This window comes from Carassius carassius, chromosome 43 (assembly GCF_963082965.1).
Source record: "Carassius carassius chromosome 43, fCarCar2.1, whole genome shotgun sequence".
Taxonomy (NCBI): domain Eukaryota; kingdom Metazoa; phylum Chordata; class Actinopteri; order Cypriniformes; family Cyprinidae; genus Carassius; species Carassius carassius.
In genome coordinates, this window is record NC_081797.1 from 26,902,040 (window position 1) to 26,974,128 (window position 72,089).

At 40.5% G+C, this 72,089-nt stretch overlaps 1 protein-coding gene across 3 annotated transcripts; it reads left to right on the top strand.

Moving 5' to 3' along the window:
* The first annotated feature begins 21,390 nt into the window (after positions 1-21,390).
* On the top strand, positions 21,391-54,886 carry LOC132124859 (excitatory amino acid transporter 2-like). Of its 3 annotated transcripts, none has more exons than XM_059536000.1 (10): positions 21,391-21,527; positions 24,420-24,572; positions 33,377-33,627; positions 34,444-34,588; positions 34,681-34,807; positions 34,902-35,135; positions 46,471-46,665; positions 47,637-47,771; positions 47,932-48,166; positions 53,933-54,886. In XM_059536000.1, the coding sequence occupies exons 1-10, from the start codon at positions 21,398-21,400 to the stop codon at positions 54,005-54,007; spliced, it is 1,680 nt and encodes a 559-aa protein (XP_059391983.1). In that variant the 5' UTR covers positions 21,391-21,397; the 3' UTR covers positions 54,008-54,886. The 3 variants fall into 3 exon arrangements, with proteins under 3 accessions (XP_059391983.1, XP_059391981.1, XP_059391982.1); XM_059535998.1 differs by having other exon boundaries at positions 47,932-48,126; XM_059535999.1 differs by having other exon boundaries at positions 47,932-48,120.
* The last annotated feature ends 17,203 nt before the right edge of the window (positions 54,887-72,089 follow it).

The following is a 72,089-nucleotide window of genomic DNA, read 5'->3' on the forward strand; positions in this document are numbered from 1 at the left end:
CACCTTTATTTTTAAGAGAGTATGACAAAACTCTCATAGGACCCCAAACTATACTCAGGGGCCAAGTGATGCTTATGGTCCATGATATTGGTACAGATTTTGTGTAATAAACAACGCATGACTGTATATTTCAAGTTGGAAAAGACATTTAGCTCCCACTTTAAGTGAACCTTCATTCCCAGGTCATCTACAAGATGGATTAAAATGCTGATAAAGTCAAGAAAAGATGAGACATAAACACATCAGTATGATTAAAAAGTTAAAATGTAGAAGCTTGCATTCTGCAGGTGATCGGCACATTTTTTTTCAAACATGACCCTTTAACACTAGCTCTATCTATCTGCCGTTTTTATTATTTTTAATATATATATATATATTACACCTTGCACCATATAATATTGCTCTTTTGTTGGTGTCTGTTTGTCCCTTATTTGTAAGTCACTTTTGAAAAACGTAAATATCAATGTAAATGAACTGAGTTTAACTGAAATATTGACTGTTTACTATTGTCCTCTTTTATAAGCTGCCGTACAGCAGAATTGAATTTAGTTTTAATTTTTGACACACTGTTCCTGTTTAATACTGTAAAGCTGCTTTGACACAATCTGTATTGTATAAAGTGCTACATAAATAAAGGTGACTTGACTTGAGACACATTCATGAACTGAACTGAGTTTGTCAGATAAGAAGGACGAGAAAATGTGCAGAGCAGGTTTTTTTTTTTTTTTTTTTACAATTTAATTCTAGAAAAAGCCAACTTTACTGATATACTATTTAAATGTATTATTATAATTATTCTGAGCCAAAATGTAAACACTATCTTCTCGTAGAGCTTTAAAGCTATAACCACCAAACTTGGCCCAGAACTTCAGAGTGGTCTGACTCGGGTTACTATATCTTTTCAGACTGATCAGGCTTATGGTTTTCTAAAACCAGACTATCAAATCCAGCACAAATCCCCATAGACTTACACTGACGGAATTTTCAAATGTGCCAAGACTATTCCAACTCTAACTGTTCAAATTTAAACTTAAACTCCCAGAATCCATTGAGGCTCAATCAAGCTTACCTCCTATGTACTATTTCTAACCCATTCAAACTTCCACTCAAATATTTCAAATATTTATAATGTAAATCATGCTAGTAACTTGCTAATCATGTTAACAACTTGTCAGTAACACACTAATCATGCTAGTAACTTGCTAATCATGCTAGGAACATGCTAATGACTTCCTTATCATGCTACAAATATGCTATTAACATGCTAAGCATGGTAACAACATTTTAGTAACTTGCTAATCATGTTAAAACATGCTAGTTAGATGTTAATTATGCTAGAATCATGCTAACAACATGCTAGTAACTTGCCAATCATGCTACTAACATGTTAGTAACATGCTAATCAAGGTAGCAACATGGTAATAGCTTGCTAATCATGCTATGAACATGCTAGCAAAATGCTATTAACATGCTAATCATGCTGGAAACATGCTAGCAACATACTAGAAACTTGCTTATTATGCTACAATCATAATAACAACAAGCTGGTAACATGCTAATCATGTTAGCAACATGATATTCTTGTGATTGATTCATGATCAGTCATGCTTACTTTCCCCCCTGTGCTACTTTATTAGGCAATATGCTTTCAATTTGCATGTTTTAAGACAAAAATGGTATTGAATTGCATTGTTAGTGTGATTCAGTCCTTAAAATGTAAATGCTTTATTATCCTTTTGACCTGATGGGATTGTACAAAATGTGTATGTCCTTGTGTGTGTTCTCCAGCAAGGATTTGACCTCTGTCTAGACATTCACTGTTGCCCCGAGTCTTGACCCCCGGACAGTGTGTGTGTGTGTGTGTGTGTGTGTGTGCACGAAAGCTATGAGCTTATGTCACCACGGGACACTATGATGATATTTGTGCTATTTTCTGCTAACTTAACCATAGTGTATTATGTATGATATAACATGTGAAAGAGAGATTTACAGTGGGATCACATTTTTTCATGCAGATTCCTAAACAGAATCTACAATAATAACATCATGTGAAGTTTCCTCTAAATATAGCAATCTAAACACGATATACTAGATCAGCTTACAGCACAGACATCTGCATAAGAGATAGTTTAATAAACTCATGTATATTATACAAATCATTAGATTAACTGATGAAAACATTTTTGTGGTGATGGATGTTTGTCTTTTTCTTTAAGGTGTGAATTTCATCTATACTTCATTACAGTTTTATCCATTTATTATGTTATAAGCTGTTGAGGATAGCTCTCTCTCTGTGTGTGTGTGTGTGTGTGTGTGTGTGTGTTTGGTTCAAGAAGGGCCAAAAGGTTGTAATAGCTGTCAGGTTGTAATAGCGGTCAGAGAGAGACACAGGAAGAAAGAGAGTCAGAGAGAGAGAAAATTCTCCTCTGGAAGGAAGCATAAAATTGGGATAATCGCCATCAATTGTGCCTCACAGTGGGCTGCCATTCCTGAAAGAGTGATTCATCCCAATAGAGAGTGTATTGAGTAAGAGGAGAATAGCGCTTCGCCCACTGGGGTTCATCCGCTGCTCTCCCACGGTGGGCATATGCATGACATCAACGGGCTGAATGGGGCTGGCATCCTCTTCATACCAGACTAAAGCCAAGTCTTTGCCTGGGTGAGTGAGAGTGGGCACTGTCACTTTACTGGGGTAGGACAAAAGCCCTCAGATGGGTAGCCGGGAAACTTCACATGGTCCTGGCCAAGTAACAGGGAGAGAGAGAGAAAAAGAGAATACCTTTCACTGGCCTCCTTTGGCATGGCATCAAGTTGCATCAGACACACACATACACACACACACACACACACACACACAAAGACAGACACACTCTCTACATTCCACCTGTGTCGGCTTTCAAACGATGCCTGGTGAGGAATTTAAACTCCATGGAGTCTGTCATCTTTCCAGAATGTATGAAATCCTAACAGTGGAAGAAATGCAAATGTCACGAAATCATGATCATCTAAAGTCTGGCTTGGGAACTTAATGAAGAAGCTGGTGTGTTTTAATAGCTCATTCCTCAGGACTGGAGGGACTCGTGTAACCTTGACTTAACGCACATATTAAATTAAGCAGAACAAAAAAATACAGTTCAATTTGATCTAACCAAAATGCCACACAATGTTTGATCACAATTTTTGATTGTACACACAGTATGGCTGAGGGAATTTCCTGTTATGTGTGAAGTGCTCTGAGTAGAGGTATCCTGAAAAAAGTCAATTGTAAGGCCTATAAATTTGGTTTAGTTAATCCTTTATGTCTCCCTTAGGAGAAATTTGTCATGACCCCCAACTGCTCCCCAGGGCCGCAGCATAAATGGCTGCCCACTGCTCCGGGTGTGTGTGTTGACAGTGTTTGTGTGTTCACTGCTCTGTGTGTGTGCAATTTGGATGGGTTAAAAGCCGAGCACAAATTCCTGTAGTAGTTCAGTAGTTCAATTCCAGACTGCAGCAAAGTCAGATTGTGCAGAAGAATCATCTGTTTCCTGTGGTCTTGTCCTGGTGCTCCTCTGAGACAAGGTCTTTACAGGGGATCTGTATCTGGGGCTCTAGTTGTCCTGGTCTCCGCTGTCTTTCAGGGATGTAGAGGTCCTTTCTAGGTGCTGATCCAGCATCTGGTCTGGATACGTACTGGATCCGGGTGACTGCAGTGACCCTATGATCTGGATACAGATTGGATCTGGTGGCTACGGTGACCTCGGAATAAGAGAGAAACAGACTAATATTAGCGTAGATGCCATTCTTCTAATGATGTAGCAAGTACATCGGGTGTTATGGGAAGTGTTTTGAGTTTTGAGAATGTATGTTATATTATAATGTTAGATTATAATGTAACAGGAGCTCATTCAAATACTGAGGTGCTAAACCATTCAGGGCTTTATAAGTAATAAGCAATATTTTAAAATCTATACGATGTTTGATAGGGAGCCAGTGCAGTGTTGACAGGACCGGGCTAATATGGTCATACTTCCTGGTTCTAGTAAGAACTCTTGCTGCTGCATTTTGGACTAGCTGTAGTTTGTTTACTAAGTGTGCAGAACAACCACCCAATAAAGCATTACAATTATCTAACCTTGAGGTCATAAATGCATGGATTAACATTTCTGCATTTGACATTGAGAGCATAGGCCGTAATTTAGATATATTTTTAAGATGGAAAAGTGCAGTTTTACAAATGCTCGAAACGTGGCTTTCTAAGGAAAGATTGCGATCAAATAGCACACCTAGGTTCCTAACTGATGAGGAAGAATTGACAGAGCCACCATCAAGTCTTAGACAGTGTTCTAGGTTATTACATGCAGAGTTTTTATGTCCTATAATTAACACCTCTGTTTTTTCAGAATTTAGCAGTAAGAAATTACTCGTCATCCAGTTTTTTATATCGACAATGCATTCCATTAGTTTTTCAAATTGGTGTGTTTCACCGGGCCGCGAAGAAATATAGAGTTTAGTATCATCAGCATAACAGTGAAAGCTAACACCATGTTTCCTGATGATATCTCCAAAGGGTAACATATAAAGCGTGAAGAGTAGCGGCCCTAGTACTGAGCCTTGAGGTACTCAATACTGCACTTGTGATCGATCTGATACATCTTCATTCACTGCTACGAACTGATGGCGGTCATATAAGTATGATTTAAACCATGCTAATGCACTTCCATTAATGCCAAAAAAGTGTTCAAGTCTATGCAAAAGAATGTTGTGGTCAATTGTGTCAATCGCAGCACTAAGATCCAATAGAAGTAATAGAGAGATACACCCACGATCAGATGATAAGAGCAGGTCATTTGTAACTCTAAGGAGAGCAGTCTCAGTACTATGATACGGTCTAAATCCTGACTGGAAATCCTCACATATACGATTTTTCTCTAAGAAGGAATATAATTGTGAGGATACCACCTTTTCTAGTATCTTGGACAGAAAAGGGAGATTCGAGATTGGTCTATAGTTGGTCTATAGTTCTTTGTGGTCAAGTTGTGTTTTTTTGATTAGAGGCTTAATAACAGCCAGTTTGAAGGTTTTGGGGACACATCCTAATGACAATGAGGAATTAATAATAGTCAGAAGAGGATCTATGACTTCTGGAAGCACCTCTTTTGGGAGCTTAGATTGTATAGGGTCTAACATGCATGTTGTTGGTTTAGATGATTTAACGAGTTTATACAATTTTTCCTCTCCTATAGTAGAGAATGAGTGGAACTGTTCCTCAGAGGATCTATAGTGCACTGTCTGATGCGATACTGTAGCTGACGGCTGAATGGTTACAATTTTATCTCTAATAGCATCGATTTTAGAAGTAAAGTAGTTCATAAAGTCATTACTGTTGTGATGTTGAGAAATGTCAACACTTGTTGAGGCTTTATTTTTCGTTAATTTAGCCACTGTATTGAATAAATACCTGGGGTTATGTTTGTTATCTTCTAAAACAGAAGAAAAGTAATCGGATTTTTAATGCTTTTCTGTAGGATAGGTTACTTTCCCGCCAAGCAATACGAAATACCTCTAGTTTTGTTGTCTTCCAGCTGCGCTCCATTTTTCGAGCTGCTCTCTTTAGGGTGCGAGTTTGCTCATCATACTGGTTTCCTTAACCTTCCTTAAGCGTAAAGGAGCAACTGTATTTAAAAAACTAGAAAAGAGAGAGTCCATAGTTTCTGTTACATCATCAAGCTGTTCTGAGGTTTTGGATATGATAAGGAATTCGGATATATCAGTGAGGTAACTTAAGCAGTCTTTTGTGGTACAAGGGATGGTTCTACCATACTTGTAACAAGAAGTAGAATTTACAATTTTGGCTATATGAAGTTTGCACAAAATGTACTCGGTTACTAACGTAACCTCGGTTCTCTCTAGAAGAGGTAACGAGTACTGCATCTTAGTTAAGACGCTACGGGAAAAGTCTCTTATCGCGATACACTGAAGCAAAAAATTATCCTTAATTTTGAATTATTGTAAAGCGCATTTGCAGCAGCACACAGCCATAGGCGAGACGGCTCGCTCGCTCATTGGCTGCTCTGCGGCAACTGCATAAGCCTATCGAGCGCTGGCTTTGCGCCCTCCATGCCACTTCCCGCCGAAACGGGTGTGGCCTAGCCCTATAAAGGGAGCTCGAAAAGGCTGACTCACCTGATTTATTTCATCGCCGAAGCGAACCAGACGCTACGGGAACCCAATGTATAGCGCCGTGCGTGCAGGGATCACACACCAATAAACCTGGAAGCGACGCCCAGGATTTACAGTGCAAGGCCTGACCAATGTGGTAATGTGGGTCTTACGCAATACTGCCCATATAACAGTCGGCAGCGCATAGCGCTTGCATCTCAGAGTTCCAATCAGGACCTTGATTCAACTATACCGACAGCAGCTTTGCTTGCAGGGTGGGAACCTCCAGGTTATAGAACCTGATAAATGTAGACGGTGAGGCCCATCTTGCCGCCATACATATATCCTGTAAGGAGATCCAACTAGACCACGCCCACGACGAGGCGACGCCCCTTGTGGAGTGTGCTCTGACGCCCAGCGGGCACTGAAGGCTCCTGGAAGCGTAAGCTAATGCTATAGCATTAACTATCCATCTGGATTGGCTCTGTCTCGAAACAGCCATTCCCTTGGAACGTCCACTGAACGAGACAAACAGCAGCGGAGCTAGACACATAAGCTCTTAAAGCCCTAACAGGGCAAAGAAGACTCGAGTCTCCATCCTCTCCTGTCACCGACAGGGCAGACAGGAAATAACCTGAGCCCGAGCCCGATTTCGGCACATAATCGTGCCTAGGTTTGAGTATGACCCTTGAGTCATTAGGCCCAAACTCCAAGGTCTCCATCCTCTCCTGTCACCGACAGGGCAGACAGGAAATAACCTGAGCCCGAGCCCGATTTCGGCACATAACCGTGCCTAGGTTTGAGTATGACCCTTGAGTCATTAGGCCCAAACTCCAGGTCACCCACACGCTTCACTGAAGCGAGAGCCAACAAGAACACTGTCTTGAAAGACAGATATTTGAGGCTAATCGTTTGGATAGGCTCGAAAGGGGAACCTTTCATGGCCTCCAAAACCGTCGAGAGGTCCCATACAGGGACTGACGGAGGTCTGGGAGGATTCAGCCTCCTAGCTCCTCTAAGGAAGCGGATGACCAAATCGTTCCTTCCTATTGACTGACCGAGCGTTGTCTCAGAAAACGCTGCGATAGCCGCCACGTAAACTTTGAGCGTGGAGGGGGCTCTGCCCTTATCCAACAGCTCCTGTAGGAAGGAGAGAACCTCCGTCACCTCACAACTAAGGGGTGAACTTCCCCGAGCTGTGCACCAGCTGGAGAATACTGACCACTTTGAGGCATATAGCCTTCGAGTCGACGGAGCTCTAGCCTGAGTGATAGTATTTAGCACTCCCACTGAGAGATCAGTGGGTAACCGTTGAGCGCCCACACGTGGAGGGACCACAACACCGGTTGAGGGTGCCAAATCGAGCCCCTGGCCTGCGAGAGGAGGTCCCTCCTCAACGGCACTGGCCACGGGGCCAACTGCTAACTGCATCAAATCTGGAAACCATGGTTGGTTCTTCCAAAGTGGTGCTACAAGCAGTACTGAGCATCTTGTTTCCCTCACCCGTTCTATCACCTGCGGAAGGAGGGAGACGGGGGGAAAAGCATAGAGTGGGCAGCGCGGCCACCTTTGTGACAGTGCGCTTTCGTTCTTGCAAAAGAACGCGGGGCAGTGAGCGTTTTCGTGGGACGCGAAGAGGTCCACTTCCGCCCTGCCAAATCTCTCCCACAGCAGCTGGACTGTCTGTGGGTGTAGAGACCATTCGCCCGTGGGAATGTGGTTTCTGGACAGTCTTTCTGGACCCAGATTCTGTAGCCCAGGCACATTAACTGCTCTCAGCAAGCGCAAGTTGCGCTGAGCCCAAACCAGGAGGCGTTCCGCCAACCTGTACAGGTTTCGGGACCTGAGACCGCCCTGGCGATTTATGTAGGACACCACAGACATATTGTCCGAATGGACTAAGACGTGGTGGCCCTTGATTTGGGGACAAAAGCGCGTCAGCGCGTTCTCTACTGCCAGCATTTCCAGACAGTTGATATGTTGGAGCTTTTCCCGTTCTGACCACAGGCCAAAGAACGGTCTGCCCTCGAGCAGCGCTCCCCATCCCGAAGTGGAGGCGTCCGTCGACACCATTTTCACTTTCGAGGAAGTCCCCAGGCTTACACCTGACTGGTACCAGTCGTTCGCTGTCCAGGGTTTCAAGGCTGTAACACAGCTCTGATTGACCATGAGACGCAACTGACCGGATTTCCACGCTCTGCGCGGTACTCGCGCTTTCAGCCAGAACTGCAAGGGGCGCATGCGGAGCAGGCCCAACTGAAGAACTGGTGATGCTGAGGCCATGAGACCTAGCATCTTCTGAAATTCTCTGAGCGAGAAGGTCGCGCCGCAGCGGAGAGAGCTCGCTGCGTGCTGAATGCCCAACGCGCGCTGTGGAGACAGCCGTGCCGTCATGGAGCGTAAGTCCAGAGTTATGCCCAAGAACAGTATCGTCTGACTGGGGTTCAGCAAACTCTTCGTCCAGTTGACACTGAGACCAAGTTTCTCAACGTGATCGAGAAAAATGGCCCTGTGTTCCACGAGCTCTGATCGTGATTGAGCCAGAATCAACCAGTCGTCCAAATAGTTCAGCACTCGCATGCCTCTGAGTCTGAGAGGAGCGAGCGCTGCGTCCATGCACTTCGTAAACGTACGAGGAGCCATGGACAAGCCGAACGGCAGGACTGTATACTGTTATGTCTGGCCCTCGAAGGCGAATCTCAAGTATCGCCTGTGACGTGACGCTATCTGTATTTGAAAATACGCGTCCTTCAGATCTATCGACATGAACCAGTCTCCTCTGCGAATATGCGCGAGGAGTCTCCTGGTTGTAAGCATTTTGAAACTGCGTTTCGCCAATGCTTTGTTCATCTGTCTTAGATCCAGTATGGGTCTGAAACCCCCGTCTTTCTTGGGCACTAGAAAGTATCTGCTGTACAGCCCCTCTTCGCTTTGAGCTTGAGATACAGGCTCCACAGCCCCTTTGCTCAACAGTTTTGATATTTCGGCTCGAAGTAGGTGTGCTACTTCTGTTTTGACCGTAGTTTCGACGCGCGCTAAAAAGGGCGGAGGGCTTCGAAAAAACTGTAGCGAGTAGCCTCTCTTTATAATGTCTAGCACCCAATCCGAAACCCCTGGAAGCGCTGACCATGCGTCTGCATGAATGGCTAAGGGTTGGATGCGAAGCGCGCTCTGTTGGCTGGGCAACGGCAGCGCTTCGATGTGCTGTAACATGGGCGTTATGCCTGTGACATTTGAGGCGGGGAGCGCGCTGATCACAGCGGGCAGATCGCTCCTCCTCGACCCCGTCCCGGTGCTTAACCGATTGAGGGAGGGCTGAGCGGGTCCCGTGGGACTCGTGATGTCTGCGAGTAACTGTGGGCTGCAAGTGTGCACATTTACTGCTTTCGACTCGCTGTCTGCCTGGGCAGAGCGTACGTGCACGGGCTTCGTTTTTACAGAAACCACGCGCCGTGTGTGACATAGTGTTCGTGGGCACTGAGGAGTGGGCACGTTTACTATGCAGTGCGCGATCGACTGAGTCGCTTTTATGGGCACGAGCCCTGTGTGCAGGGCTGTGCTTATATGTGGAGATGGGCACTGAGCAGTGGGCATCGTCACTACATTTATAGCACCATCGGCCGTGGCCGGGACACCAGAAATTACACCTTTTTCGGGGCTTCCGGCCTCACCGTAATCCTCTGCCGTGGTACCCGCAGCGCGGGGCGACGGCCGGTAGAGCGTGAACGGGGTCTCGAGCTGCATTGCTAACAATGTTGCGATGAAGCAGCAGGAGGCGGGGGGTGTGGCTGAGAGCTTTGCGGGGCCGGTCTAGCACGACTCGCTGCAGAACCGGAGCGCTTCGGGAGGAAGTGCTTGAATGCTTGCGACGCTTTCTGGTCCTCGACGAATCTCTCAACGAACTCGTTGACAGAAGATCCAAAGAGGCCAGCGGGAGTCAGCGGGGCGTCGAGGAACGCAGTACGTTCAGACTCTGTCATGTCTGAGAGCGTCAGCCATAGATGCCTCTCAGCCACCGTAGCGGAAGCCATAACTCGTCCCATGGCCTGTGCAGCGGATTTAGTAGCGCGAAGAGAAAGATCCGAAGCACTCCTCAAATCCGCGAGACAGATAGCCTCAGGTCCCACCTCGTCCAGCTTACGGAGGAGATCACCCTGGAATATCTGCAGCGTGGCCATGGTGTGTAGTGCAGACGCAGCAGGCTTTACATGGCAACACCGCTTTCGTCCGCCGTCCAGCAGAGGACGCGCAAAGGTGCGTCGTTATCGCCTGTTCCACCGGCGGAAGTGACTGATAGTTCCTTTTTTAGCATCATCCAGTGTGGAGAATGCTAGTGAGACAGACGAACGAGTTCGCGCTGAATATGGAGCGTTCCAAACCTTTGCCACCTCTTCGTGAAGCTCAGAAAGAAATGGAGCGGGCTTTGAGTTCGGAGAAGTACGCTCATCCGAGAGGAAACTACCATCCAGCCGGGAACGAGAGGGGGGCGCTGGTGCAGACCACTCGAGGCCGAGGCTCGTCGCGGCCAGCGTGAAGTCGTGGCCTAATGGTTAGAGAGTCGGACTCCCAATCGAAAGGTCACGGGCCAGCAGGAATTGTGGGTGGGGGGAGTGCATGTACAGTTCTCTCTCCACCTTCAATACCATGACTTAGGTGCCCTTGAGCAAGGCATCGAACCCCCAACTGCTCCCCGGGCACCACAGCATTAATGGCTGCCCACTGCTCCGTGTGTGTGTTCACTGCTCTGTGTGTGTGCATTTCGGATGGGTTAAATGCAGAGCACAAATTCTGAGTATGGGTCACCATACTTGGCTGAATGTCACGTCACTTTCACTTTCGCATCAGCTCCTTCTCGATGTCAGCTCGTCTGCTGGGCTTCTGAGCAGAAGGCGCGAGATCCCCGGAGCTCGTCCAGCTCTCACTGCCCAAAGCTAGCAGAGAGCACGTGTCCTCTTCCCCCGATGCGGCCCTGAGATCAACTTTCTCGGAAGACGTGGCGGCAGACAGCGGCAGTGGAAGGCGCCATTGGCCAGCAGCTTCAGGAATGGCTCTTCCCGCTGAGATGCTTATCAGACGACGCGTTGCTTCTTCTCGTGATCAATGATGCGTGAGCTTCGCTGAAGAGATGAAAAATCAGGTGAGTCAGCCTTTTCGAGCTCCCTTTATAGGGCTAGGCCACACCCGTTTCGGCGGGAATTGGCATGGAGGGCGCAAAGCGCCCTCATTGGTCTGATGTTGCATCAGCCTGCGCTCGATAGGTTTATGCAGTTGCTGCAGAGCAGCCAATGAGCGAGCGAGCCGTCTCGCCTATGGCTGTGTGCTGCTGCAAATGCGCTTTACAATAATTCAAAATTAAGGATAATTTTTTGCTTCAGTGTATCGTGAAAAGAGACTTTTCCCGTAGCGTCTTAGTCAAGACGCAGTACGAGAGAACTCTCGTAAGAGAGCTAAATAATGATCTGAGGTATCATCACTTGGCTGCATAATTTCAAGACTATCAACATCAATTCCATGTGACAGAATTAAATCGAGAGTATGATTTTGACAATGAGTAGGTCCTGAAACGTGTTGTCTAACCCCAATATAGACAAAGTTCAGAATGTCTATAAATGCTTATCACAATGCATCTTTTTCATTATCAACATGGATATTAAAATCACCAACTATTAAAACTTTATCTGCAGCCAGAACTAACTCGGATGTAAAATCACCAAACTCTTTAATAAAGTCTGTATTGTGCCCTGATGGCCTGTATACAGTAGCCAGTACAAACATAACAGGGGATTTATTATTAACATTTGTTTCTCTGGATAATGTTATATGAAGCACCATTACTTCAAACGAGTTATACTTGAAGCCTGCCCTATGAGAAATCCTGAAAACGTTGTTATAAATTGAAGCAACAACCCCCCCCCCCCATTTGCGTTTAGGACGCGGCTCATAATTATAACACTAATCTTGGGGGGTGGACTCATTTAAAATAATGTAATCATCCGGTTTTAGCCAGGTTTCTGTCAAACAGCACATCTAGATTATGATCAGGGATCATATTATTTATAAAAAGTGTTTTCATAGAAAGGGATCTGATATTAAATAAGCCAAGCTTTATCATTTGTTTATCTGTATTGCATCTGTTTTTTTTATTGGTTGAACCTCAATTAAATTGTTACTCTTAACTTGGTTTGGGCGTTTTTTGTATTTTCTAGTTCGGGGAACAGACATAGTCTCTATAGTGTGATATCTAGGTGAAAGAGTCTCTATGTGCTGAGAATTAACTGACCTCTGTGACATGAGGCAGCTAGCAGACGGTCGGTTTAGCCAGTCTGTCTGCTTCCTGACCTGGGCCCCAGTTAGTCAAGTATAAACACTAAGACTATTTGCCATATTTCTAGAGAGAAGAGTGGCGCCACCCCAGGAGGGATGAAGACCATCTCTTTTCAACAGGTCAGGTCTGCCCCAAAAGCTCGTCCAATTGTCTATGAAACCTATGTTATTCTGTGGGCACCACTTAGACATCCAGCCATTGAGTGATGACAATCTGCTATGCATCTCATCACCACGGTAAGCAGGGAGGGGACCAGAGCATATTACAGTGTCTGACATCGTGCTTGCAAGTTCACACACCTCTTTAATGTTATTTGTAGTGATCTCCGACTGGCGAAGTCGAACATCATTAGCGCCGGCATGAATAACAATCTTACTGTATTTACGTTTAGCATTAGCCAGCACTTTTAAATGTGCCAAGATGTCAGGCGCTCTGGCTCCAGGTAAACATTTGACTATGGTGGCTGGTGTCTCTATATTCACGTTCCGTACAACAGAATCGCCAATAACTAGAGCACTTTCAACATTTTCATCATTCGTTCGCGAACCAGATATCACAAACTGCTTTGTTTTGAACTCTCTCACAACAGTCACGGAAGAGAACACAATGCTGAATAAAGTCGTAGTTTTTGCTATTTTTGGACCAAAATGTATTTTCGATGCTTCAAAAAATTCTAACTGACCCTCTGATGTCACATGAACTACTTTGATGATGTTTTTCTTACCTTTCTGGACATGGACAGTAGACCGTACACACAGTTTCAGTGGAGGGACAGAGCTCTCGGACTAAATCTAAAATATCTTAAACTGTGTTCCGAAGATAAACGACATGAGGGTTAGTTATTAATTACATTAATTACATAATTTTGATTATTGGGTGAACTAACCCTTTAAATTGAAAAGGCCATTTGGCCTTAGTTTTGTCTTTTTTAATACAACATTACAACAAAAGAATTGCACCTTCTTCAAATTACCCACCTGAGAACAAAAATAAATGAATATAAAATATCAAGCCAAACATGTACACAATGTATACAATTTATAAAAAAATAAATGTAAATAAAACAATTATAAATACAAATCAGACTTTTTCAGCTGTAATCTCAAAACAAACATTAAAATGTATCTAGATGAGCTAGAGAGTGAGTGAGTGAGTGAGTGAGTGAGAGAGAGTGTGTGTGTGTTAGTGTGTGTGTGTGTGGAAGAGTGACGCCCCAGTCAGACCAGTTGCTTCATTGCAGTTTGGTACGGCAGAAATACATACATTCGTTTTCAAAAGAACGCTGCATTTGGCTTGCACCACTTGCACTGTGGTGCATTTTAGGTGAAGCATCCATTCGAAAAATCGCATCACAACATCACGTCCCAGTGTATACAGTGAATGCATGCTGAAATTATTGTTGCGTGGCTACATAAAAGTTTAAGCATATGTGATGCATTGCCGCGTTTGGTCTGGGTGCATGCATGTGTGTCAAGGGGTTCTTTTTTTTAAAGCTATACTCTCACAATTGAACGTGAATACGTTTACTACTTAAAGACATCAAAGCTAAACATCATATCTAGTCAAACCGCATTATGACATCGCTACAAAAACAGTATGGGATTAAAATCAGTGAACATCAATGTATAGGCTTAGGCTACGTTACCTTGTTTCAGCGACGCTTGGTGAAACAGCATGGAGTGGATGTTTTTGGTTAAAATGCTGACTCACTGAAATCATACTGCCGTGGAATGCCAGGTCTACTTTGCAGTAGACACATTGCACCTTGTTCTCTTCTTTTTTAACAATGTAATGGTCCCAAACTTTAGACATTCTCTGGACATCTTTACTCTCCGCCATCGCCCCAGCTAAAATTAAAATCATGCGCTATGGTGTGCTTCCTAAATATTTAACAACGGTCCATGTGAAACAGATCCCTGCGCATATAGTGCACGTCATAGGAATATAACGAGGCTTCGGGGCAGAGTTTTTGCCTCAAGGAATTTTTGTATTCTAGTTAATCGAGTAACTCGATGAATCGTTTCAGCCCTAGTTCTACCATACCTGAAACAAAAAGTCGAATTTACAGTTTTAGCTATATAAAGTTTGCACAGAACTAAATAATGATCTGAGATATCATCACTTGGCTGCATAATTTCAACACTATCAACATCAATTCCATGTGACAATATTAAATCTAGAGTATGATTTTGACAATGAGTAGGTCCTGAGACGTGTTGTCTAACCCCAATAGAGTTAGGAATGTCTATAAATGCTGATCTCAATGCATCTTTTTCATTATCAACATGGATATTAAAATCACCAACAATTAAAATTTTATCTGCAGCCAGCACTAACTTGGATGTTAAATCAGCAAACTCTTTAATAAAGTCTGTATGGTGCCCTGGTGGCCTGTATACAGTAGCCAGTACAAACATCACAGGGATTTATTATTAACATTTGTTTCTCTGGATAATGTTATATGAACATTACTTCAAACGAGTTATAATTAAAGCCTGCCCTATGGGAAATACTCAAAAACATTGTTATAAATTGAAGCAGCACCTCCCCCTTTACCTTTTGGACACGGCTCATGATTATAACAATTATCTTGTGGGGTGGACTCATTTAAAATAATGTAATCATCAGGTTTTAGCCAGGTTTCTGTCAAATAGAGCACAACTAGGTGACCCACAGCTCATGACCATAGGTGAGAGTAGGAACGTAGATCGACCTGTAAATCATGAGTTTCGCCTTCTTCGCATCTCATTCGCATCTCAGCTCCTTCTTTACCACAACAGATAGGTACAACAACTGCATCACTGCAGAAGCTGCATCTATCCTCCTGTCAATCTCCCACTCCATCTTTCCCTCACTTGTGAACAAGACCCTAAGATACTTAAACTCCTCCACTTGAGGCAGTGCTTATAATGTATAATAAATACAATGACCAGGACCGGAGATAAAGGGCAGGCCTGCTGGAGTCCAACATGCACCGGGAACAAGTCTGACTTATTGCCTGCAATGCGAACCAAGCTCCTGCTCTGGTCATACAGGGACTGGACAGCCCTTAGCAGAGGGCCCCGGACCCTATACTCCCGGAGCATCCCAAGGTTTGACTATAGGCCAAATTCTCCTCTCAAGTACCCTGGCAAAGACTTTCCCGGGGAGGCTGAGGAGTGTAATCCCCCTGGAGTTTGAACACATCCTCCAGTCCCCCTTCTTGAAAAAAGGGACAACCACCCTGATCTGCAAATTAAAAGGCACCGTCCCTGATCACCAACAGCTGCCCACCTCCACTGTAAACGGTGTTTGTAGGGCATTGCTTCCCCCTCCTGAGGCACCATACGGTTTGTCAGAATCTCTTTGAGGCCAACCAATAGTCTTTGTCTATGGCCACACTAAATTCCTCCCAGAGCTGAGTTCTTGTCTCCGCAACCACCCAGGCTGCAGCCCACTTGGCCTGCTGGTACCAGGTGGTGATCATTTGACAGCTCCGCCCTTCTCTTTACCCGAGTGTCCAAGACAAATGGCCGGAAGTCAGACAAAATGACCACAAAGTCAATCATTGATCTCCGGCATAGGGTGTCCTGGTGCCACATCTGCTTGCGCTCCTGTGGCATCTGCTGTTGTTAGGCAACCATGACCCACTCTCCATGAAGACGCAGACGTTTCAGCGAAGGATAAATGGATTCCCAGCACTAAAAATCCCTTGCATTAGCTCTGCTTATAAAATCATCTAAAAAAATCGCTATCCTTGTACAGCTATGATCAGCTGTTTCTCTATTTTGGCTCAGCTTTCAATTTTGTTACGTGGAAGAATGGTGGAAAGATCATTGGTGTCTCTCTCCCCTCCCTCCAGGACATTTATGGAACACGTCTCACCTGCAAAGCCCTCTGCATCACAGGTGATCCCACTCACCCATCACACAGCTTCTTCAGTTAGCTACCATCAGGGAGGAGACTGCGGAGTCTCCAGGCCAGGACCAGCAGACTGAAGGACAGCTTCATCCACCAGGCTGTAAGGAAGCTGAACTCACTCCCGAACTTGCCCCCCCTCCCCTCTTCTGCCCCAGGCACCACTGAACTATGACCCCCCCCCCAACACACACACCCACCACACACACACTAATTATATGATGGCATGCACTAGTCACTTTGTGCAGCATTGGTCTGCTCACTACCTCATTCAGCATGGAATTGACGTCATTCCACTACCTCATCAGTCAGTTAAATAAAATAACTGCTCTTGAGCCCTTTGTCACTTGTCACTTTAATCAGACTTAATAAGATATTTTTAATAAGGGATTTTTTTTTGCACTAAAAATCTTTTATCTGCACTGTTGTTCATTTCGATTTGCACTATATCTGTCATTTGCCTTGCGCTGCTTTATTTAACCCTCTGGAGTCTAAGGGTATTTTTGGGGCCTGGAGAAGTTTTGTCATGCCCTGACATTTGTGCTTTTTTCAGTTTCTTATCAATATCTGAATGGGTAAAGTCTAATCTCACTGTAATCAGCACAAACTGGGCTATAATAATATGTAAAATGCATCTATGTACATGATTGTGTTTTTGAGAAAAAAAATATTATGCGTGGTTAGTGAAAAACTAAAAATGTTAAAACACTTGAAAAAGGCAAAAAAAACACATAGAGAACATTGGTTCCCGGGATTTTTGAGAACTTGAGCTTGTAGCCTAGAATTTTTCTTTCTAAATGATGTGAAAATCATCTTGTTTACTCACTTACAGAAAACAATATTGTAATGATTTAACCTTAGTATTCATCCGGAAGAAGGAGGCGGGAACCGGCGGACAATCAACATGAAACTTTAATAACAAAATAAACACAAAACAGCGCACCAGCCCCTCACGGACGACTGGTGCGTGCAAATAAAAACCAAAATACAACTAAAAGCCCAGGCCTGGTCCTCTCTCGTCCTTCACTGTCGTCGCTCCAGTTTTATATCCTTCCATCTCCTACGTGGGACTCGAGACCGGCGGTGGGCCGCAGGTGCCACTGATTTGCCCAATCACTGCCAGCCTCACTCGTGTTCCCACGTCCCTCGGCCCCGCCCCACTCGCCACATACCCCCATCGCCCCTAGCAGGCCGGGGGGTACCCACGAGACTGCGCTCTACTTCCCCCCTCCTCCCTCCGGGGGGGACCGCTCACGGGAACCTGCGGGAACCTGGGGGTAGGACAGACGAGGCGAGAGAAAAGGAGATGGAAGGAGGAGCGACAGAGACGAGAGAGGGGAGAAAAAAAAAAAAAAAATTCCGGTTCCCAGACGCACTGCTGCTCGGCCCTGCACCAGCTGGGTGATCTCCTCCGCGGTGCCTGGCGGTGGCAATGGACGGCCCTCGGCGGACGGCACGACACCCCTCCGCCGCCCGGTGGACGGCGACGGCTCCTCCAGTTTTGGGCAGCTGGCAGGAGTCCCCCGTTTCCTGCTCCTCCGTATACCTTCACGGAGGCAGCAGGCTCCGGCCCCCTGGTGAACGGCGCCGACTCCTCCGCTCCCTCACGGAGGCAGCCGCCCCTCCCTATCGTGGGCGGACGGCAGCGAGCTCGCCCGTCCCCGGCAACTCGCTCCAGTCCACCGCCTCGAGCGTCCATGGCGGCATCCTCCTCGCCAGCTCGATGGCACCGTGGATTCACCACAGCGGTGAGGGATCTGCAGCAGCGCCTCCCTCCTTCTCCCGGGCTTCGGCACTACTGTAATGATTTAACCTTAGTATTCATCCGGAAGAAGGAGGCGGGAACCGGCGGACAATCAACATGAAACTTTATTAACAAAATAAACACAAAACAGCGCACCAGCCTCTCACAGACGACTGGTGCGCACAAATAAAAACCAAAATACAACTAAAAGCCCAGGCCTGGTCCTCTCTCGTCCTTCACTGTCGTCACTCCAGTTTTATATCCTTCCATTTCCTACGTGGGACTCGAGACCGGCGGTGGGCCGCAGGTGCCACTGATTTGCCCAATCACTGCCGGCCTCACTCGTGTTCCCACGTCCCTCGGCCCCGCCCCACTCGCCACAAATATATTGATTTACATTTTCTAAGACACTTTTTGTTGGTAAAAGTCATATGCGAGTAGGCTTCAACTATCATGATTATCATTGTGATTTACACCTGAGAAGACAAAGGCCTGCATAATGAGCTGCATAATGAGCCTCTCAGTCATCTGTGCCACTGAGAGGAAGGAGTTACAAGAAAGAATGTGAGAACAAAATAAATCTATATAATTGTATGTTTGTAGTTTATTTAGAATATATTTAATTATCCCACAACATACTTTAATATCCACTTGGGGGAGCAGTTAAACAGTTTATAAGGAAAAATCAAAGCTGACTTTCAAACAAATTGTTTGGCATCATTACTCCAGTCACACAATCCTTCAGAAATCCTTTTAACAATCTTATTTTCTACAAAAAAACATTTATTGTTGTTATTATTATCATTATTATTATTATTATTAATGTTGAAAAGAGCTGAGAATATTTTATAGGTTTTTTAGGGGGAATAAATTGAAAGAACAGCATTGTTTTTACATTTGTTAGCCTACAGTTATTTATTTGTTACATTTATATTATTTACATCAAGCTTTTGAATGGTATAGTATTGTATATTGTTATTGAAACTTCATAATGATTCACTTGATTATATATTTAGTCAGGAATTATAGTTTGGAAAAAGTCTTTGGAAAAAGTCTAACTAGTAAAATGTTTACACGTTATGTGAAAACTATACAAGTATATAAATCAATAAAAAGAGACTTACTCATGTTTATGATCTCTGCTGAATAAAGTGCTTCATTCTTTTTTTCTGAGGAAATCCATTTCTCAAATCCTCAACCACATCACATCTTTTTGGGGTGAATTATGTCTTATTCCTCTCATCGCGAAGCAAACAGTAAAATAAACACTTGAAGAACAGTCTCGCTGCTTTTTCTTCTGTGTGGGCGTATTCAAGCTGCGCGCTTCAGTTTGAATCTGAATAGTGCGTTCAGCGCGGGGGCGTGGTCACATTAGATATAATGAAGGGAGACTTGAAAAACAGACATCGCGTTGTTTTCATATGGATTACTTTATCACAGAATATCTGTTTTCGGCGGCACTTGTTTAGTTTAAAAGTAGACATGTCAAGCTTTCTATAGATATATCTCTTATGTCTCTTCGTTGAGTATTCACTGAGTTACAGTTCATTTTAATGACGTGTTTGTAAATGAAGATCAGCGCAGACAAAAAGGCGGGGCGAAAAGCTCTCGAGCGCGCACCACCCCGTGAGGGACTACACCCACCAGCGAGGGCGCCAGAGCTTCAGGACTTCCTCTTCTTATCAAGGACAGTCCTGATGTCTGGCTTGGGAGGTTGCTGAGCACGGCGAACCTGTCCCCAATCCCTACAAGGGTCCGCCACGCTCCGCTTCTTAACCGCCCTGGTTTTTAAGGACCAGGGCGAGGCTGGGTGGCTGATGGCCCCTCCATTTGAGTTCGAGGAACTGAACGAACGCTTCTTCATGTTTCTTCACTTCCCTAAACCTGTTGACAACCGTATTAACCGAATCGCCAAACAGGCCAGATGGAGAAATAGGAGAGTCTAAAAGAAACAAACGTTCCTTCTCATTAGGTAACTGAAGAATTGACAAAGCAGACTTGACTTGATAGAGATCCCAAGAAGGCTGGGTATTCTACACTGCCATTCAACCTGTAAGCACAGACAATAGTGATCTTATCTTTGACCCGAAGGCGCAGAGAAGCGACCCTCTACACACAGCAGTTGAGCTGAGAAACTATGAGCAGCCCCACACCAGCCTTTCACTGCAGGCAACTCCAAAGTGGTAGAGAGTCCAGCCTCTCTCAAGGGGCGTGGTTCCAGAACCTTAGCTGTACGTGGAGGTGAGCACAACTATCTCCAGTCGGTACCTCTCAATCTCCCGCACAAGCTCATACTCCTTCCCCTCCAACGAGATGACATTCCACGTCCCTAACGCCAGTTTCCATGTCCAGAGATCAGTTTGTCGAGGAACCTGCCTTCAACCGTCGCCCCATCCAGCCCCTTACAATTCCTCCCGTAGTTGGTGGGTTCCCAGAAGGTAAGCCCCATGTTGCTTTTTTGGGCTAAGCCTGAAAACACTAATACGTTTTTAATAAAGTTTTAATTTCTAAATTGTATTCTTCTTTTGAGCCATTATTTCAGTTTTTTATGACTTCAGTGTCCAGTTTTTCTCAGTCTGTTGTTCTACTACACAAAGTGGAATAAATTCCTGTTTGTGTGCCAACTATGACTTTTAGAAAGTCATTTTGTATGTGATTTATCATCTGTGAGCACTGAAGCCCCGCTTTGCTTCTTCATTAGCGTGGATGTCCTTGCAGGCATTGATTCCCCTGTCTGCCTATTTGGCAGTCATCAGAGAATGTTTCAGACCGGGTGATTTATCATGGTTACATCATTTTGTACAAGTGAACCCTGGTTATATTCAAAGGGGTAACACATACAGCGATATCTGTCCAGGAAACCCTTTTTCTGGAAAGGGCAGCAGAGTATGTTCCCCTCATCAGAGAGAGTGCAGATTGTTTTCTTGTGCCCAAAAACAATGACAGTATGCATCCTATCGTGGATCTAAGGTATTTGAACTTAAACAGTTGATAAAATGTCTTTTCAGAAAGCTTCATAAGAGGGAACAGTTTGTGATTATAGATATGAATGATGCAGATGTTTATAATCAAGCCATTTCTCAGATTGACTTCTGGGTGCAAAGCCTACCAGTTTTGCAACCTTCTGTTCTGGCTGACTCCAGACTCTCTCATCTTTATGAAATGCATGGATCCACATGTTTACACATGTTTTCAGCATGTGCTAGCAGCAACCACTATCACATTGATCACATATTAATGCCATAAATTTGTTTACTCTTCTGGCTGTTTCTCTCTGCAGTTCTGAAATCATGCCGAAGCACGTGGAGGTAAGGATGCATGAAAGCCACCTGGAGCCCATCGAGGCGAGGCCAAGCTCCAAATTAAGAACAATATGTCAGAAGATGTGCAAGAACCTGCTGCTCACGCTGACTGTGATGGGTGAGTGCTCTTCAACAACCCACAGTGAGGAAAGGGAACAGCAGACAGACAAAATAAGACAGCACACATAGCATGGTCTGATGGTATCTGGACAGTAAAGGCTCAGAAGAGAGTTCATTTTAGTATTTATATTCTGTGCTATTTTAACTTCAATTGACACTAAAAAAATTGTGTGGTAACGGTAATCTACTGGCAATTTACAACTCTATACATTAATTTACAGCTCTTAATTTTTACAGTATGTTAAAGTTATTATACCATGTGGTATCTTGTTTCATTTGGGAAACTGTTTTTTTTTTTCAAACCATTTGATCTAAAAATAATAACAACAAAAGCTACTGTTTAGATGGTGCTAGTGCAGGGAACTTATTTCACTTGAGTCTTCTAAATACTTTTTAATATAAAATGTCAAACATTTAAAGTGTAACAGTAAAGCAAACAAAACATGACTTTAATTCAAACCGCTGCAATTTACAGAACACAGAAATCATCACTGGATTGAAAACTCTACATTTACTGTCTTTAAATAAAGCAGTAGAAGATCAGCATTTATGGCTCATCATTGATTGAAGCACAGACTCTACTCTTCAGCACAATGCTGAACCACAAAACTACATCAACAGATCTCTCTTGTGCAAATACACATTAATACAATACCGTATCTAATCTCCTTGTTGATAATTATGTGAATTATTAAGTGATGATTGTGCTTTAGAGATGAACAGCTACTGTTAACAAGCAGAATCACTGAATGAAAGCAAAACAAGAACTGACTAATAAAAAACATTAAGGCCTGGTTTCACAGACAGGGCTTAGACTAAGGCAGGATTAGGACATAAGGACATTTAAGTAATTTTCTATAAACGGGCCTTAATAAAATCATCTCTGGTTTGCAAATAAAGTCACTGATCTGTTTTAAGATCAGTCAGAGCAAGTGTCTTTCAGTTGACAACTCAGACTTAAATTTTAGTCTGGCATCAGGCTTATGACTTGTCTGTGAAACCAGGAGTAAATCTCTCAAGATCTGATTAAACAACTCCTAAAACAGTATCACTAGCTTCACACATTATTAACTACACAGACGCTATTTCTGTCAGACCTCTACAGAATATGTTATTGAGATTTAACACTTTTTGTATGACACCACCATGTTGGAGATCAGTGTTTGCTCTAGTTGGGCCCTTGAACTTTGACTTTATAACATCAATGTTTCTTTCCCTGCTATAACCATGTGTTTTTACGACACATTTGTTGTGGAGCAAAGAAAGTTAATAAAGCTCAAGCAAAGTTTGTGGTATTGTTGATTATGTTATGCTGGTTACATCACCATCATTAAACATCAGATTCAGTAATTTTATGGTTTCTTCTCTTACCAAGGCAATATTATAACAATACATTAGAACAAAGGGATAAGCAGGCTGTTATGAAAGATTGTTTTTTATATATATAAAAAAAAAGCTATGTTGTGCTATAAAACAGATCAACTTTGAACATCACAAAACATGCTACTAAAACTCAAGACAAAAACTAGAGCAAAAATAAAAGCACATAGTAATTAGTTATTCAGCAGCATAATTTATTTATTTCATTAATGCATGCTGGGAGTCTAGTTTGAGTTTTGTACCTTGCTGGTACCCAGCATGCATTGCAGCATTAAGCTTTTAATTGTCACAATTGTTCAGATTCATATGCTGATTCTTGATGTCGCTCTGTGTCTATGTGGTGCTGGAAAGTCTTTCAGTAGTTTGTTATCTGGTCATGCAGTGTCAAAATGGTTCTTTTTAAAAAGAAAAAAAAAAAATTAAATAAATAGACTAATGACAAATGAAACCACCAGGTAATGATTATACTGTTATCAATAAAAAAAGAACAAAATAAACTTTTACAAATTTTCTAATGTGCTTTACGAACACAGTTATACTGTAGCAGCCAAAAAAATAACCTGTCAATAGCAAAATCAAATCAGTTTCTCAAAGAGTTTTTGTAGATATATGACTGAAATAAAGTCAGATTGTAATGTGTGAAGCTGGTAATGCTGTTTATGGAGTTGTTTAATCAGATCTTAAGAGATTTCATGTAAGGCTGTGGCTGAAGTCAGTTGTTGTTCTTGTGTGTGTCTTGTTTCTCTTTCATTCAGTGATTCTGCTTGTTAACAGCAGCTGTTCATATCTAAAGCACAAACATCACTTAATAATTCACATAATTATCTACAAGAAGAGTAAATATTTAACTGAACTGTATTAATGTGTATTTGGTTCACCATTGTGCTGGAGAGTCACAAACACTGATGTTCTGCTGCTTTATTTAAAGACAATAAGTGCCACTGATGCTGAGATGATCATGATTTGACTTAAAGTCATGTTTTTAATTACTTTGCTATTATGCACTAAAGTGTTTGCAGTTTTATATTAAGAAATATTCTTTCTCACTGATCTTAAATGAAATAAGTTGCCTAAATGTTTGCACACTATCACAGCAGTGAAATATCTCGATTGAAGTTATCTAGAAAATTGAATTTCACAACAAATGTTGTAATTTACAGTAAGATGTTTGTGTAGCATTACAAGTTTACAGTTGCTCTTGTGATTTCACTCATGTATATACGTTTAAATTTACAGTAGTAGTTGTAAAAACGGTTGGCTGTATTTTTACAGTTCAATTGTTATTATTGATTTACAGTACTTTTGTAAATATACAGGCTTACTGGCAAACCAAATTTTTTAATTTTACAGTATCTTTTTACAGTGCACCCATAAGCCAGACAACCTTAACTGGGTGGTATGATTTATTTGTTTGGTATGGCATATGGCCACATATTTATATACTCGATAGCTTTAAAGTATGCTCAGGAATATTAACCAACAGAAGGAACACCCTTTTTCCCCATCACAGGTGTGATTTTGGGAGCTGTTTCTGGTATGCTGCTGCGTGTTGCTTCTCCGATCGATGACAACATTGTCATGGTAATTGCCTTCCCTGGAGATATTCTAATGAGGATGCTAAAAATGCTCATCCTTCCCTTAATCATCTCCAGCTTAATCACAGGTAACACAAACTTCATATCTTAATTAACTGTCAACAGTAAGATTGGAAATGTTAAATGCATTGGTGAAACCACAGTCAATGAATTCTGCTGATAATTCATGCCTGGGTGTGTTATATTATACTAACAAACAGAGGGGGCAACAGTGAGAGAGACATGCTAATGCGTTACATTTAATTAAGCCAAAATCTAGAGATGTAGAGTAACGTGAGAAGAGCTGTGTTCTGTCTTCTCACAGATTCTGTTTGCTGTTGCTTCTGCTTTAGGGTTATCTACTGTATTTAAATCTTAGAGAGGTGATCCGTGATCAGATTTTGTGTCGAGAAAGGCCATTAGTTGCCCTCTATATTGGACTTGTGTTCATGGATAGTCAACTATGAAGCATTGTTTCAAAATGAAAACACAGAATTCACAAGTTCAATAAGCCAAAGTCTGAAATCAATAGAAATAGAAACAGAGGGGAAGTTAAAGGTCTGAAGTAGGACGCTATTCAAAGTTTGGGGGGTGAAAAATATTTATTTTCATATGGTTAGAATATATTAAATGCATCATATGCAATTACAGATGTGTGCTCTATTACATAGTAAAACATCCTGTTTAAGTCAGCTGAGTGATGCTTGTAGTGCCAGTAGTTGTCTAGAGTAGTCTAGACTTCGATAATAACTGCACTAATAATTAAAAGAAGTACTTGCTCATAAACTGAAGGACACGCTTAATTTAATGGACCAATTCTCATTATTATTAACTAACTATGAACTATGACTTCTGCATCACTAACCTCCAAATTTGCTGCCTAAAAGGCCTTAGTTAAGTTTAGGTATTGGTTCGGATTAAGGGATCTAAAATATGATCATGCACACTCTTAGAAAAGATGTGTTAAAGATGACACAACCTCTGTTCAATTTTATCACATTAACGGGTGAGTTTCTTGTGTTAATTGTTACTCATTCATTGTGTTGTTGTTTTTTAAATGTGTCAGAAAGGTTTGCACAAAGGTGTGTAAACTGTGTAAATCTAACACATTATGTGCTGTCCTTCACTACATACATTATGTTAAAACCATTCACGAAATTCTAAACAAAATGTTTGCGGTTGACAAAATGAATGAAAAAATCATTGGCTGTGTAGCTTATTGTCAAAATATTTATTATGATGAAATAACAAGAATAACGTTCATAGAACTGCAGAATATATATACAGTTTTAAGCAGTCAAGAGGGAAATGTCCAATACAGGCCAAAACAGTTCAATTCATCTCATTAGATAACATGACACATAACCTCACCTTCATAATCATTTCACTGGTGGCCAAAAGTATTTGGAAAGAAGTCTCTTTTGATGCTTTAAAAAGTCTGTCTGTACTCCTCCATCTAATCCACAGCATAGGAGTAAAAGTCATTATCAAAATATCCTTTTAAAAGCCAACTCAATGTTTTTGTCCACGTCTGGGAATAAATGAACTTGTCCACAAACACAGTCCTTCAGTGGAGATCCCGCCTTTCAACACTATATTAAAACAGAGAGAGAGGAAACAATTACACATTAGTGTCAATTCATTTTTTACCAACATTTTTAAACCATTCTTCTTTAACAAGTGACAGCTTGTCAATAACGTATACAAACATTTCAGCTGAACCGCAAACTAAATTATACCAGATTTAATTTCAATACTTACATATCCTAAATTCTGTCTAAAGATGAGGAGATCCATAGAGAGAAAGACTCCGTGTGTCTGCATTGAAGGCGTAGCTGTTTGAGACCAAAACACACTAAGACACTCTGTGATGATCATACAGTAGATAACGCACCTGTGCACTGTGGGACCGCAATGGTAGAGTCTTCTGCCTGATAAAAGATCAAAATAATGCTAAAATATTAACTAAAATTATCTTGATTTGGTATGAATGAATGATTTAGTGTGAGTTTTATTGCAATGCCGACCTGAATGGTGAACACAGAAAATGATCCATCTTTTGATTGATTCATTTGCTGTGTAATAAACATAAGGTTAGACTTCAATGTTAGCAAGTTTAGATTGCACCAGTGGCTCAGCACTTATAACATATTGCTAATCATTTCTGCAAACTTTTAAATACTTTAGACATAATAAATAAATAGCATTGCTAGCACCATTTCTTTATTGACAAAAACAGAGTAAAATACAGAGCCTAAAAGTGCGGTCACATTAATCAACCCCGCTTGGAGAAATTCTGCATGCTAAATTCAGTCATGTGTAAAGTTCTCTTCACTCTCGGGAAGTTTGAAGATTGTCAATCTGAAATCAACACGTTTTTGCTGCAGAAAGCTGATTGATTTACAGTAGCGTAAAGTTACATGACTAATGTGCTTCAGCTAACGTTGCTAACATAAAATTTTGCTGTGCCCGCATGTTTTAAACAGTATTAAAAAAACGGCAGCTGAAAACATTGCGTTTGTTAATAAATGTAAGTAAAATATGAATTCAAGACATCATTCATGACATCTTACCTCAGGAATCTTGCTCGCAGTCCAATCAGCGGCACACGAGTCGTCTCCTCCGTAGTAAAAAGGTGGTTTTGACGAGCAGTTTTGATGCGAGGGTTAGTCGATTAACATAATAAAGCGATTATACTCTGAATACGATATTTTACTTAGAACAATACAGAAGTAAAAAGAAATGGCATGTTGCTGTCAGTTCAGACTAAACACTGTGGGCTGACTGGATTCTGTTCAAAGACCCTTAAGTTAAACTAGCTCATTTAAATAACGGACGTCTTTACAAACTACACATAAAGTATTAAGCACATCGCTCTACACATATTGTGTTAAATAATGTGTGTAAATACACAAGTTGTGTTGATTTTTAAATTACACATAACTATGTGTAAAAGAGGTTATTCTTTTCTACACTTTTATTTAATATTGACACAAAATGTGTAAATTAGAGTGTTACACATAAAGTGTGTAATTTTTTAACACATCTTTTCTAAGAGTGCAGAATAATGCAGAATAAGACATTCATGTGTGTTTTATAAGTACTAATAAACAGCCGATATGCTAGTAATATGCATGCTAATAAGTAACTAGTTAATAGTGAGAATTGCTCCCTAAAGTGTATTTCAATGATTACATTTAATGTGGACATATTCAGGATAGGGGTGCTCCGATCACGATCAGCCGATCGTTAATGCGCATCTCGTCAGTAAAGCCGGTTCTCTAATCAGCGGTTAATTCCCTCAGGTGCGTGATTTCACATAGAGCAGCTGTTACTACACAGAGCCGTTGTTACCTGAGAAGCTGCGCAAATCCACGTTCATTTTCAGCGTTTATTGGCGCATCTTCTCAGTTAACAACGGTAAATAAGTGACCCATACTCATACCTTTAACCCCTCCAAGTGTGCACACACACAGCAATGAGCTCACACACACCTGGAGCAGTGGGCAGCCATATTATACACTAAGACCTCTAAAGTTTAAATCAATTTAAACTTTATGAATGAAAAGAGCGCAAATCAAACACAGCATTGCTGTTGTCTCTCCGTGCATCTCTCAGAAATCAGAGCTTGGCAAGAATAATATCACCTATAATAATACATCATACACATTCTGTTGTATATATTTAACAAGCAATGCTTTAAACCTTAGGCTACGATATGATATGAATGAATGGATTAAGCACAGTGCGCTCACCAATCAAACAGCAGCACTCTGATTGGTGCAACCCCCAGAACTCACATCATGTAGTTAAAGGTTATCATAACATTTTTAGGCTTTAAAAACAAAACAGATCCATCAGAGAAATAGCAGGAACCTTTGAGGTGACCAAATCAACAGTTTGGTACATTCTGAAAGAAAAAAAGAAATGCACTGGTGAGCTCAGAAACATAAGACCTGGACGTCAGCAGTGCTGGATCATCATAGGATCCTCTCCATGGTAAAGAAAAACCCTTTCACAACATCAGCCAAGAAAAGAACACTCTCCAGGAGGCAGATGTGTCTCTGTCAAAGTCTACAATCAAGAGAAGACTTCACCAGAGCAAACACAGAGGCTTCATCACAAGCTGCAAACAGGGCCAGTTTAGACTTTGCCAAAAACATCTAAAGAAGATGTTGAGAAAGCTGGAGAAGGCTTGGAACAGTTTATGATCCATCATCTGTGAAACATGGTCTGTGTGATGCGTGAGCATGCATGACTTCCAGTGGCACTGGGTTACTGGTTACCAGATGAACTCTGAAGTATATAGAGATATACTCTCTGCCCAGAGAGTTGATCTGGCGGCGCTTCATAGTTAAATTGAACAATGACCCAAAGTACTGTATACAGCAAAAGCAACCCAGAAGTTCTTGAAGGTAAAAAAGTGGAATATTCTGCAGTATTTCAACCCGACTGAGCTGCATATTTAACTTCACTGTTAGACTTTTCTGTAATTTCTACAGTTATTTACCATATATCAACCAGTATAATACTGTAAAAATTCTCTTTACACTTCATAACTGTAATTCCCTTTGCATCATGGAAATTTTCTGTGACATTAAACACCAAATACAGTGATTTGCTGTATTTAAAAAAAAGTAAAGTATAATACTGTATTTACCACAACGGCCTATTTGGTACTATTTGGATCGTCAGGATTTGCTTTACGATTTAGATTAGGAACCATCAAGTGAAGGGGTGAAGTTTTGCCCAAGGAGAGTGATCAGTTGACGATTGCGGAGAACATAATAAGAGCTGTGTCCAAGGACAGACACCTTGCGAAGATCTTTTCATCCCCGTGAGTAAGGAAGAGGAAGAACAGCAAACAAGCAAGGTAAATATGCGTGTGAGTGTGTGTGCCCGCGGTCGTCCGCACCCCAATTTTATAGGCTAACATTTGTCAGCAGTGGCACTAAAAAATAAAAAAACGTTGTGAGTTGAATTTATTGAATTGGCCCCCCTAACAACACGGAACCGTTATGTCGTGTGTTAGCAGGGAAGTTACCGATTACAATCATGATTTTTTAAATCGAGAATAGCAGCTTATTAAAGTGGAGTTAGTAAATTGACGTTGGCCTAACACAGTTGCGAAATAGCATATATTTTTTTCTTTCCTTTTTTTTAAATTTAAACTGTAGTTTTTTTTTTTTTTTTTTGTCATTTTTGACATTTGGGTCGACTGGGTGCTTTACGAATTAGATTAGGAACTAGCAGTGAGTGCAGTCGCAAGTTTTGCTCGAGGCCAGAGCTCACGGTTCTGGAGACTTTAACGGTTTCTTGTCAGCATTGGGGCTAAAAACTGAGGTAAACTTAACGTAAAAAAAAAAGACTGAGTGTATTGAATTACGATTAAAAACCAGATGTTTTTTTTTTTTTTTGAGCAAAGTTAATCTTACATGTAAGACGAATTAGGCCTAGTCTATTGTGAATTTCATGAAATGTTATTTTTAAGATGCATTTTAAACATGTAGTAATAATAGGTATTTTTGTGTTTTAAAGACAGCTACAACAAAGGCATCCATCGAGAAAGACATGAGCCTTCCAGCCACACCAAGACTCATGATGCTTGGTAAGAGAAGATTTTGAGGAATGTTAGTGTACTTCATTGAGTGTTTGCCTTTTAAACATTTGTAACTATTTTTTAGGGAACACATTTCTCTCTTCCACAAAGTGGATGGTAAGCATTGAGGGAAAGGTGGCCTATGTTTTGGATGAGCACTTCAGCTTCTTCTACGTTTTCAACATTAAAAAACCAGGAGACTGCCTGTGCAACACTGGAACTCATACAACAGTAAGTACCTCTTCATTTCTCCACATATTGTTTTGTTCTGTTAATTCAAAGTTTAACATGTTTAGTTGTCTGTTTAACTAAATCACAAAATTATATAGTTTTTCACTTTCTTGTAGCTGTAACTAGCCAGGTACCATTATATTTCATCTGCCAAAATAAACTACAAAATAAAAAATTGCAGAAGATAAAATTATCTTGTGGAATTTAAGCAGTCCTAGACAAACAAAATTTTTGGATTGTTTTGGCAGATAAATATAATTTATGAAAACACTTTAGAATAATGGTCTGTCATTTTACGTAACTATGCAGGATTAATAACTAATATGGAAACAAGATTTACTAATCAGTAAGTAGTAGTAAAGTAGGACTGAGATATTGAATTATGACAATAAAAATTGTCATAATTATTAGTATTTAATGAGGCCAATCACATTCAGTAATTATTGATTACCTAATAAAAAATATCTCAATCCTACATTTACGGTTACGTACTGATTAGTTATTCTTTTTTCCATGTTAGTTATTGGTAGTAGCTGTAGTGATACTGTAGAACTACTCATTTGTCCTGCTTTATTTCCTGCAGTTACCTAGAAAAGGCAGTTCACTCAATAAAAATGAAAATTCAGTCATCATTTACTAGCCCTCAAGTTGTTCTACACCTGTATAAATGTATTTGTCACGCTGAACGCAAAATAATATATTTTGAATAATGTTTTTAACCAAACACTTTGGAGGCACAATTCACTTCCATATTAGGGAAAAAAACGATGGAAGTAAATGGTGCCCCAAAATGAAATAAATGATGACAGAATTAATTTTTTTGGGTGAACTATCCGTTTAACGAAGGACCAGTATTTTAAAGTGTTACCAAAAACATTTAAAGCAAAGGCACTGATGGATAAGAAATCTAAAATGCCTAGTTTTGCTCATGGCCTAAGAAATACAGCACACAGACTCAATAAATATTTAAGCCTGTTTTTAAGATTCTTTTGTACTTCAATTGTATAGTAAAATTCATTTTCCTTATAATTTTATTTATATGAATTAAGAATTTGATGTTTTTTTTTTCTTGCATTCATTTTTTCTTGCTTAAAGGTTTTTCGTGAGGATGAACCCAGAGGAGGGAACAAAATGCACCGCCAAAACCGGAGTGAGTTGGAAGACGGGAAGTTGTGAAGAGGAAGACAACAGTAATCAACAACAGAGTGTCATCCTTCCTTCGCCACCTGATGGAGTTTGAGTGGAAAAACTCGGACTAGGTGAGATGCTTCTTGACAGGACATGTACTGTATACAGACACTTTTCAATTTGAGGATACTAATGCAGTTTACTTTTAATTCATCCTGCAATAATGGTTACAATGTTGTTTTTGATTAAATTGTATTGAGGTGATTCAGTAATATGATGATTTTGGAGGATGTAGTTTGTGCTGCTTCTATTATGTACTGACAGTTTTCTATTTAATTATCTATTCTGTTAAGCTAAATAACAGAAACACCTCTCTGTAAAATGGAATCAGGTTCAGCATCACTACAAAGTACATTCTTCAAAATATTCATAGCATTGAATCACCACCTCCCTAAAACAGTTTCAACAAAAACGAAACATTTCATTTCACATCTTCATGAAGGCATTGCAGGACTGGATTAAACAGCATTTGTTTTGTTAGTTGTACCTCAAAGTGTTAACCAAGTGTATAAAATACTGTTTAACCATATGATGAAATGTAATAGGGTTCATTTTTAGAATTTTTAAAATTAAACTTTATCTGTGTAAATGTGCAATTTTATGACTAACTTTGTCATTCTTACCTAGAGGGACTTCTGACAGATTCCTTGCCGTAATGGAGCATATTCCTGGTTGTTTCAAGTGTGCCAGGTTTATTGACTGAGACTACTTTCAGAATTTATTGGCTTTAGACATTTAGGTTTTAGTCATGTATATGAGTATTTTACACCAAATTTACAGTATTCTTTAGTGACGTATTTCTAATGTAATTTCCTGTGAATTTAATGCACATTCAATAATATGTTATTTTGTCAATTCTTTAATTTATTGTTTTGTTAATGGATGTAAATGTTAAACCAGTATACAGACAAAGGTCAAAAAATGTTGCACTGTCCCAGCATTGTATCTTTAACGGCTGTTTTTCAGTGTGTGTGTTCTTAGTTAATATACAGTTCTATATGCAGAGTCCAGATACTTTGTTTTAAAAACTATTTTCTGCAGTGGTTTTGCCACTGAATGCACTCTAATTGCTTTTATACATGTAAATTCATGCTCTATTTTATTTTATTTTCTGAAAATAAGATATGAATTGAGAAAGTTTTAAAGTGAACTTTCACACATTTACATTTTTTTCAAGTTTAAGTATTTGCAATGTTTTAAATAAAGAATTTCATGTTTCGTAATAATTGTGTCTTTTTGGACTAAATGTCAGGACTTATTATAAAAATTATAAAAGTGTAATTTTAATTTAGTAAGAATTAATGATTGATTAGGATTAATGTACTGTTAACCAAGGTATTTTTACAGTAGTGGTACTGTATTATATGATTACAGTAACATGTAGTTACTGTAAAACTAAAATGCTGTTCTTGTACTGTAAATCTCAAATACAGTAACTTACTGGCAAGTTACTGTAAAAAACCCTTGAAAAGTCTAACAGTGTTGTTAAAGACAGAAAGAGCCACAAACACACAACAACTGAAGTCAGCTGCAGTAAAGGCCTGGCAACGCACCACAAAGGAAGAACCCAGTCTCTGCTGATATTCATGAGCTCCAGACTTAAGGCAGCCATTGCTTGCAAAGGATTCTCAACAAAATATTAAAAATGTTTGATCTGGTGGATTACAGAGCCGAAAGTATGACAATTGTGTCAGTGTCCACAATATACATGTATATGGACCTAACTGTATCTGACTGAGCTAGAGTGGTTAAAAAAAATAAAAAATACATTTACATTAAAATACATAATGGCACTGAAAACAATGTTTGAACTGTGTAGTTGTGAATATGACAGAATGAGTGTATAAAATAATATGCCACATCTCCCTAACTAAGGTCTCGCTGGTCTGGATGCAAAGTCAAGTGGTCGTCTGGGATCCAGAGCCATGATTTATTACATGACCACTACTGTCATTGCTGCTGTGCTGGGGGTCATCCTGGTGCTCCTCATCCACCCCGGAAACCCAAAACTCAAGGAGAACCTAGGAGAAGGAGCCAAGAATGATGAGGTTTCCAGTCTTGATGCCTTTTTTGACCTTATCAGAAACCTCTTCCCTGAGAACTTGGTTCAGGCTTGCTTCCAGCAGGTAAGAGTCCCACAGGGAATGTTCAGTTTCACTTAATATCAGGAGATTGTAACTATAAATCTAATACAGTATACATATTGTGTAATACATACCCATTTCTGTTGTTCTTCATATGAACACATTTTTGCTGTTCAACATGTTACAGCTGTGCTTTTGGTTCCCATTATAGTGTATGCTCATTAAAAGAAATAGGATACCCAAAATGATAGCTGAACATGTGCTCACCCTCAGGTCATTGAAGATTTAGATGACTTTGTTTCTTCATCAGAACAGATTTGGAGAAATTTAGTATTACTGAATCAGGAGCAGAAACATCACCAAACACGCTATACCAAAAAAAAAATTATGTGGTTTGTGTGGATAATTAGTTTTTTCACTCATATTAAAAGTGTTGGTAATATGTTTAATGTAAAATCAATCAATCAATCAATCAATCAATCAATCAATTTAGGCCTGGCTTACAATTATAATGTTACAGTATGTAATTGCTTATTTTATGACTAATTAAATAGTCAAAATATTATCTTCATGTTGTTTCCACATTCTCTTGGTGATTTAGTGTGAAATTATATTTATGATACAATTTAGCTTAGGGTGTCTTTAACAGTGGAAATAATTACAGAATTCTGTGCAATTTATGTGCAATCAACAATCCCAGTACTTTAGTTGTATTTACATTTAAAGTACCTGCATATAAGTATAGATGTATTAAATGTTTAATGTAATAACATGCATTGCAGCTTAAGACATCTGATATAAAGTGGGAGTGGAAGAATAAATTGGTGTAATTGATTGAGGTGATGTTGAAATGCACAGATCCAGACCGTGGTGAAGAAGGAAGAAGTTCAACCTGATTTCGATGACACCAACAGCACTGACTATCTGTCCAATGCCACCAAACCACCCCCTATTTTCACAGACAAGAAATCTCTCCAGTACAAGAGCGGAATGAACGTGCTGGGTAGGGCAACTATACTCACAGATATCTATAGATAATTTCTTCACTTTTCGTTGAAATATTGATTGATATCGTTGTCTTTCGTTATGTTCTAGGTATAATTGGATTCTTCATTGCTTTTGGTATTTGCATGGGCAAGATGGGAGAGAAAGCTAGGCTCATGATTGACTTCTTCAACATACTCAATGAGATTGTGATGAAGCTGGTTATCATGATCATGTGGTCAGTTGTGCTTTTTATGTCCTCTAGTTGATTACAAAGTCCAATAATGATAAGTTTTATATCGATGGACTCACATTATTGACTGACTATATAGGTACTCTCCCTTTGGCATTGCCTGCTTGATCTGTGGAAAGATCATCTCTATCAAAGATCTGGAGGTGGTGGGCAGGCAGCTGGGGATGTACATGGTGACAGTTATTATTGGTCTGATCATCCATGGTGCCATATTCCTGCCATGCATCTACTTTGCAATTGTACGGAAAAATCCCTTCTCGTTCTTCATGGGCATCTTCCAGGCCTGGATCACGGCTCTGGGCACAGCCTCTAGGTATGAAATTGAAAATGAACATGACATCATGACACATAAGAAAAAGTCTGGTTCGGTGTTACTGACCTATCGCCATATTTGATTTATACTGAATAAGGAGTGTTCAAATTTTGGATTTATTTATGACACTTTTCTTAATAAAACCTTAAACCTTTGAATCCCGTTGACTTTCATTGTATGGACAAAAACAGCTGAAACATTCTTTCCATTTCAGTCAGTCACACAAATTGATCTACTTTGAGTGTAAACTAAACGAGTCAATGAACATTGGCTTGAAATTGCTACATCCAGCTGCCGCTGATCACAACGTGAGTATAGGCAGCAGATGCAGCACATATTCAGCTATTCACTTTGGCGTTGAGCGATGACATCGTTCTGCTCCTGACTTCTCTACTGATAGCCGAAGACTGAACAAGTTCAGCAAGCTCTTTGAGAGCTCTTTGTGTTGGCAGTACAGTGCGTCAGCAGTGATGGTTTCCCCTGTCAAGTGGGTTACACACATCAGGCTGCACTACCCCCTGTTGTGTTGCAGGTGGCCATCTCCCCTGTGTGCTTCAGCATGCTTAAAGAGCTTTTTTCCTAAAATAGCATTCATGGATGCATCTTTTTAATCTTTTAACATGCACCTGGATGCATATATACCCACATTCGCAGCAACCTCAAGCAAGCGGCACCGTGGAGATGAGTATAGACAGGCCGCCCCACACGTCAAATCAAGTCACCTTTATTTATATAGCACTTTAAACAAAACATATTGTGTCAAAGCAGCAGAACAACATTCATTAGGAAAACAGTGTGTAAATAGTGCAAAATGACAGTTAAAGGCAGTTCATCATTGAATTCAGTGATTTCATCATCTCAGTTCAGTTTAAATAGTTTCTTTGCAATCATGTGCAATCAAGTCAATGATATCACTGTAAATGAAGTGTCCCCAACTAAGCAAGCCAGAGGCGACAGCGGCAAGGAACCGAAACTCCATCGGTGACAGAATGGAGAAAAAAACCTTGGGAGAAACCAGGCTCAGTTGGGGGGGCAGTTCTCCTCTGACCAGACGAAACCAGTAGTTCAATTCCAGGCTGCAGCAAAGTCAGATTGTGCAGAAGAATCATCTGTTTCCTGTGGTCTTGTCCTGGTGGTCCTCTGAGACAAGGTCTTTACAGGGGACCTGTATCTTGGACTCATCTTGTTGTCCTGGTCTCCGCTGTCTTTCAGGGCAGTAGAGGTCCTTTCTAGGTGCTGATCCACCATCTGGTCTGGATACGTACTGGATCCGGGTGACTGGTCCTTATTGACAATACTGCGACTGTTGCATACACCAACTGACAAGGTGGAATACGTTAAAAGTGCATATCACAACTTGCCCACCACCTCCTTCTCTGGAGCAGGCTGTCTCTTTCCACCCTTAAAGTCTTCATGGCTGTGATTGCTGCCAACCATGACCCTGTGGAAGGGAAGTCAGTGGGGAAGCATGATCTGATCATCAGATTCCTTAGGGGGGGTGAGAAGACTAAATTCTCCACTGTCCTTCTCTCTAGTGCTTGGAGCATTACAGCATGGCCCATTTGAGCCTTTGCAGACAGTTGAGCTGAAGTTTCTATTGATCAAAACTCTGATCCTGATTTCATTAGCCTCAATTAAGAGGGTAGGCGATCTGCATGCATTTCGGTCGATAATTTGTGCATAGAGTTTGGGCCGGCTGACTTCCAGGTAATTCTGAGACCCTGGCCCAGCTATGTGCCCAAGGCTCCCAGTAATCCCTTCAGGGATCAGGTGGTGAGCCTGCAAGCGCTGCCCCGGAGGAGGCAGACCCAGCTCTAGCTTTGTTTTGTCCCATCCGAGCATTGAGATGCTAGGTAGACAGGACATAAGGTTCAAGACCTCAAACCAACTCTTTATCTCTCAGAGGAAGGGGAATGCCACCTCTAATGCCATCACCCTGGCTTATCAGGCACAGGGTGTGCCCTGTCTATTCACTCTACTAGAAGTGTTGCATCCTCCTGGGTGCTAGCTTGTGGCACCTTGCTTACAGATATTTGTAGAGCTGCGGGCAAAATGTTCGCCTTTGTGTGGAGCCGATATCATCCTGTGTTCTGACCTCAAACCAGTAGAAGCATTGAGAGGCCCCGGCTTTGGGTCGGCTTGCTAAAATCGTTCCAGAGAGTCTATAACATATACCCAGCTAAGCTCCTCTGTCCCCTTGGCAGCCAGACGTGGTTGAGCGTCCTACAACAGGCCCTAATTCTATGAATCCGTTAGAACCGGTAGAGGACTGGGTTCCATATATAGAGTCCTAAGTGGATCCCATATGTGTAAAGTCTATGGTATAGCCTCAGAGCCCATGTTTCCCCGGCAGACTTTCTGCTATTTTCCAAGAGGGTTATAATCATCTCTATTCTTCCTGAAAGGGAAGATTATTCTTTCTGGAAGGGGCAGTATCTGTGGCCCTTTGATAGGGATCCCAATTGATTGGTCATCTGATATGACATTGAGAATGACTGTGTAGACCAAAAATATATTATTTTAATATTATTTATATGTATTTGTGAGGTTTTAGTGCATGATGAAGTTATATATACTGCATGAGTTAAAGTCTGCATAAACATGTTAGGATCATATGCCAGACACAGGGAGAAGAGCTAATTTTGACCATACCAGAATGTGTACATGCAGGAACGTGTGTACATGTAATGTGTTCCAATGATGCCTAGGGTGGTTTGTTCTTTCCACCAATGTATGTATGTATAAATATGTCAACTGATGTAAGCATGAAGTATACATTCTATTTTAAACAAACCAACATGTTTCCGTACCTTGTAAGGAATTTGGTCAGTGGTATATAAGCTATGGTCACTGTTAAAGCCTCAGAGAAACGAACATGCAGCTGGCAAAGACAACAAGTTTCTCTCCTATGCCTGATACATATGACAATTAAGATTTTTGACAAGGCAACTTGTATGCGGCCCTGTGATTGAATTGTAAAGGGGACAAGATCAACAGACTGACTGAAAGGGAACATTTTGGTTACATATGTAACCCTCATTCCCTGAAGGAGTGAATGAAGACGTCACATCCCATTACCACAACTTCTGTACCATCGCTGAACGACCTGGTCAACGGCTCGGCTCCTCAACAAAAACCTGAATATGTGCTGCATCTGCTGACTACTTATACTTGCACTGTGATCAGCGCCAGCTGGATGCAATAATTGCATGCCAATGTGCATTGGCTTGTTTAGTTTACACTAAAAGTAGATTGGTCTCTTTAAGTGAGATCTCAATTTGTCATTCAACATGACATTTCTGTTGCCTCCTTCAGAGAACGAGTGTTACATACGTAACCATAATGTTACATTCCTTTTATATTGGTAATTGTATTGGCAAATATCTTTGCATGTGTGTGCGTGCTTGAACACATGGTTTATGAGCACACAAATGTTAAAGGGTTCATGAACTGCCTTTGTTTTTTTCCCTAGCGAACTGTGACTCTAGAGCCTAGACCCTCTCCCCCTATTCTTGTCGGGGGAAAGAACAAACTACCAGCCTAGCTTTGTGTTCTCTTCTAAAAGTCATCTTTGACAATTCCACCTCTAAAACAAGAGGCTATTCTAGACAGGACAAGTGCAGCACTGTATTATGCTGCACACCGTCTTTAATCTTTGCACACATTGTTTTCTATGAGTGCACGCACAGCGGTGGCCCCACCAGTGATTGTCCGCGGCTCCCAGGTACAACTCTGGGTGCTGTTCATAATCCTGCCATGCCACAGAGCGCCTCAGGGCCACTCACATAATTTTACATTAAAATTCATAATATTTTTTCCCAAATCATTGTTAATGTACATAATGACTTCGTCCTCAGCTGGATGATTTTGTATTTTGCCTTTTTTCAGCAAAACACTTGTCTTTCTGTGGCTATAATACATTTTGTGATTCATTAAAGGATCACTTCACCCATTTGCATTTAGCTTTGTATTGTTAGAAACCCAGTTATATATTATAATGATCATGGATTTTTCCTTTATTTTTCCCTGAGATGGGAGAAATAAGGATTTAAGTGTTTTACTTCCTGCTTATTATGACGTAAAAATCGTCATTTTGCGTCATAATAAGCAGGAAGTCAAAATTCATTGAAAAGTGTAGAGACTACAGACACTAGCTTATTATTATTCCAGGGGGTGGGACCCACTCACCCTACAGGCCTATTACAGATCAGTGGGTGGGACTAAACTTACAGAAACGAAAATGAAAATCCGCCATCTTATTTGGAAGCTATGTAGCTAAGCTAACAAGCGCTTATGGAGTCAGATTTACGAGAATGGCTGGAGGAACAACTCATGATACGGAAGAAGAGGATTTTCTGTTGCTCGAAACAGATGTTCGTGGCTATCTAAACGAGCCACAATATAGCGCAGAGCAGCTGAGGCTGATGGAGGAACAGGAGGCGGCGGCTGCAGCCGAGGCCGGAGACCTGCCTATCGCGTCCGAGGAGCCCGGGCGTGCTCGAGCTGGTGCGGACTGGTGGTGCCTGTGCTCTCGTTGTGCGCCTACGGACACAGAGCTAGAGTCCGTCTGCTGCCAAGAATTTCAAAGATGCCAATTTCTCCTCGAAGAAATGTCTGAGGCAGACAAGGACACGGATGTTTGCGTTGTGAATCATCCTAGTTTCGCCCCGCATATGGACAGAGGCGTCCTGGAGACATATTTCAGAATTCTGAAGGTAAACTGGAAACGCCAGCCGAAGCCTGCAGGGACAAATGGACGTCTAACTGTAAAGTAACGTTAAATGTTTCAATTTTATTTATTATTCATTTCGTGAAATGTACACAATATCTTCAAGCATTATTATCACGAAATGATTCCCGGTTAATAAGTTACGTAATGTCAACTGTAAACTGTTTGTGCAGTACCGTTTTTAATGCACAAAAAGCTTACTGTGGCATTGTTTACTACTGTGGCACGTAAATACCATACATCGCTAACTGTGTCCTCAATGTCTTGGGAGTGGGAGTGGCTTGTGGAGCTGTGCAAATGTGTTGCATTGTGGGAGTTGTGGTTTTCCTTACAAATGAGCCCTAAAGTTACTTTCTGTAATAACTCGGTCAAAAAGGCACCAAATTCGAAAATGTTAATAGATTTCGACTACATATATGACCCACTTTCAATGAAGATCAATGTTCCCACGGGTGAAATGCTTCTGTAAGTGAGCTACAGATTGCAATTTCTCTTCCCGGTTGTTTTTTTTTTTTTTTTTGGATCCCTGACCTTTAAACTCATTGACACCACTTGCTCATTCTTGACATTAAGTTTTGACTGTTTTGGGAATAGATTAAATGTTTTGGACTGCCGTCTTGAACTGATGGTGTGCGATAAGTGTTGGAATGTTTCTCGTTCAGTGTGCAACAGGACAGCAGTGGCTTAATGGTTAGAAAATTGGATTTATAACCTGAAGGTTGCAGGTTCGAGTCTCAGTGTTGGCAGGAGCTGTAGGTGGGGGGAGTGAAAAAACAGTGCTCTTTCACTCTCAAAGCCCATGGCTGATGTGAACTTGAGCAAGGCACTGATTTACTATTGCTTGGCCATCCGTAATTTCACAGCTGGACCAACAAGCTGCATATGCTAGGCGGAAACTTTCAAATATGAAGAAAAAAGGCCCATTCACTGAATATGCAGATTTTGAGTTGAAGTTGTAGTTTTTTGTTTTGTTTTTTTCTCAAAACAATTATATTCATTTTATTTAGATGATGTTTGTCTAATTATGAATATATATATATATATATATATATATATATATATATATATATATATATATATATATATATATACACTCATATCTACACCTAAAGGATTATTAGGAACACCTGTTCAATTTCTCATTAATGCAATTATCTAATCAACCAATCACATGGCAGTTGCTTCAATGAATTTAGGGGTGTGGTCCTGGTCAAGACAATCTCCTGAACTCCAAACTGATTGTCAGAATGGGAAAGAAAGGTGATTTAAGCAATTTAGAGCTTGTCATGGTTGTTGGTGCCAGACGGGCCGTTCTGAGTATTTCACAATCTGCTCAGTTACTGGGATTTTCATGCACAACCATTTCTAGGGTTTACAAAGAATGATGTGAAAAGGGAAAAACATCCAGTATGCGGCAGTTCTGTGGGCGAAAATGCCTTGTTGATGCTAGAGGTCAGAGGAGAATGGGCCGACTGATTCAAGCTGATAGAAGAGCAACTTTGACTGAAATAACCACTCGTTACAACCGAGGTATGCAGCAACATATGGGCTACAACAGCAGAAGACCCCACCGGGTACCACTCATCTCCACTACAAATAGGAAAAAGAGGCTACAATTTGCACAAGCTCACCAAAATTGGACAGTTGAAGACTGGAAAAAATGTTCCCTGGTCTGATGAGTCTCGATTTCTGCTGAGATATTCAGATGGTAGAGTCAGAATTTGGTGTAAACAGAATGAGAACATGGATCCATCATGCCTTGTTACCACTGTGCAGGCTGGTGGTGGTGGTGTAATGGTGTGGGGGATGTTTTCTTGTCACACTTTAGGCCCCTTAGTGCCAATTGGGCATCGTTTAAATGCCACGGCCTACCTGAGCATTGTTTCTGACCATGTCCACCCCATTCCTGTAGCTCAATTGGTAGAGCATTGCACTATCGAGTGCAAGGTTGGGGGGTTCGCTTCCCTGGGAACACTTGACAGGTAAAAATTGATAGCCTGAATGCACTGTAAGTCGCTTTGGATAAAAGCGTCTGCTAAATGCATAAATTTAATTTAATTTTATGACCACCATGTACCCATGCTCTGATGGCTACTTCCAGCAGGATAATGCACCATGTCACAAAGCTTGAATCATTTCAAATTGGTTTCTTGAACATGACAATGAGTTCACTGTACTAAAATAGCCCCCACAGTCACCAGATCTCAACTCAATAGAGCATCTTTGAGATGTGGTGGAACGGGAGCTTCGTGCCCCGGATGTACATCCCACAAATCATATTTCAGAATTCTGAAGGTAAACTGGAAACGCCAGCCGAAGCCTGCAGGGACAAATGGACGTCTAACTGTAAAGTAACGTTAAATGTTTCAATTTTATTTATTATTCATTTCGTGAAATGTACACAATATCTTCAAGCATTATTATCACGAAATGATTCCCGGTTAATAAGTTACGTAATGTCAACTGTAAACTGTTTGTGCAGTACCGTTTTTAATGCACAAAAAGCTTACTGTGGCATTGTTTACTACTGTGGCACGTAAATACCATACATCGCTAACTGTGTCCTCAATGTCTTGGGAGTGGGAGTGGCTTGTGGAGCTGTGCAAATGTGTTGCATTGTGGGAGTTGTGGTTTTCCTTACAAATGAGCCCTAAAGTTACTTTCTGTAATAACTCGGTCAAAAAGGCACCAAATTCGAAAATGTTAATAGATTTCGACTACATATATGACCCACTTTCAATGAAGATCAATGTTCCCACGGGTGAAATGCTTCTGTAAGTGAGCTACAGATTGCAATTTCTCTTCCCGGTTGTTTTTTTTGTTTTTTTTTTGGATCCCTGACCTTTAAACTCATTGACACCACTTGCTCATTCTTGACATTAAGTTTTGACTGTTTTGGGAATAGATTAAATGTTTTGGACTGCCGTCTTGAACTGATGGTGTGCGATAAGTGTTGGAATGTTTCTCGTTCAGTGTGCAACAGGACAGCAGTGGCTTAATGGTTAGAAAATTGGATTTATAACCTGAAGGTTGCAGGTTCGAGTCTCAGTGTTGGCAGGAGCTGTAGGTGGGGGGAGTGAAAAAACAGTGCTCTTTCACTCTCAAAGCCCATGGCTGATGTGAACTTGAGCAAGGCACTGATTTACTATTGCTTGGCCATCCGTAATTTCACAGCTGGACCAACAAGCTGCATATGCTAGGCGGAAACTTTCAAATATGAAGAAAAAAGGCCAACGTTCATTAGCCCATTCACTGAATATGCAGATTTTGAGTTGAAGTTGTAGTTTTTTGTTTTGTTTTTTTCTCAAAACAATTATATTCATTTTATTTAGATGATGTTTGTCTAATTATGAATATATATATATATATATATATATATATATATATATATATATATATATATATATATATATATATACACTCATATCTACACCTAAAGGATTATTAGGAACACCTGTTCAATTTCTCATTAATGCAATTATCTAATCAACCAATCACATGGCAGTTGCTTCAATGAATTTAGGGGTGTGGTCCTGGTCAAGACAATCTCCTGAACTCCAAACTGATTGTCAGAATGGGAAAGAAAGGTGATTTAAGCAATTTAGAGCTTGTCATGGTTGTTGGTGCCAGACGGGCCGTTCTGAGTATTTCACAATCTGCTCAGTTACTGGGATTTTCATGCACAACCATTTCTAGGGTTTACAAAGAATGATGTGAAAAGGGAAAAACATCCAGTATGCGGCAGTTCTGTGGGCGAAAATGCCTTGTTGATGCTAGAGGTCAGAGGAGAATGGGCCGACTGATTCAAGCTGATAGAAGAGCAACTTTGACTGAAATAACCACTCGTTACAACCGAGGTATGCAGCAACATATGGGCTACAACAGCAGAAGACCCCACCGGGTACCACTCATCTCCACTACAAATAGGAAAAAGAGGCTACAATTTGCACAAGCTCACCAAAATTGGACAGTTGAAGACTGGAAAAAATGTTCCCTGGTCTGATGAGTCTCGATTTCTGCTGAGATATTCAGATGGTAGAGTCAGAATTTGGTGTAAACAGAATGAGAACATGGATCCATCATGCCTTGTTACCACTGTGCAGGCTGGTGGTGGTGGTGTAATGGTGTGGGGGATGTTTTCTTGTCACACTTTAGGCCCCTTAGTGCCAATTGGGCATCGTTTAAATGCCACGGCCTACCTGAGCATTGTTTCTGACCATGTCCACCCCATTCCTGTAGCTCAATTGGTAGAGCATTGCACTATCGAGTGCAAGGTTGGGGGGTTCGCTTCCCTGGGAACACTTGATAGGTAAAAATTGATAGCCTGAATGCACTGTAAGTCGCTTTGGATAAAAGCGTCTGCTAAATGCATAAATTTAATTTAATTTTATGACCACCATGTACCCATGCTCTGATGGCTACTTCCAGCAGGATAATGCACCATGTCACAAAGCTTGAATCATTTCAAATTGGTTTCTTGAACATGACAATGAGTTCACTGTACTAGAATAGCCCCCACAGTCACCAGATCTCAACTCAATAGAGCATCTTTGAGATGTGGTGGAACGGGAGCTTCGTGCCCCGGATGTACATCCCACAAATCTCCATCAACTGTAAGATGCTATCCTATCAATATGGGCCAACATTTCTAAAGAATGCTTTCAGCACCTTGTTGAATCAATGCCACGTAAAATTAAGGCAGTTCTGAAGGCGAAAGAGGGTCAAACACAGTATTAGTATGGTGTTCCTAATAATCCTTTAAGTGAGTTTATAATATATATATATATATATATATATATATATATAATATTTTTTTTTTTTTTTTTTTTTTTTTAAATTATATATATATTTATAGTTTATAGTTTTTTTTTCTATTTTCGTATCAACAAATTTGCTGGAAGAATGCCAAAATGCATTTGAGGCTGTATCTCAACTAAGCTTTGACATATTTGCACCAAACTTTGTATCTGTTATTGTCACCTAAAACTGACCATGCCACATCAATTTTGTAACAGCGCCACCTATTGGCCAAGAGTAATTAACCATTCATTAACCTTCAATTATGAAATTTCCAAAAATGTTAATAACTTTTGATTGCATTAGGCTATTGTAATGAAACTAATCTCAAAATATTCCTTGGGTTGTGCCGACAATAGACATACCATTTTTTAGTAGGAAATCTGAATGCCCTGTCCGCCATTTTGATTAATGTTGAAAATCTATTTTTTCGAACTCCTCCTAGACCGTTAGTCCGATTTTCACTAAATTTGACGTGGATCATCTTCAGACCCCAGTGGCCAAAAGTTATGGATTTGTGTCGATATACGAAACGGTTCCCATTTAGCGCATCAACGAATTTGCTGGACCGATGCCAAAATGCATTTGAGGCTTTATCTCTGCAAAGCTTTTATATATATTTGCACCAAACTTTGTATCTGTTATTGTCACCTCAAACTAACCATGCAACATAAATTGGGTAACAGCGCAACCTATTTGTCAAAAGTAATAAACCATTCATTAACCATGAATAATTACACTTATAATAAGTGTTATAACTTTTTAATGCATTAGCCTATTGCAATGAAACTGGACTCAAAATATTCCCTGGCTTATGCCGACAACATAGATACCAAATATGCCAGAGTAAGCTGAACTTCCGGTCCGCCATTTTGATTTATGTTGAAAACCGACTTTTTCGATCTCCTCATGAACCGTTTGTCCGATTTTCAAATTTGAATCAGATGATCTTCCAACTGTGCTGACAAAATGTTTTGGATTTTGTGTCAATAGACAAAACCATTTTCGCATAGCACAGCGACAAAATTAAGGCATCATGCCAAAATCACACTTCAGCCTGTATCGCTGCAATGCTTTAGCATATTGACACCAAACTTTGTGTGTGCCATTGTCATCTCTCACAGAACACGGCAAAATGATTTGATTACAGCGCCACCTCTTGGTCAAAAGTGATAAGCCATTTAATCATATTAATAGTGGTTGTATTTATGATTTTTCAGCCATTTCAGTTACAATCATCCTAAAATTGCTGTAATTGCTCACTGTTGCATTTGGTGTGGTCCTCCATGCCATGCTTAGCTCCTAAATTTGCCGCCAGAGTGCTTGGCCCCATAATTGCTGCTTGCAGCTATATTTATTATTTAGTACTGTTCTCTGAGATTTTGATAACATTATATGTAAATGCATAAATACATATTACATATCAAATGGCAATAGTGAGCACGATGAAAACTGTTACTCACTCTTGTGTTGCAACGTTACTGTCGAATCAGATATAGTCTGTATAGTGAACAAAGGACCAAGTTCCTACTGAGGTAGTCTGGATCTTCATTAAAAATAAAGTTCATCCACACTTTCCTAACACTGGGATCAGAAGTAAGGCAATGCATAGACTGTTTCCCCACAACTTGGCACTGCACATCATCTTTTTCTGCAGATGCAGCACACTATTACATCATGGTGTCAAAGATTCCACAAGCTGTGGTTTTGGCAGACTGCATTCAATATAAACTGTTTTTAGATTAACCAGAAAGAGTTGGTTTCTCAGTTCATGACCCAATTAAAGACCCATTTTTTCCACTCTTCTAGTGCCGGCACTCTGCCCGTAACATTCCGGTGTCTTGAGGAAAACCTTGGTATTGACAAGAGAGTTACACGTTTTGTGCTTCCTGTTGGAGCAACAATTAACATGGATGGAACAGCCCTCTATGAGGCTGTGGCTGCCATTTTTATTGCCCAGATGAATGGAATTGTTTTAGATCCTGGTCAAATCGTCACTGTCAGGTAAGACAGAAGAGGCTACTTTTTAAAAAGATATATATAATATGAACTAACATCCATCTAATTAATTAATTAATGTATGTGCAAAACTAAATGTTACAGATAGGTGGAGCTGAGCATAAATCATAAGCATATTTCCTGTTTTTTTGTATGTAATTATAATGAACTATATTATTCCCTATTCACAGCATTGGCATAGCACCAGTTATTGCAATGTAGCAATAAATAAGTTAATCAAATCTAGCCCACTATCAAAACAATACACATTTTGACTGCTGATACATTAAATAGGTGTATAACTTATCTGCATTCGTATATCAGTTGGAAATGTATCATCAGAAGTTTATGTGGGAGACCTAAAGTTTCCTTTCAGAGAGTCAGAAGCTATGGGCTTTCCCTCCAGGTATGATGATTGTCTGAAGCCTGTATAGATGCTCTATAGTTATCAGTTCTTTGGCTGATGGCGCTGACTCCGCCTGCTGAGACGTAGTGTCACTAATGGCACAAGTACATGCTTGTGCCATCACAACTCTTTTTTAGAGTTTTATCTGCTTTTCACAGTTTCCTTATATTTAACAATAAAATAAAATAAAATAAAATAAAATAAAACACATAAATAATCATAATTAAGTAATCTTTTTAAAAATGACAATGTATATTTTAAATGCAACGATGCAAAATACAGTTTGATGTTCTGTTTCTGTTTCATTTTACAACTTTTTATCCAAAATGGATGTACCACATATCTTGTGTTTCAAAAAGGCAAGCCTCTTATACTACATCTTAAGGTGTACTGGAGAAATGAGGCCTAGGTGTTCAGTAACTTTTTAGGCAAAATTCAGAGCAGCTTTGTTTTGTTTTTTAAGCAGTAAACTGTTCTTTTTCTCTTTAAGTTGTTCTGTACAAGATTTTCAACTAAATGCTTAATGTGTAAAGATGAACGAAAATAAAGTGCTTGCATTCCCATCATTTAGTCTTACAGCAACCCTTGCCAGTGTTGGGGCAGCTAGTATCCCCAGTGCTGGACTGGTCACCATGTTGCTCATTCTGACGGCCGTTGGACTTCCTACCCAAGACATCAGTCTGCTGGTGGCTGTTGACTGGCTTCTGTGAGTATTCTGATTCTAGACCTATTTGAACCAGATTGGGACTTGTACATGTTAAATGAAAGCATTCCCTGAATACTGTCATTTTTAAGATGATCCTACTCTTGTTCAGGAAATGTATGTGACTGCTGAACACAGCCTTTCATCTAATTTTTGTCCACAGGGATCGTTTCCGTACCTCAGTGAATGTAGTTGGAGACTCATATGGGGCTGGCATCATCTACCATCTGTCCAAGGCAGAGCTGGATGCTCTGGACGCCCAACATGCAAAGTCTGATGACATAGAGATGATGACCAAGACCCAGACCTACTATGATGACCTCAAAAACCATCATGAAAACAACTCCAACCAGTGCGTGTATGCTGCTCAAAATTCAGTCTTATTAGATGATTGCAAGGTACAAGTCACGCTTATGGGTGAAGAGACATCTACATAACACATCCCTGCATGCTCTGCGTGTCTCTTTTCTGATATCTTTTGCATGTTAGCATATATGTATATGCAAAAACATGTATGTGTGTATGAACATACATGGTAGCTACAGTATAACTGCATATGTACTCATATTTCTTTGCTTCTCTTCTTGGAGCATATATTGAGCACATTACAACATAATATTGTATTTTATTTAAATTTTTCAAATCAAATAATTCATAATAATTTTCGCCAAGAACTCTGCAGTTCACTGCTTTGATCCTACATCAGTTATTTTAATGTTATGTACAGTTGAACTAAATTCAGTTGAGATAATCAACTTCAGGCTATACCTATCAAAGCTCCTTTCCACCAGCAGGCTTAATATTCAGGGCATAGTGTGGAGTGATTGAGCATGATACGAATGCAAACTGTTAGCAAACCGCGCTGTGAAAAACTTGCAGTGAAGTGATAAGTACACTATTATTCTACAAGGCATTTTCACCAGCTAGCTAGCACATTAAAACTCATATAGCAATAGTACTCATATGATATTGTGTCCTTCATGGATAGAATAGGAACCTTTCCCTTTCTGCATGATGTGAGCATCCCATATAACACAAACACTCCGGGGTTTATTCGCAGTGTCATGCCATCTCAAACTCCTGCATGCTCAAGGTAACATGCATCCTAAAAAAGTGGAGGCAACTGACAAGCATCTCGTTGCATGGTTTTTTTACCACTGGCACAAACTGAGCAAGCCAAAACAAAATTGTGGATGTCGCGAGCCATAAGTGGCCACCAGAATCGTTGCTTAACTAAATCCTTGGTTCGGTTTATCCCTGGATGACAAGCAACATTAGAGCTGTGACCCCACTGAATAACCTCGGACCTTAACTCTTCCGGCATGAATAAACATTTCGGTGGGCATTCGGGCGGAGGCGTTACCCCTTCTAAGGCCGTCTTGACCTTCGATTCGACCTCCCATAAGAGTGCTGAGACGACTATTTTCTCAGGTAAAATACACTCGGGAGTCACCGGGCATTCGGAAGGATCAAAAAGACGTGACAAAGAATCTGGTTTAACATTTTTGGAACCCGGGCGGTACGACAGAGTAAAATCAATGCGGCCGAAAAATGTGCCCACCGAGCCTGCCTGGAATTGAGTCTTTTGGCAGTTCTAATGTACTCTAAATTCTTGTGATCGGTCCAAACAATGAAAGGTACCCCTGACCCTTCCAACCAGTGATGCCACTCCTCTAAAGCTAATTTGACAGCCAACAATTCTCTGTTACCAATGTCATAATTGCGTTCAGCAGGAGATAAACGATGTGAAAAAAACGCGCAGGGATGCATCTTATCGTCCGCGGCAGCATGTTGGGAAAGAACAGCTCCTACTCCCACCTCTGATGCGTCGACCTCCACCACGAACTGCCGTGTGGGATCAGGGGCTACTAGGATGGCAGCCGAAATGAAGTGGCTCTTGAGGTTGGTAAATGCAGTTTCGGCTGCATCAGACCGCCTGAACGGAGTACTGGGGGAGGTCAAGGCGGTCAGAGGTGAGACTAGTTGGCTGAAATTACGAATAAAAAGCAGATAAAAATTGGCGAACCCCAGAAACCACTGTAGGGCCTTACGGGAATCTTGAGATGGCCAATCTATCACAGCGTTAACTTTGTCAGGATCCATACGTATTCCCTCGGACGAGACGATATACCCTAGGAAGGGAACAGACTGTGCATGGAATATGCATTTCTTCGCCTTGCCAAAAAGACCATTCTCAAGTAATCTCTGGAGCACTCGTCTGACGTGTTGAACATGTTCCTGGAGAGATGAAGAAAAAATCAGTATGTCATCCAGGTAAACATATATAAACTGATCTACCATGTCTCTCAACACGTCATTAACGAGTGCTTGGAAAACCTCTGGCGAGTTGGAGAGCTGAACGGCATCACCAAATATTCAAAGTGCCCTCTAGGGGTGTTAAAGGCGGTTTTCCATTCATCCCCCTTCCTGATGCGGACCAAATGATAAGCATTACGTAAATCCAATTTTGTGAATACGGATGCTCCCTGTAACCTCTCGAAAGTTTGCCTTTAGGCGGAGACTTACCTGGAACGAAGTCTAAAGCACAGTCATAGTGACGATGCGGAGGAAGAGAAGCAGCACGGGACTTACTGAACACCTCCTTCAGGTCCAAGTACTCTGGGGGCACATTTGATAACACCATGGTCTCCTCCTGAAAGACAGAAACAGGCACAACAGGACAAGCAGAAACCAGACAAGACTCATGACAACTTTCACTCCACAAAGTGACTGTGTTGGAACCCCAATCCACTCGTGGATTATGTTTGACCAGCCAGGGGTGACCTAAAACAATGGGAGCAACAGGGGAGTCCATGAGGTAAAAAGGATATGGTTTCGATGTGGTTGCCTGAGGTGAGCAGAGTTATGGGTTCAGTGTAGTGAGTGACGTGTGGCAGTTCCTGGCCGTTGAGTGCGGTGACATGGATGGGATGAGACACGGGAAGGACAGGAAGGTTCAGGTGATGTGCAAGGAGAGAGTCAATGAAATTACCTTCGGCCCCAGAGTCCAGAAGGGCCTGACAGTCGTGAGTGTGATTCTCCCACCGCAGTTTTACCGGAAGGAGAGTCGAAGATGTAGTTGAGGACTTCCCGGCAGAGATCCCACCTGATAGTAGCCTCAAACTTACTACCGGGCTGGCTCTTTTTACCGGGCAGGAATAGATGGTATGTCCTGAGCCTCCGCAGTACAAACATAGTCCTTGGGACCTCCACCGCTCTCTCTCCCTCCGGGACAGCCGAGCTCTACCCACCTGCATGGGTTCGTGGGCGTCGACAGGACAATTCGATTCTTCTTGTCGATTCTTCCATACCGCCATCCCCCATAAGGCGGCCCTGCCAGAGAGTAGGGTAAGAGCAAACGCAACCTTGGACTCTTCCGTCGCGAAGGTGCGGGGCTGCAATGCAAAATGCATGGAAAATTTGTTAAGGAAAGTCTTGCAAAAGTTTGGCTCACCGGAGTAACTCTCTGGTGCTTGAAGTCGCAGCTCTGGCCGGAAGTGGTCCTGGGGGACCTCCTGGGGGACCTCCCGGGGGACGGGCGGCGCAGGCGGTGTGGTGGGCGCAGCGGGAGAGGTGAGTTGATGGATCTGCTGGGTGAGCTGGGACACCTGTGTCACCAGCGCTTGGATCGCGCGTCCGATGTTCACAATGCTCTCCTGCTGCTGATCAATGCGGTTGACGCTGTGATGGATGAATTCCGAGAGTAAAGTGGTGCTCGCTGCTTCCATGTTTTGGTGAGAGCGTTCTGTAATGTCGGGGTGAAAGGAGTGGCAGAAAGCAAGTGCGAGTTAACAAGATTTAATGAGATAAATGATACAGGACAAAAACAAGAGACAAAGATGACACTGAAGGGAATACACAGTCCAGGATGGTGCAGGTGAGTGAAGGATCTGGAAGGCGGAGATGAGTTGGCAGCAGGAAAGGGTGACACAGGAACTGCGGGAAAGCGAGCCGAAGGTAAGTGATGTTGCTGTAGGTGATGTGCGAAGAGTGGATGGGGTTCCGGGGGGGCCCGGACATCCAACGCAGAAACAAACAAGAAAGCAAACATCAGAAGAAGTACATGAAACAACGCTCTCACAAAAACAAGACGCTAGACAGGCCAATATATAGGGATGAGTAATGAGTGACAGCTGTTGCTGATGACAATTAGTGGAGACGCCCACAAACCAATTAGTGCTGAAGCATAACACACAGACTTCACCCACATAGTGCAATACCCTGAGATCACGGTTTACCAACCGTGATAGGTTTGGCAACAATAACCCTTCAGCCTGATGGTGGATAACAGACTATATTCAGCTCTGATGTATTTATGATACAGAGGCTTTATTGAATGACTGGGTTTAAGTGATTATTAAGTTAAACCTAAAATAAATTAGCTGATAATCAATATTAAGAACATCAGCAATTAAGCGTTTTCTGAGACTAAACAAAGTTTTAGGAGAATTAAGAATGAAAGAGTAGACCAGTCCTCCTGAGGAGACACATCTTCATCTTCATGTTTGTTTGTTAGGTGTATAATAGACAGAAAACCTGCTCCTGTTGTCTGCGGTCTGTTGTGCTTGCATGCTCTGGAAGCAAACATCAACTTAACCAAAAACTAACCCAGTTCATCAAAAATGCAATCCATTGTAGAAGCCTTGCAAAGTAACCACTCATAAATACTTGTACCATTGTTGTACCTTGTTCTTTATATTTATTTTTTTAATGAAAAAAGTTGAATGAAAAAATTTTTTTAATGTCAGAGCAGTTTGTGTATTTGTCACTAAATATTCTACATTATATATATATATATATATATATATATATATATATATATATATATATATATATATATATATATAATATATATATATATATAGGAGAATGGTCAAATGGATTTAGTGTCAAGGTGTACAGTATGTATCTTGGAGCAAAGAATTCTATGAATGAAACAACAGCATATATATATTTCCAGAATGAAATAGTTGATTTCAATTTAAAAAAGAGACCAAAAGCAGAAGTGTCAGTGGAGTGGAGCACCGAGAGGAGACCCGACTGGCATCTTTTGCTGAAGTAGACACTGATCACAAGCATTCATTATAACATCAGTACTGGCTTATAATTAGTGTAAATTTCTAAACAACAACAACATCAAGAATGATGACACACAGTGTTAAAGTGAGTTTACCCATGATCAAGGCACAGAACTGTAGTAAGGGCATTGTTAAAATGGTCCATCTGTGTTTCAACCATAATTTTACAATGCTACAAGATTACTTTTTTTTGTGTGCAAAGAAAACAAAAATAATGACTTACAATATCAACAATATCCTTATCACCGTAAGCACCATATTGGAGAGTATCACGACACAAGCGCATGCTTTGCTCTGAACGTAAAGAACACATACGCGTGCATGTTCAACGTTAGCATTGTTTACATGCAGGAAAGGCACGAGCATGCTTAATTCAAAACGGATTCTTGTAGCTTTGTAAAATTTCTGTGCCTGTCTATGGATGGTCAGAAAGATCTCAGTTTCATCAAAAATGTCTTAATTGGTCCTACAGGTTTGAAATGATATGAGGTTGAATAATTAATGTCCGAATTTTTGTGTGAACTAAACCTATAAAATACAAAACACATGGTGTGCTGTAAGGTACTACCAAAAAATCATGATCTTGACCATTATCTTCAGAACCAAATCTCACATTGTGTGACAGTGATTGATCTTTTCTGAATTGTTCAAATATTGATGTCTTCGGCGCTGTAACCAGAGCCTGTAGTTTACACCGAGTTTTTAGAAGCTCACCTGAAGGTGTTCTGTCAATGAATTGTGCTCATAACTGGCTGTTGAGAGGGTATTCTCTCTTGAAACCGAGTCGAAGCTTGGACCCAGAAACATTACTACAGGTCAGTTCATCATGACAGCAACGGTAACAACACAAAGGAGCAATACAGTATTGTTCCACTATCAGGATCACTTACACAGCTGAAAGGTAAAAACAGACATCTGTCTGATTTTTACATTCAAAATATCTTTTTGGTTGCATTTGTTTGCTGAAAGGAGCGTACATTTGATAAAAGTTTCAGAATTCTTTGCTCCGAAGCTCCGGAGAGATCTTACATTTACTGTTGAATGTTCACATGGATATGCACTCAAATCTGTCGATTACTCTTTCAGGTAACCTTGGCAGCCACAAACGGCTCAACTGCGGAGTACACACTCGTTGAAGAAGACCCTTGGAAAAATGATTAATGCAAGCACCCCAAAAGAGAGAAAGACAACCTGTATTCATGCACATAGAACAAATGGGTTTTGTAGTTTATTTGTATGGTTTCTATTCTTTTCTAACATGTTTAACAATATTATATTGTCTCATGTAACACAAGAATGTGAGCCAAAAGCTCACACATGCAGCTGACATAATGTTGTTGAGGCAGTTACATCAATTATTTGTGATGCTTGTATGTGTGTATATATATATATATATATATATATATATATACATACATAAACTTCCATATGTATGTATTTTTAAAAAAGGGTAAAAATGTGAATTGAGGGAGAACAGACAGATAACAAAGCTTCTTGCAGAGCCTTCGCTCACTGCTGTTAATATTATGCCTTTGGCCTCACGCTGAACTAGCACGACAGCATAGCACCTCTCGGTCCTCCTCTCACACACAGATGGAAGATGCGTTTATTTCAAGAGCCTCCTCCCCTTGAGCTGCTTTTATCACATCGCTCACAGGAGTGGGGGGTTTCTGTCAAGGAAACAGATGGTAGGGTGTTTCTCGTATGTATGTTGGTGAATCAGTGGCACAAGAGCACAAAACCCATTCAGGCCATTATATTTACCATTTCAGATCTTACAAGAGCCCTTTTTTGTCATCCAGATGTACTGAAATAGGCAATTCATGTCCTACTTTTAGTTCACGAAAAAGTACAAATTGTCTTTTTATTTTGTACAACCCAAACATACAGTGAACATTCAGCTGATGGCTTCAGTGTTAAAAATCATCAACCTTTGAGATAACAGAAGTGCATCTTTTCAAATAGCATGGCTGTTTTTATATGATTTGGTGTGGTGTGTGCTAAACCCGGACTGGCATTATTAACCACATTTTGATTATTATTAATTGATTATTAATATGTCCAGTATGCTAAGAGCGTACAACCCGTCTGAAGTAGATCAATTCCTGTCCCCACATACGCTATATATTCAATTTGTATCCTACGGTTGCTCTAAAGTTTTTCCTTCCACTGGTGAGATATAGAGGTATACTCGGGCATATAAAATATATACTCATTTTTGTCAGGGAAAACAAAAACATTGCAAATGCTAAGGCCCAGATAGCCTGTTGGAGAGAACTGTTGACCTGTTTTTATAATCCAAGTAGACTGAAAAACCTAATGGCTTCATTTCTTTCACTGATGATGTCTTTTTTTTGACATCTATTTTAAATGAGCTGAAGTACTCACCTCAGAGAGACATCACCAAGGCTATTGTAACTGTTTTTAATATGTTTTTGAGCTTTGGAAAATCACATCTAAACTAACTACGAAGCCCCGTAATATTACAGTGGATGAGTTAAATCATCAAAAAGAGGAGGATTTTTGTAACTGAGCTGAGCCAAAACGCTACCTCTGGATGTATTGTCCTCTTATTCATCTCTGACAGCATCTATCCCTCATATTGCAAACGACTGTTTCTTAGCCCCGTAATGCTGCACAACACTCATAGGCCAACTTTCCATCACTTCCTGTGAGACTGACCAATCACATACCTCACTATGCCAATCAGAGATTCAGACAAAAAATACTTTCTTTCAGACGAACACACTTCCTCCCTGTGTGTGATATTTGATCACAGGACTCTTAATATATATATATATAACTCGACCCCTAATATGTCTAATTAATTTAAGGCATCTTGCTATGATGCTTTGCATACTAAACTGCTTTTTGATGTTTCAGTGTTTTAACCCTTGCCAAGAGAATAAAATTCATCTGATCACAAGTTCATGTTGCCACATTGTATAGTGTGTGGAATCATAATTAGATGTTGAGAGTGTTGCCCATTATAAGGCAGACGTTTGAGACTGCTGAGATTGAGCCATTCTTGTGTTTTACTCACTGTTAGATGCATGGACATTTAGTGCTTTTGCACCAGTTTCTTAAAATGCATGAGTTTTAAAGTGCCTCCTCACACTTTGTGTATATATTGAAGTCAGGGGCGTCACTAGTGGGGGAAGAGTGGGCCTGAGCACAGAGCCCTGAGATATTGTGGGGTCCCTCAGGGTCCTCTCCTCCCTCCCCCAACTGAGGGGACCACAGTCCACGAGTCCAATCAAATGTGCTGTACAGTGGGCCCAGAAACTTAGCAAAGCCACTGATTGTAGGTTAGTTGAGATAGTCTTTACTTTATGTGACAGTTTTCATGAAGTGTTTTTGTAATCCTATAGAAACTACACCCTCGCTGTGCTGCGTAAGGTACAATTCTGTAGTGAAATAGATTAACCCAGACTAGCTCTCTCAGTAATTTCAAATATCAATTATTCTATCTGATTTATGCTTGGAATGTTTTTCCCCTTCATAAATGTATGTATCCCTATATTTCTATGTAATTTAACATCAGACTCAAAAAAAAAAGATATTTGTATATTATATACAGCATTTCAAAATACTATAGCTATATTTTTGAAGATGTTATACAATAAACCTTTTTTTAATGTGATCATGAGAACATGTAAGAACATGTCTTGTGTAATATGTACATCAAAAAGATGTAACATCCTAAAGTTATAAGATATGCTGAATTTGAATATACTTGATGATAAGCACACTTTATTAAGTGTGTGTTGAGCCACATCCACAGTCTCTGTAAAACATTTCTCAGTTTCAGTGTCTGTCTTGCACTCGACTTTCCAATGTTTCTTTTCAGTGTTTCTGGTGTATTTTACACACACACACACACACTGACACACAAACATTTACATGCAACTGTGATTTTTTTTATTTTTTTTATTATTATTATTTTCTAGAATAACCCAGATTTATTATTCTGACTTAACTGATTACACCTGGAACCATCATTCGTAGATGGTTTGTATTTCTTACATTGATGTTATACGTAAACCCATCTGTTCTTTTCTCTCACCCTTTTTGAGATGCGTTGTTTTTTCATGTAAAGGGATAAGAAACTATAGTCAAAAGAAAGTGTTAAAATAAATGATTTCCTGTGTCTTAGCTGTGAAATAAAAAATGAATTCATGCATATCGATATGTGTTGTACCATTGGTGTACATACAGTTATTATAACTAATAAATGTTGATTCATAACTATTTAAAGTCTTTTTTATTGATGCGACAGAGTAAATGAGGATCTAGTGGGGAAGGGGGTTTGGAACTAAAATAGTAAAGTGCAAAAGCACTTAAAGTGGGTCTGTGCCAGTGAATAATGTGACTAAGCACATGTCTGTGGCATAGGAAATAAAGAGCAGTGGACCAAGAACAGAACTCTGAGGGACACATCGAGAAACCAAAGCTATAGGAAGAGAGTTGTTCAGGGCGTTCCTGAAGCTGGGGGTGTTAGATGGCACCAGCTGGAAATTCACCTTATGTTCAACTTCAAGTTTGGTTTATTTCTAAATCACATTTAATCATTGCCACAGGCCAACCAAAGTGCTGGACAATAATGACAAAACACAGATTACAATAATTACAAGTACACAGGAAAAAACCCCAACAACAACCAATTAGAGGTTATACAAATAGGATAAAAATAACATGTTAAAAGCCGAAACAAACAAATGAATTTTGAGACTGGATTTAAACTCTGATAAATGGATGCCATGTTAATTTGAGTTGGGAGATTATTCCACAATGTGGGGCCTGTCACAAAACACACACACAAACAGGAAGATCCAGCAGCAGTGTTTTAATAGGGGAATCCAAAAATCATAAATCCAGTCAGGCAAAAGGTCAAAATCAGAAAAGCAGTCCAAAATAAGAAACACGATGAACACTAGGGAACATGAGAAAGCAAGTTGACATAAACCAAGGACTCCATGCAAATTATAGAAACAAACAGGGTATACATGGACAGGTGAAAACGATGAAAGATGGTAACAGTGTGCAATTAACAGTGATGAAGGGACAAAGACTTGTGGGAAATGCAGTGCCACTATGGGGAAGTGAGACCACTAGTGGACACCCAGGGAAACACAGACCAGACACTGTGACAGGGCCAGCCACTGCAAACGCTCTATTACCTTGTCTTGAAATTCACCTTAAGGGTACAAAACAGTCAAGTACTTTGAACAAAATAAAATCAGTAAACACAGTGCACAATATACTGTGTAATCTGAAGGAATTATTCTGTATTTATTTTTTACGGGTGTTTTACCAGTATTTTGAATTTTACACATCATACAGTAGCATTGTGTTTTAGAGTTAACAGAAATGTCTGTAAAATGAATGTATAATTACAAACTCTTGAACTCATCAGAGGTGAGAAGAGTACCCAAAAACTGTCCTCAAGTAAAAGTAAAAGTGCCTATACAAATATTTACTCTAGTAAAATTACTAGTCTGAATTGATACCTGAGTTAGAGTAAAAAAGTATCAGATAAAAAAACTACTTAAGTAGTTAGTTACTACTGTAGTTACTTCGAGTCATATACTGAATATCTATAGTCTATTTTTATTTAGATATATAGATAATATTTATGTAATGTATGTATGTGTATATATATATATATATACAGGTGCTGGTCATATAATTAGAATATCATCAAAAAGTTGATTTATTTCACTAATTCCATTCAAAAAGTGAAACTTGTATATTATATTCATTCATTACACACAGACTGATATATTTCGAATGTTTATTTCTTTTAATTTTGATGATTATAACTGACAACTAAGGAAAATCCCAAATTCAGTATCTCAGAAAATTAGGATATAACTTAAGACCAATACAAAGAATGGATTTTTAGAAATCTTGGCCAAATGTAAAGTATGATCATGAACAGTATGAGCATGTACAGCACTCAATACTTAGTTGTGGCTCCTTTCCCCTGAATGACTGCAGCAATGCGGCGTGGCATGGAGTCGATCAGTCTGTGGCACTGCTCAGGTGTTAAGAGAGCCCAGGTTGCTCTGATAGTGGCCTTCTCTTCTGCATTCTTGGGTCTGGCATATCACATCTTCCTCTTCACAATACCACATAGGTATGGGGTTAAGGTCAGGTGAGTTTGCTGGCCAGTTAAGAACAGGGATACCATGGTCCTTAAACCAGGTACTGGTAGCTTTGGTACTGTGTGCAGGTGCCAGGTCCTGTTGGGAAATGAAATCCGACAGCTGAAAGAGTGTGTAGTGGTTCTTGAAGCATGGTTCTGCCACATCCATGAGTTGATTAGAGCCAACTTCAGAGACACCATTGTGAATGGATGGCTGACAGTAATTTTCATTTTTGTGATCACTTTGTCCATATGTTTTTGATCTGTCATCCAGAAGTGTCTTCTTTTCTTTTTTGTTTTGTTTCTGAAACATCTCATGTATTGTTGGCTGACGTGGATGTTGCCTTCTGAACAGATTCAAATGCTGATTTACCATATTGACCCAAATATAAGACTTTCTAAATTGTTCTGAAAAAACTTGGTCGTTTTATATTCAGGGTCTATACTTTGATTATGTCAGTAATACAACCACAACATTAGGTGGTGCCAAATACTCGTAAAACGAGTGTGCCATGAAACACGTAGTGTAATGTAATTTTGTAAAGATCATGAGTGAAAACAAAAGAAAAGCATACGGGGCATACAAGTTGTGACTGTCATGTTAGTGTGATGGGACCAAACTTCCTCCGTAAGTGATTTTAAAATGTAAGACAGTACCCAGATTTGAAGACTACAGTAAGTTTAACTTCTACTGTTACAATTATTATTATTTTTGGTATGCTACTATGAGATTATGATACCTACATTATGATACCAAGATGGCGCCGCACATGGCTGCTTCAATGCTTGGCTCTCCAGTGTTTGTACTGTTTTTGTTCGTTTTTCCTGTTTTTTGTTTAACAAACACGATCAGTTTCACCAGGGATGAACTGTTGAACATTCGGCAGAACACACCACATGATATTTTTCCGGATTTCTATTATACAGACGTTTTACTGAACATTGTTATCGGAGGAGCAGCGGCGCTGATCAAGCTCTTCAGGACGCACAGACGGGGAAAGCGAGCGGGAGCGCTCGTCAGACTCAGGAAGCGCGGATTTCGAACGCCGTTGCCTAGCATCCATCTCGCAAATCTCCGCTCTCTACCCAACAAAACGGACGAACTCCTTCTGCTCTCTCAGACAAATAAGGATTTCTCTCACTCTGCTGCTCTGTGTTTCACGGAAACTTGGCTGAATGACGCCATACCAGACAGCGCGCTCCATCTGCCGGGCTTTCAGCTGTTCAGAGCGGACCGCGAAGCAGAATCAACGGGGAAATCGCGCGGCGGTGGGACATGCTTTTACATCAATGAATGGTGGTGTACAGATGTAACTGTGTTAAAGAAGATGTGCTGTCCTGATCTAGAAACGCAGTTTATCAACTGCAAGCCGTTCTATTCGCCGCGGGAGTTTCACTCGTTCATTCTGGTTAGTGTTTACATCCCTCCTCAAGCGCACGTGAGCTCAGCTTTACAGAAACTCGCTGATCAGATCACAGACACAGAACAACAACACCCGGACTCTGTTTTAATCATTCTTGGGGACTTTAATAAAGCCAATCTCTCCCGTGCACTGCCAAAATACAGACAGCATGTTACCTGTCCCACCAGAGACAGCAATATACTGGATCACTGTTACACCACAATAAAGGATGCATATCACTCTGTTCCACGAGCAGCTTTGGGACGTTCTGATCACTGTCTGGTTCATCTTATACCGACCTACAAGCAGAAACTTAAATCTGCTAAACCTGTAGTAAAAACTGTGAAGAGATGGACCAGCGAAACAGAGCAGCATTTACAATCTTGTTTTGACATCACAGACTGGAGCGTTTTTGAAGCTGCTACCACCGATCTGGACGAACTCACAGAGACTGTAACATCCTATATTAGTTTCTGTGAGGATATATGCATTCCTACCAGGACTTATTTAACATTCAACAATGATAAGCCATGGTTTACAGTAAAACTCAGACACCTTCGTCAGGCCAAAGAGGATGCCTACAGAAATGGGGACAGGGTCTTGTACAATCAGGCCAGGAACACACTGAACAAAGAGATTAGAGCGGCTAAAAAGACCTACGCTAAAAAGTTGGAAGACCAGTTTACTTCCAACGACTCTACTTCAGTTTGGAGAGGACTGAGAGCCATCACAAACTACAAGACACCATCCCCTTGCACTGAGGCTAATCAACGACTTGCTAACGACCTGAATGAGTTTTATTGTAGATTTGAAACCCCCAACACCCATTCTGACCATCTCCCTACACAACCATTAACACCTCCTGCAATCCCCCTCTCCATACCTCCTGCTCTTCAAATCTGTGAAGATGATGTGTGCCAGGTCTTCAAGAAAAACAAAAGAAGAAAAGCACCAGGCTCAGATGGCGTTACACCAGCCTGTCTGAAAATCTGTGCTGACCAGCTGGCCCCCATCTTTTCACAGATTTTCAACAGATCTCTGGAGTTGTGTGAAGTGCCTTCCTGCTTCGAAACGCTCCACCATAATCCCCATTCCAAAGAAACCCAAGATAACAGGACTTAACGACTACAGACCTGTGGGTCTAACGTCTGTCGTCATGAAGTCATTTGCAAAACTGGTTCTGGCTTATCTGAAGGACATCACTGGACCCTTACTGGACCCCCTGCAGTCTGCGTACCGAGCAAACAGGTCCGTGGATGATGCAATCAACATGGCATTGCACTTCATCCTGCAACATCTGGACAAAACAGGGACTTATGTGAGGATCCTGTTTGTGGACTTTAGTTCGGCTTTCCACACCATCATCCCAACAACCCTCCAGACCAAACTGACCCAGCTCTCTGTTCCTAGCTCTATCTGTCAGTGGATCACCAGCTTTCTGACAGATAGGCAACAGTTAGTGAGACTGGGGAAATCCATGTCAAACAGCTGCTCCACCAACACTGGTGCCCCTCAGGGATGTGTTCTCTCCCCTCTGCTCTTCTCCCTGTACACCAACGACTGCACCTCTAAATACCCCTCTGTCAAGCTCCTGAAGTTTGCAGACGACACCACACTCATCGGCCTCATCCAGGACGGTGACGAGTCTGCTTACAGACAGGAGGTTGAGCAGCTGGCTGTCTGGTGCAGTCTTAACAACCTGGAGCTGAACACGCTCAAAACAGTGGAGATGATCGTGGACTTCAGGAGAAACCCCCCTGCTCTCCCCCCACTCACCATCATGAACAGCACTGTGGCTGCAGTGGAGTCATTCAGATTCCTGGGCACCACCATCTCTCAGGACCTGAAGTGTGACATTCACATTGACTCCATTGTGAAAAAAGCCCAACAAAGGTTGTACTTCCTTCGCCAGCTGAGGAAGTTTAACCTGCCACAGGAGCTGCTGAAACAGTTCTACTCAGCCGTCATTGAGTCAGTCCTGTGTACTTCAATTACTGTCTGGTTTGGTTCAGCTACAAAATCAGATATCAGAAGACTACAGAGAACTGTTCGGACTGCTGAAAGGATTATTGGTGCTCCCCTGCCCACCCTCCAAGAACTGTACACATCCAGAGTGAGGAAAAGGACTCAGAAAATCACTCTGGATCCCTCACATCCTAGTCACCCCATCTTTGAACTTTTGCCATCTGGCCGGCGCCTCAGAGCCGCAAATACAAGAACAGCAAGGCACAAGAATAGTTTCTTCCCCCAGGCAATCTACCTCATGAACAGTTAAATGTTTCCCACTTAAACTTATGCTTATGCAAAGATGTGCAATATCCTTATATTTATTTGTTACCCCTCCATCCTAGAACATTCCTGCATCTCACTCAATCCTATTCCATTATCATTTATAGCACAATTGTTTATACACTTATTTACTTGCCAATTTGTAATTCTCCTGTAATTTTTTTTTTTTGTCTGTGTGTTGTTGTCTCTGTTTACTGAAAGCTTATGTCACTAAAACAAATTCCTTGTATGCGCAAGCATACTTGGCAATAAAGCTCTTTCTGATTCTGATGGATAGACTAAATGTTGTAAGCCTTTAATAGGGCTTGTGCGTCGTGACGTCATTACTCGGCGTGGCCGCCGTGTTGATGGCCTCCTTCACTGCTACTCAGACTACTGCGCAGTGTTTAGACATACTCCCTCTCATCCGTGTGTCTTAATTTGATTCATTAAAAATCTATTTCAACCATGGTAAACCGCTGCTGTATTGGGGTGTAATAGCGCAACACATAATCGCCGTGGGGAAAATAAAATGAGAATGGATTAACTTTCCACCGCTTTCCTGCTTGTAGCTTCAGAACTATTGTGAAGTGTAGGCGCTCACGAAACAAACAAGGTAGCCGAAGATATCTGTAATGCAAAAGTGCGGCAGCAAGTTGTCGTCGGTGCTCCACTCTTTGTTGGGAATTTCATATGGATCCAAACCGTTAATAGTGCCGATGTTGTCCACATACCTGTCCCTGGCAACCCTATTTAGCATTTCCATGTAAATCCCACAACCTTTCGCGATTTTAACATATTTTTTCTCCCAACTCTGATTCTTCTCGTTGGACTTGCTGTATGTTTACATTCGCGAGGCCATCCACATGGCCGCCACATCCCAGAATGCAACGCGGCGCCCAAGCCCTATTCAGATGGGCTACCTATTATTTTTATGGTATATCCAAAACTGTACATTTTACCAGTATTTACCACACTTTCAAAACAAAAGTTTAAAATTGGAAAAATATGCAATATGAAAAGAATTTTAGAAAAAAAATGTATGTTTATTTTAAATAATAATAATTATATATATATATATATATATGTTAGTGTGTGTGGCAAGTGTAATGTTGTTACACTAGATTATTGAAATTATTATTAATAAATGGCACTAATGCAAGAGGCTTTTATTTTGAAATTGGTATTAGGAAAAATTTAGTCATGTGATCCCAAGCACAATACTATTGTTATTTTTTATTTATTTCTACATATATAATTTGTATTTCTTTTGTTATTAGTTTTGATTTTCCTTTCCTTATGGAATTGTTAATCTATATAAAATGTTTAGGAAGAACTGTTTACGTGAGTTATGTTGTGTGTAAACACTAGGGAAGAGCTGATGTAATTTCCTGTGCTCTCTCTCTCTTGCGGGATGTCATTGCGATGAGAGGTATATTTTATCAAATTTCTGCACGAAATGTGTTTGTTTGTTAACTTTTCTTTATTAAGAAAAACGCAGTATGCTGCTGAATTTAATTACTTAACGATGCATACTTCGGTAAAACAGAGTTAAAAGTTATATATGTGTTATAAATTATACATTTGTGATTGCATTAAGTTGTATCTGGTTATCTTTAATGATCCATGAGAGGTTTTAATGTATTTGCTGTTATATAAGTGTACATTGTAACACTATGCAATGATTGACAGGCACTGCTAGACCTGATATTCTCCTGTTACTACCTGATGTCTGTTATACTTTGATACAGAAATGTCAAAAGTAAACCACGTGACAACTGCATCATGGTGTGAGGTCTCTTCTATTATATAAACACACAATGCAGAAGAAAACCCACTACCTATATATATATTCTCAGTAAAACACAGGATTTGGTTTTCAAAAAGGATTTTTCCAAAAGGTACATCTGGAAAGTGGGGGGAGGGGTCGTCTTATAATCAGGGTTATCTTATATTTGGGTCAATACGGTATACAAGTCATGATGAATCCTAAAATCGGACCACTGGATTAATAAAGCTCGATTAATTGAACATTTTACCTTGATTATTATTTTTCTCATTATTTGTTTATTATTTGTTTTACCCTTGTAGTTCAGTGACAAGGCTTGTACTTTAAATACTATTGAACTTTTGTCAACTATTAAATGTGTTTTATTATTTTTTTATTTTTATGAAAGAGTGCATTGTCATTTTAAAATAAGAGAAACACAAACTATTTATGGCTATTTATTGAACATTTTCAACAACTGGATTCAAAGCACAAATACATTTTTCTTGAAATGAACTTGAATAACTTGCATTTTTTGCAAACAAAACTTATTTTAAACACTGCTTCATCAAAAGCAGAAAATTGACTCTAGTTTCTTGCTAAGAAACAGTAGCATGTTTACCTGAACTGAAAGCTCGCTCTGATGGAGAGCTAGTGGCTGGCACACAAAGATTGGTCATGATGCTTTCTCCACCTTTCCAGAGAATCCGCTTCACTATCCAGCATTGGGATCACCAAGGAGCTGCTCAGCTCTGCTTCAAGTCTCTATCGAAGGGACAAAGTTCCTTTGAAAAACTTCCCAGATCCCTTTTCCTGAATGATGTGGACATGGTGCCCAGAAATTTATGTTGTTTTAAATCTGGGATCAATAAAACTGGCTGTGTCCAATGCCTTCTTTTTTTTCCAGCTATAGGAAAAACCACTGACTATGTTTTTGCACACCCTCACTGCCTGCTGCACAAGCTTATGTTTCATTCAATTTTCTGAAAGAAACAGACACACACACACACACACACACAAAGTAATTTTTATATTATTGACTTCTTTCACTTATACTAGAAGCTTTTACAAACTGTAGCAAATTTAATAAAAGGAGAAATGCCTCTTAAACTACTTAATATTAGATTAATAGCACTTCTAGAGCATTACTAAGCACTACTAAGATCACGGCAAATCATGCCAACTTAAGGTCAGCTGTCGTCGCACCACCTCAGCAGCAAACCAGTGCCACCAGCAGCACCACGGCAGCCATAGCCAGACAACAGACCTTACCGTCACAAACATCAGCCCTCAGGGTTATCAAGTTAAGTTACCCCTTGTGATGTATTTCTTGTGATGAAATAAATTGCTGTTTTGGGATAGTTATTCACTGCGTGTGTGAGAATGTGTGTATGTGGGTAAATGTGTGTGATTTGACACACTTTATTATTACTCTTTATTACTGTTTATGGTTGTTAAGTGTCATTTGTTTTTAAGAAGTGCCAATGTCATTATTCACCTTATTAGGGCTAGTGATGTGCCGTTCTTGAACGATTCGTTCATTTTGAACGAATCTTTAATGTGACTCAGGAAGAACGAGTCGTCTCGGGGGTGATTCGTTCAGTCGCGCATGTGTATTATTCTATAGGTTCTGCTCTGCTAGTAATAGTTCACCTGTGTCAGTCAATGCAGTCTTGAGCCGGAAAGAGAATTGATTAGTTCATCATTCGGGTCTATCAAGTTTTTGACTTGGCGCAGTGGATAAGACGCATGCCTTTGGTGTGAGAGAACCTGGGTTCGAATCCACTGTGAGACACCAGTGTGTCCCTGAGCAAGACACTTAACCCCTAGTTGCTCCAGAGGCGTGCGACCTCTGATATATATATAGCAATTGTAAGTCGCTTTGGATAAAAGCGTCAGATAAATGTAAATGACTCGTTCCTTAATCACGTGACAGCCCAATACATTAAACCAATGCAGTATTGAGCCTGAAAGAGAATTGATTAGTTCAACATTTGGGTTTTCGGGTTGTTCGTTCTTTTGTCCCGTGACATGACAACATTGGCTAGAGTAATTTGTTAATTTACAACCTTCCTTACAAATGGGTGCATAGTACTTATTATTATTTTTTTTTATTATAATTATTATTTACTCTTACAGTTACGTGATGCATTTCTGGTTTCAAATTGTTGCTTTTAATTTCTGTCATGATGGTACTTTTCCATAACACTGAATGTGGTAATAAAGAGTTGGTTATGCTTTAAATTTTGTCCATATGATGGCAAAATCACTTTGATTTGTTTACAGTGGATTCTAATCTTCAAAGATGATCTTGTTGTATGATTTATGTCTTTTGAGTTCACCCTTCAGATTAGACTACAGAACTGTACTGTTACTTGTTTAGGATTCAAAATATTATTTGCTTTTAATTTATGTCATTATACCCAGATAGCAATAAATATTCAGCCCAAATTTGGCTCATATTTGCATCTTTCTTATGGCCCACATTTGGCCTTGACTGACGGCGTTGACTCAGGGTGAGTGTGGCTGCCTAACCTCAGCCACAGGTTCACCCTATATGGGCCAGATGTCAGGTGTGATGTGGACCAAATCTGAGCCAAATAAATGTACCATAATGTTCACCTTACATGGGCCAAAGGAATTAATCACTTCACCTTCAATGTGCCAGATGTGTGCCAGATCAGAGCCATACCATATTCTCACCTATGTTGCCGGCCAGATGTGGGCCAGGTATGGGCCAAAAGACTTAATCACAGCTTCCCCTTAAATGTGCCAGATGTCAGGCATCTAATGGCCAGATGTGTGCCAGATCAGGGCCATACCATCCCGTCACCTATGCTGCGGGCCAGGTATGGGCCAGAGGAATTAATCACACCCTTAACTTACATGAGCCGTATGTCAGTTATGTACCAGCCATGTGCCAGGGGAAATCATGCTGGGTGTCAACTCAGAACCTAGAAAATGGACATCAATTATGTATAGACCAGGACAAGTTACCACAGGTCCACAATCAGGTAAGGACCAAAAACTATTTTGCATTACCATCTCACAACATTCAAACCTCTTCCTGATCCTCAATCCACCTTGTAATAGAGCAGTTCTAGTAACAAACAATGACTGCTTTCGTTATTCATTTCCATATATTAAAATTAAAGAACAGTGAGCTAAATAGAAAATGTTAGATTTTCTGAATGGGCCAATAAACAAAAAATGCCTGTGGGCACATCTGCAGTCCGTCAGCTCCTGTGGAACAACGTTTGCATTCCCCCTTGTAAGTTTTGGGAATAAATAGTGTCTAATGTCCTCTGTCACAATCAACTTGTGTTCACGAAATGACAGCACGTCTGCCTAGCGTTAAATATATTTTTTGATGGTTGCTCCACTCTAACTCAATGCAAAAAACACCCATTATAATGGCTGAAAACAGAATAAAAGTAAGCCACATTGAACAAAGTCAACAAAACAAATTAAACTTTAAATTTGTCACAACAATTAAAGTATGTAGCTGAAAGTATGCTGAACTATAGCATTGTTCCTAACAATTAGACTGTCTTCGTTACATCAGTTATCAGTTCGCTGCCTGGCACGGCGTCCTCCATCTCTGTCTCCAGCAAGATGGAGCCACCTTCTAATACACAGTTCAGTTTCTTGATCTGTTGATGTTGCTGTAAGTCGGTTTCTTCGTACAGCCTCTAAAATGAGATAGTTGGTTGTGTAAGTTATAGTAAAATATTATCAGTAAGACAAGAATTTATAACTTTTGACATCAGTTGAAACAAGACATTAGTAATATTGTATATATAGTCAGTGATTCTAGTACGTAATTTTAAAGCAATGTGACACTGAAAGTCAATATAACATACATACAATACATATGATGCCACTGTCAAGCTCAGATATGTCATATGCATTTACCAGTCAACGTTCAGGACAGGCATGCAAAGTGGTTAGGGTTGATAAGGTGAGAAAGTGTGTGAATGTGTGACCACAGACTTGCAATAGGGCTCTGAAAAATAATACTCTGACTTTTAGGATTACTCTGGTGCTGGTGTCAGGCAAACTAAATTACAGGATTGAGCAAAATAAAGTAAAGTAAGAGTAAAGTATTTATTTAGTGAGTCCAAATGTACATATGACACAGGGACACTGGATTGGGTGTGGGGAGTTAGACGGCCATAATAAAGTCATGCTAAATGTTGAGCAGTATTTATGTTTTTGTACACATTTTATGGCCAGGATAACCTATATCCAACAACAGTCTGAGAAAGCTTTATTATTAGAGTAGTTTTTTATGTTTATCCCTCCAGTTTGATGTGAAAACTGAATATTGTTGAAATATTGTCAGTTGTTGACTAAAAACATATGTTGATACAACTATACGTTAGGGTACTGAATGATAACGCAAGTTAGTCGTTTTGATGTTCCGGACCTTTTGGGAAATTCTCTCTAACTGGACCTTTGTATTCTAATTGAATACCCCTGCTGTAAACTGATGCAGCTGAATTACGTCACTTCTGACAAACTGTTCCCCACTTTCCCTTGCACACCAGTCACGTTCTGAAATCTAGAGTATAACAATACAGGCTCAGAGGTAAGAACTTGCTTTCTGAAACAGGGCCAGAGGTGTAGGTGTATGCATGTTTGTGGGTGAGGTAAGCAGCAAATTCCAACAAATGCACAAATGTCAGTGAAAGCTGTGGTAACAACACCTACACCACTGCGACTCACCATTGATTATCCCTCTTAGAATAAGGTTCTTGAAGGCTGCCTTGCCATTGGCTCCTTTCCAATTCATCTGTCTGGCAAGTTCATTGGTCAAGAGGTATCCCATCATTCTCCAAACAGTGTCCTTAACGGCTGTACCTCCTCTTTGTGCCAAGGTAATCATCTGTTAAACAAGGGGAAAAGACAGCAAGCATTAAGTGTCACATGTAGCTAATTTGACTTAGATGACAGAGGAGATAGACGTTCAAGTAGAATCAAACTCTGTCAGAGACAAAATATGTTCCACCTGGAGTGGAAGCATCCAAGCCAAACATCTGACCACATTTCAGTGCATAAAAAAACCCATTGATTCTTGATATCGTATCATAGTCATTTTAGATTGAGCCACTTTGTTGCCTATTTTGTTTTTCTAATTGTACAAATAACCCCTCACCACAGTAATACTGTAATTCTGTGGGAAACACTGAGCACTGTTAATCTGCAGTTAATTTTCATTTAGAGTTTATTTAATAGTCAGTGTTTTATAATGTACAGTTGAATGGAACCACAGTCAGAGAAGCCAGTGCTAATGGGGATTATAGTAAAGAGATTTTTCCAATGAAGGATAGTTAAAAAAACATGTCTGCTGTCATTTATGGTTCTTTGTGAGAGAGATAATCGTATTGGATTGAATTACCTTATACATAATCTCTTATAATGGTATTGTACCAATATACATTACCAGAGTTTTCTTGAATTCTTGATCAAGCAGCTGTCCCTCCAAAACCAGAAGCTCTTGAAGGGTTGCAACCGGAAGTGTTTCCGGTGGTAGAGATGGGCTCTCTTCTGCAGTCCCCTTTAACTGATGAACTAGCTTCACCAAAATGCCCATCTGATCTTTGATGACTTCTTGATTGGTCAGGATGGTTCGTATCACAGTTAAAACAGTGATCAGAAGATACAGTCTATTTAGTTAAAGTATATGCATTAAAAAAACTATAACTTTATGTTTCTAGCCTGCCAATTTCATTTCACTTGTGGAATAATGATGTGGAAAAATACAACTCCTAAGTCTTTTAATAGAAGATTCATCGATTGCGTTTTTCCTGGCTTATAATTTTTTAAAGGTCTGACCTGCTGTTTCCAATCTTTTATTTGTGATATATTGTTCTCTGACATTGTTTGATTGTCATATGACACCAAAACTACTTCAGGTATGCCTTTTACAGGGGAAATATAAGAATAAGTATTATTATTATTTTGCAAATATTTGGAGATAGATTTTGTAAAGATGAATAGGCATTTCTGAGATGATTTCTTCATTTCTATCCTAAACATTTCTGGTTATAAGTGAAAGGGGCCAAACAAAATCTCAAATTGAGTTGTTAATTTCTTCAAGTCACATCTACTGTAATAAAGTATATATCTGAAGAAGTAACTAGTTTAGACACAAACAGTTAATCCCTTAATTCAGTCTTTCACATGTGAATGGTAAACTAAATTTACTCTGCAGGGTTTTACCTGAAAACATAACTTTCAGGTAGGTTCCAGGTAAAGCTGTAGAAGGCTCTTCACATACATTTTCATTTTCAACTTAGTGTTTTTGATGCAAATAGCTTTTGAATGTTCATATTGTCAACTTCACACACATTTGCAACCGCACACACATTTGCGCAGGCTTAACCATCTCTACACAGTGCATCACAGGAGACAAATGAGAGATGATGTATATTCCCAGTTCCCTTGAGTCGAGTGGGTAACTGTAAAGTGCTTCTTTGACTCTATACTCCTGGTACATGGCATACACTTTGTCTTCATGACTAACTATGTTTTGCACAGAAAAAACGTTCCCGTCAATGACAGTGCAGTCATCTTTACTTGATGTTTTTAGAATGACACCATCGGCTGTCAACTGCTTGAACTGACTGACATTTTCCAAAAGGCCCTCTGGTACTGGCCCATCATGATGTGGAGATTTTAAAAAGGGTTCCTGCTCAATGGGTGAATCAAAATCACAGCCCCTCTGTTCATGTTCAGATAACCTGCGTATAACCTGTGCTAGAGGATTGTGAGCTTTCCTTATCATTCTCTTAAGTTCACCCAATAAGTTCTCATAAGGGAAGCCATCAGAAGATACCATCTAAATGGCCATGTACCTTCACATCACCAGCAAAATGCACTAATCCATGAATGTTGTACACTACTTGGTCTTTACCATATAGCAAGCCATAATGCTCCACAAATGAGACAAGAAAATGATGAGCCAAGTGGTTCAATTGTAAACAATACTGCAGGCTAACCAAAATATAGATAGCAACAGAAAGAAGCATGAAGTTATCATACACTTGAGGCAGCAAGACACATTTCAAAACTATAGGACCAGTGAACAGCAAAAATTGGTGCAGTTCTGTTGCTTTCCACCTCAGTCTCTCATTGAGTGCCCGAGGTTTCCTTGCAAATTCAGATGGAATATGATGTGCTAATGCCAAAAGTTTATCAGAGATTAAGGATGCTTGCAAAGACGAAATTCTGGTGCGCAAAGAGCCAGCAGTGCCAACCCACAGTTCAAGAAGTCTCCTCATAACACCCAAACACACTAAGTGCATGTAATCATGGGGAAAACCAGCAACCATATCAACTCCAGTATCTACCAGAGGACAATGAGTAAGGTGGTGATCTTCATTTGCTTCTAATCTAAAGGATTCATCTGTTCTACATGCAGCAGTGAGCTCAGGAAATGTCATACGGTTATTTGTGTATATTCCTCTTTGTAAGCACTTATCACAGCCATAATATCCAGTGTGGGACTTGATACCTTTGATAAATGCCCTGGCTGGTGCATCACAAATAACAGAACAAACTTTCAAGAGAAATGTTTTGCCCTGACAAACAAAGCCAGTACTGATGCTTTTCAACTCTTGAACTAAATGTTTTAGATAGTCAGTGTTTAGG

What these genes read in the sequence shown, in the direction of transcription:
- LOC132124859 (XM_059536000.1), top strand. Translation starts at nt 21,398, where the DNA reads ATGCCGAAGCACGTGGAGGTAAGGATGCATGAAAGCCACCTGGAGCCC. An exon ending in CATCTCCAGCTTAATCACAG is followed by an intron (nt 24,573 to 33,376) that starts GTAACACAAACT and finishes TCCCTAACTAAG; the next exon opens with GTCTCGCTGGTCTGGATGCA. An exon ending in TTCAGGCTTGCTTCCAGCAG is followed by an intron (nt 33,628 to 34,443) that starts GTAAGAGTCCCA and finishes TGAAATGCACAG; the next exon opens with ATCCAGACCGTGGTGAAGAA.